We start from the raw sequence: 72,089 nt of genomic DNA on the forward strand, positions 1-72,089 counted from the left end.
CTTCTCTATCCGACTCTTTGGCTCTCCCTAAGACTCATACAGACAAGAAAGCCCAAAAGAACATCGCTACCACAAAGGTCGATGCCAAAACCACCATGAAAAGTGGCACGAAGGCCAAATCAAGTGATGGAGGTACCTTGGCGGGCCCTGTGACATGTAGCAAGTCCCATGTGATGGCTTCATCTAAACATCAGCAAGACTTGGTGAAAACCAATCCTGCAAAGCCAGAAAACGTGAAAACCCTACATGTTAAGAACCCTGACATTGTTCCAGAGGAGATTCCGCCACCAGCAGATTCACCTCATTCCATCCATGATGCTCGCTCTAGTATTGGTTCACCCCCAGAGTCACCACGTCAGACTTCGGAGTATTCAATCACTTCAAGAAACGTTGACTCTCAAGGCCTATCATACTCAGATGTGGTCGCTGCTATGATGACTGGAGCTGCCACAGTGGAGGAACAACTAGCAACTATGTCTCGTGCCATTGAGAACCTCACAAAGACTGTTGAAGAGAATGACTTACAAATCGCTACGCTAATGAACAAATAGGAAGTTCAGACCTTCGGTGAATCACCAGTACAATCTGGGCATCCTGCATCTTCCACACCACCGCCAACTGGGAATCGTGCAACTTTCACACCACCACCGTCTGGGAATCCTACATCTTCCACAGTAATACTGACGAAGAATCTTAATTCTACCTCGCAAGGTAGTGGCATGGAGGACCCCAAACAAACGCCGGTCATAGAACAGGTGGCTAATCAAAACCAAACGCCGGTCACAGAACAGGCAACTAGTCAAACGAATCATGCTTCTTCAGTCTCTTCATTATCTGTCGCACAATTGCAAGATATGATAACGAATACAATCCGAGCCCAATATGGAGGCGTCTCACAGAGTACTCTCATGCACTCAAAGCCCTATACAAGGAGAATCGACAGTATGAGGATGCATGTAGGATACCAACCTCCGAAGATTCAGCAATTTGACGGGAAAGGTAACCCCAAGCAACACATTGCCCATTTTGTCGAGACTTGTAACCATGCCGAAACAGAGGGGGACTTACTAGTTAAACAGTTTGTCCGCTCCCTAAAAGGAAACGTGTTCGAGTGGTACACCAACCTAAAGTCAGAATCAATTGATAGTTTGGACCAAATGGAACGATAATTCTTGAACAGGTTTTATAGCACTCGTCGTACTGTTAGTATGATAGAGTTAACTAACATGAAGCAATGGAAGGATGAGCCTGTAATCGACTACATTAATCGGTGGAGAGCACTCAGTCTTGACTGCAAGGACCGATTGTCAAAAATCTCTGCTGTGGAGATGTGTATGCAAGGAATGCATTGGGACCTTCTTTACATTCTGCAAGGTATAAAACCTCGCACATTTGAAGAATTGGCAACACGTGCCCATAACATGGAGATCAGTATGAAATCCCATGAAGGCAAAAGTCCCGTGGCCATAGAACCACGCAAGGATAAGAAAGACTGGAAGAAGGGCGATAAGTCGTCAAAGACCACTGCTAAAGATTCCATGGCTATCTCAACGACCCCAATTAACATATCTGTTAAAGATGATAAGAAGGATGATAAAAAGTCTCGCCAGTTTCAAGAGAGGGAAAGACAGCGTCCTACGCTAAAGGAGTTAGAGAAGAAGGAATACCCCTTCCCCGATTCCGATGTCCCTGGCATCTTGGAATGTTTACTCGAAAGTAAAGTTATAGAACTTTCTGAATGCAAATGCCCTCAAGAGATAGGACGTGTCAATGATCCAAAATAATGTAAATATCATTGTATTGTCAGTCATCCAATTGAGAACTGTTTTATCTTCAAGGAGGTGGTGATGAACCTAGCAAAATAAGGAAAAATCTTGTTGGACACGGACGAAGTTGTAACTTCAAATCATACTACTGCTACTGTGAAAACCGCTGTCGTGGGGAGAGCTTATTCTCAACTTTCAACTTCTGAGATGTATTGCACAACCATCCAGTTTGGCTCATTGGAACCAATCCCCATCTCTCTTGGCAAAGGGAATGCACTTGACGTTTCAACCTTTGGAAAGGTCTTTCCTCAGGATGATGAAGAAGGATGGACTTTGGTGACAAGAAAGAAACCACGGAAGCAACGAGCTGACATTTTTTAGACTAATTATTCTGACAGGGGGCAAAGGAAGAAGAAACTTCAATATCGCCATAAGCAATCTGGCCATAACAAAAAATGAGTCAAGAAGACACAGTCAACCAAACACGCCTCTATAAGCCAAATGATCCAGAAGCCTATTACTTTGTAAGAGTTCTTTCCAGAAGGATATCTAGATGACGAAGTTGTGACAGCTTACATGGCTTCAATTAAAACGGGCCCTGATGGTGAGAATAGCAAGGATCAAGATGAAGCCCAGATTGTGGAGAATCATGCAAAGGACGCTGCCATCATTGAAAAGTTCGATGATGATGAAGTAGTTTGAGGTATGCTGGATTCATGTTATACACCATTTATTTTCACTGACGAAGATCTTCAGTTGGGTTCAAAGCCGCACAATTGTCCTCTTTTCGTTTCCGGTTACATAAAGGAATAAAGAGTGACTCGAATTCTTGTTGATGGTGGATCAGCGGTGAATCTCATGCCAAAATTTACGATGAAAAATCTCGGCATCACAGTCGACGAGTTATCTCGTAGCCGTCTTATTATTCAAGGTTTTAACCAATGAGGACAGAGAGCTATTGGCATGATTCGGGCAAAACTAATTATTGGCGAGCTCCAAGCTGAAACCTTATTCCATGTTATTGATGCAAAGATGTCCTACAATTGTTGTTGGGAAGGCCTTGGATACATAGTAATGGTGTCATTGCATCGACTCTTCATCAGTGCTTCAAATTCTACAAGAATGGCATACAAACGGTTGTGGCGGACCATAAACCATTTACAGAAGCAGAATCTCATTTTGCCGATGCCAAGTTCTATATCGATCCTGATACACCTTCGGAAGTGCCCATCCCAAGCCATCCGTCTACACAAGAGATTCAATCTATAAAAACCAAAGAAGCGTTAAGTGATCCATTAGATGTTTCGGTGACAGACATTGTAAAGGTAGCTAAAACGCAAGGGGTCTCGATAAAAGCACATCGGACAAAGCCTATTTTAAAGTATGTTCTAAAATCTCAATGACAAGAAGGGCAGTCACCTGTCATCGAGATAATTGAAACCAAGGAATTTAAATTGAAGATGTCACAAACCAAGGAAAAAGAAGATATGCAAAAGCTGCAAGGAGAGTTAACTCTTCCTCTCACCAAGATTCAAAAGTCTTTGCCTTCCAAGTTTCCTTTAAAAGGGTTCGTGTGGCCTTCTCAATCTCTGGTCGATCATGGATCATTTCCAAAACAAAGGACTGATGAAGGATTCGATCCTAAAGCATACCAATTCATAGCTAAGTCGGGGTATGATTTTACAAATCCTGCAAACCTTGGAAACCTGAATTCTGAGGTCACCGATGAGAAAATGCATAGCCTCAATGAGACACAGAAGAAATTGAAAGAACAAGGGCATAAGATTATTCCACCTAAGTCCGGTCTCGGTTTCATAGCTTCTGAGTCACTTCGAATTCAAATCATAAAAAAGGATAAGAAGTCAAACACTTTATACATTGGGTTTAAAGAAGTTGACGATGAACAAAACCAACAGACTATGCATCAAAAATCAGTCTTCGATCGTATAGGAGCTCCATGTGATCGAATATCTGTATTCAACAGGTTGTCAAGCCAAAAGTCAAATGTTTCAAATTCTCATGTCAACAGTTTGCCTCGTACCTTTGTTTTTAACAGAATGAGCTTTCATAACCAAAGAAGAAAATCTTCACAACCTCAATCTAGAAAGATAGTATTTTCTCAGATTAGTACTATTAGAGATATACCGTTAAGAAGTAGCAATAGTGGAAAGTCAGGGGAAGTTAACATCGACGTGGTGAATAATAGTGAAGTTCAAAGCCTAGTACCTTTACGAATGAAACGTAAGATAGAGGTAGATGTCACCAATGATGTTACATTAAAAGCTCGAAGGCGAACCGTTGTATTCACTAATCAAGCAAAAGAAGTGGAAGACATTGACGAATCATCTTGTGTTACTTCATACCACATCACTATTGAAGAGGAACCTGAAGCTGAACAACCAGATGACATCGAGGAAGCTCTAGCAACACCAGAAGACATGGGGCAGGCTACCATTGATCAACTCAAAGAAATCAACTTAGGAACTGATGATCAACCCAGACCAGTTTTCATTAGTGCATTCCTAAGCCCCTCAGAAGAAAATGATTACTTTCAATTGTTGTCTAAGTATAAGGATGTCTTCGCTTAGACATACAAAGAGATGCCCGGTCTTAATCCTAAAATTGTAGTGCACAATCTTTCTGTCAAACATGAGACACGTCCGATTAAGCAGTCCCAACGTTTCTTCCGTCCAGAGCTAGTTCCGAGGATAAAGGAAGAACTTAACAAATTGATTGAAGTAGGGTTCATTCGTGAGGTCAAATATCCAACATGGATTTCGAGCATTGTTCCAGTGAAGAAGAAAAATGGATAGATTCGAATTTGTGTGGATTTTTGTGATTTAAATGAGGCATGCCCAAAAGATGATTTTCCTCTTCCTATCCCCGAACTCACTGTAGATGCAACCACAGGGCATGAAGCTCTCTCGTTCATGAATTATTACTCCGAGTATAATCAGATAAGAATGACTCCGAAAGATGAGGAACTAACTGCCTTTCGCACTCCTAAAGGCATATATTGCTACAAAGTTATGCTCTTCGGACTCAAAAATGCGGGAGCAACATACCAGCGCGCCATGCAAAGGATGTTTGACGACATACTCCACAAGATTGTTGAATGTTATGTTGATGACTTGGTGGTTAAGACGAAAGAACAAAGGAATCATTTACAGGATCTACGTACAGTTTTTAATCGCCTCCGAAAATTTCAACTCAAGATGAATCCTCTTAAATGTGCATTTGGTGTGACTTCAGGGACATTCCTAGGATACGTTGTACGTCATCGTGGTATTGAGATTGATCCTAATAAAGTGGAGGCCATTCAAAAGATGCCGCCACCAAAGAATTTACATGAGCTTCGAAGTTTACAAGGTCAACTTGCGTTCATTCGTAAGTTCATCTCAAATTTGGCTGGCCATTGTCAGCCTTTTAACCGACTCATGAAGAAAGACACCCCATTTATCTGGGACCAATCTTGCCAAAATGCTTTTGATAGCATCAAAAAGTACCTTCTCAATTCTCCGGTATTGGGAGCACCTCTACCTGAAAAGCCGCTCATACTTTACATTATTGCGCAAGAAAAATCATTAGGTGCCTTACTTGCTTAGAATAATACTGAACATAAAGAAAATGCATTGTATTACTTAAGTCGCAGACTCACCCCAACGGAGCGAAATTATCCTCTAATTAAAAAAACATGCCTCGCACTTGTCTTCGCCTCTAAGAAATTAGGGCATTATTTCTTGGCTTATACGATACATCTTGTTGCAAGGGCTGATCCTCTCAAATATGTCATGTCTAAACCGGTCCTTTCTGAACGCTTGGCGAGGTGGTCAATTTTGTTCAACGAATTTGAAATTGTTTATGTGCCACGAAAAGCAGTAAAAGGACAAGTCCTGGCAGATTTCTTGGCTAACCATCCTATTCTAGCCGATTGGGAAATTTTTGAAGATTTTCCTGATGAAGAAGTCTTCCTTATGGACATCCTCCCTCCATAGATGATGTTTTTCGATGGGGCAGCACGAGCAGACGGGGCTGGAGCAGGAGTAATGTTTGTCTCTCCAAAAAGACATGTTATTCCGTACTCTTTTGCACTCGCTGAAAACTGCTCAAATAATGTAGCTGAATATCAAGCCTTGATTATCGGCCTTCAAATGCCAAATGAGATGAAGATCATGGATCTCGAAATATATGGAGACTCTAAGTTGGTGATTAACGAACTTCTTCAAGAATATGAGGTTAAGAAAGATGATCTAGTGCCGTACCATCGTTATGCCTCTCATTTGTTGGAACGATTTGAAAGCGTCATGCTATAACACATTCCGAGGAAAGAAAATTGGATAGCTGATGCTTTGGCAAATTTAGCTACAACATTGGTGTTAACTGTTGAAGACTTGGTTGATGTTCCTATATATAAACGATGGGTCTTGCAACAAGTCTTGGAAGATAAATTTGAAGAAAGTAATTTGGTTTCTTGTTGGACACAAGAGGAAGAAGACTGGAGACTCCCTATCATTGATTATCTGGAACATGGAAAGTTTCCCGAAACGCCACAAGACTGAAATACGAAGACGAGCACCTCGATTCATCTATTACAATGATACGTTGTATAGGTGTTCATATGAGGGCCTTTTCCTTCACTGCCTCGCAAATGATGAAGCCACCCATGCAATGAAGGAAGCACATTCTGGGATTTATGGAGCCCATCAGTCTGGACCAAAACTTCACTTTCGTGTCAAAAGAATGGGTTATTATTAGCCCACCATGGTCAAGGACTGCATGGAGTATGCGAAAAGGTGTCAAGCCTGTCAATTCCATGCTAACTTCATACACCAACCACCGGAACCATTGCACCCTACTGTGACGTCATGGCCATTTGATGCATGGGGATTAGATGTAGTTGGTCCTCTAGACAAGTCTTCAAAGGGCCACTTATATATCTTGGCTGCCACTAATTATTTTTCTAAATGGGCGGAAGCTGCAACCTATAAACATGTGAAAAAGGAAACAGTGGTTGATTTCATCAAATCGAACATTATCTATCGATATGGTGTCCCTCGGTACATCATCATTGATAATGGGACAAATTTCAAAAACAGTTGGGTAACCGACCTTTGTGAGAAGTTTGGCTTTAAACAACGTAAATCCTCCATATACAATGCCCCTGCCAATGGTCTCGCGGAAGCATTCAATAAAACTCTTTATAAGTTATTGAAGAAAGTAGTCAACCAGACAAAGAGAGATTGGCATGAGCGAATGGAAGAAACATTGTGGGCATACCGCACTACGCATCGTACACCTACTCAAGCAACTCCGTATTCTCTTGTTTATCGCGTGGAAGCGGTTCTTCCATTGGAACAACAGATCCCTTCGTTAAGGATAGCCATACAAGAAAGTCTTACAAGTGAAGAAAATGCCATCTTACGTCTTCAAGAGCTGGAAGCGTTAGATGGAAAGAGATTAGAAGCTCAACAACAGCTAGAGTGTTATCAAGCTCGACTTTCTAAAGCATTCAATAAGAAAGTTCGACCTCGGTCATTTCAAGTTCGAGACTTAGTATTAGCTGTTCGTAGACCAATTGTCATGAATCGCAAGGGAAATAAATTTATATCCAAATGGGATGGACCATATGTTGTTCGTGAAGTTTATACTAATGGCGCATATCTCATTATTGATGAAGACGGAGTAAGAGTAGGGCCCATTAATGACAAGTTCCTAAAGCGCTACTACCCATGAAGGCAATGCTCCTGATCATATGAGCTTAAACTGCACTATGCTCCTGGCCCGAATGAGCTAAAACTGTGTACGGCCCAAAAAAAAAAAAAAAAAAAAAAAATTTTGCATACTCCTGGCCCGCAAGAGTATAAACTGTGAATGGCGAAACCAATAAACAATGACAATATCTTTGTTAAACAAATAGAAATAATAAATCAAGTTTTTTTATTGTTGAGATTCAAAGTTACAACTTTTGGGTATTTAAAAAAAAAAAAAAAAAAAAACTCCTCAAAGATGCAAAATGGCAAAGTCACTCATTATGCGATATCAAAAAATGCTCGTCGTACCTGTCAACTTGGCATGCCACCAAAGTATAGCTGCAAAGGAAAATTTGATCCATCGCCAAAGTGTAGCTGCAAATAATAATTTTGGTTCGTCGCTAGAATTGTAGCTACAAAGGAAATTTGATCCGTCGGCAAAGTGCAGTTTCAAAGAATAATTTCAAAGATTTTCGGTTCAACGTCAATGTGTCGCTATAAAAAATGACTTACCGCCAAGGTGTCGCCGAAGAATCCGGTTCGTCATCAAGGTGTCGCTGGAAGAAATAAATAAAATTGACTTTCTGCTAAGGCATTGCTGAAGAATCCGGTTCATCACCATGGTGTTGTTGCAACAAATTTTTGGCTCACCGTTGAGGTGTCATTGAAGGAAAAAAATAATAATTCTACTCGCCGCCGAGGTATTGCTAAAAGAGAAGTTTAGCTTTCCGCTGAGGTGTTGTTGAAGAAAAAAATTAAGCCCACCACCAAAGTGTAGCTGCAAACAATAAAACCATAAAGAATATTAGTGGTTGGGCACCAACATTCGAGGAATGCTTCATCTTCATAGGGATCATATGAAAATAGGAAGGCAAATAGATCACCATATAGCTGTTGTTTTGATAAAAAAAATTTCCTTGATAAGGGAGATCGCCTAGCATATATAAATATCGAAGAAAAATTTCGCTCACCGATAGAACCATGAAGAGTATTAGTGGTTGAGCCCCAACATTCAAGGAATGCTTCATCTTCATGGTGATCATATGAAAATAGGGAGGCGAATAGATCACCATATAGTTGTTGTTTTGATAGAAATTTTTCCTTGATAAGGAAGACCGCCTAGCATATATAAAGCTTGAAGGGAAATGGATAGCTCGCCAATAGAACAATGAATAGTATTAGTGGCTGGGCACCAACATTCAAGGAATGCTTTGAATACATCTCCATGACAATCATAGGAAAATAGAGAGGAGAATAGAGCACCATATAGTTGCTGTTTTGATAGAAAGTCATGGAAACGCGCCAAGATATCTTCTAACCACTCCCAATATAGTTCAGCGTATGGCAATTCAGCGGAAAGTTTATAGGGAATACTCCATGATATTTCCTTCGCCTGAACATTGAGACCCAAGAGTGAAAACTAGTTTTCCTCAACAACTCTCTCATAAAGTGAAGAATTTAGTATCAAGGCTTTAGAGACAATAGATTCTTCATTAATTTGATCAAGACCAACGTTGGTGAGTTCGCATGTGGCCATGCATGTCCAATGAGATGAACAAAGTTTATTGTCAGGATCAGGCACTTGAATAGCATTGCGACCAAAAAGTGAGTTATATACACTTAATATCGTTCCTTGGACTCGTTGGCTATTTTCGCTCTCTAAGATAGTCATCGTTTATTTTGCGAAACATTTGAACACCACTATGATGGAATAATAAAGCTCGATCGGTGTTGTCTAGAAGGAGGATTTCAAGTTCTGCTATGAATATAAAAAAAAAAATTTGTTTCTCCAGCGTAGGAGAGGAAAAAAAATATATATATATGTTTTCTCCAGCAAGCGTGAAAAAAAAAAAAAAAAAAAAAAAAAAAAAAAAAAAAGGTCATACCAATTATTTATTCGAACAGATGTCGCAATCCAACACAATCTTCAGAGGCTGCAATCTTACAAATCCTTCAGAGCTAATTGAAATTGATGTCAAACCCTATAACTTGGGTGGTATATATAGGCAAGGGATTTGTATAAATTGGAAAGTAAAATTCCAATCCAAAGTTGGATTGAAAAAAAAAAAAAAGGAGGAAAGTTGGATACTTCAAGTCCCACTTGAAAAAGGAGACAAGTCCTGTCAAGCTTGGGACTCGAAGTGGGGGCAATTTGTAGACACTAAAATTTTAGTGGACTTTGGTTTTGACAAATGGACCCATTAAATATGGGCCTAATGTTTAATTAAGTTATTTAATTGGCCCAAGTTTGGTCCACTTAAATTATTTAATTAAGCCCAGTCCAGATGGTTAAATAAAAGAATAATTATTCCTAATAAAATATATTTGGAATAATTATTTTTAAGGAGAATTATCAAAATATATCCAGCCTGGCCCAGTTATGATATTTTCCTTATCAAAGAGGACACGTGTCATCATCCTATGAATCCAAGAAGCCTATAAATAGAGGCCTGGAGGAAGGGAGAAAAGAGAAAATTCAGAATTCAGAAATCTAGAATTCCAGAGAGAAATACAGAAACTCTCATCTCCAACATCCAAACCCAAAAGCGAAGAACACAAAGCACATCAAATCGTGCCGTTCTTCATCAAATTCCACGGTGATCAACAACAAGCACAGCCAAAGATGTGCCGTTCTTTATCAAATTCCATGATAATTCAAGATCAAGCCTGTGTAGCCCTTGGATCCAACCAACTAACAGAAAAAGGAGATTTAATCAGAGGATCAATTCTTTCTTTTTGTAAAGAATATTATAGAGGATTGTACCTCAATTTCTCAAATTAATAAAATTATATTATTTGCTCCATATTTTGTTTCTATTATAGATTTACAAAATTTGTGTGTATAGATCTGCAAAAAATTCTTAGCGAAATTTGTTCCACCCTTAACCGCCTGTGTATAGATCCGCAAAAAGTTACATTCTACATAGTGGAAGAAACCACCCTTAACCGCCTGTGTGTTGGTCCTCTCAGAATTGTGCCACATGCTTGGGAGGTTACTCAGCACTCCCCCACTTCCCATGATGAGTGGGAAGTGCTAGTAACTTCCCCCAACCGACCGAGCCCACTTAGCCACCACCTCTTGTAACCGCAAGCCATGACTTTATGTGGTCCATGCTCTAGCCACATCTGAGTTAACCTTGTGAACCCAGCCCAAGCCAAGTCCACCAATCTGCACCCACATATATATGTCTCTGAGTGTACAGCGTGTCAAGCCATGCACGCCCGTGCGCACGCTCGGGTGCACGCCAAAGTGCACGTCGGCGCACACACGGGTGCCCTTCTACGCGCTTCATATTTAAACCCTCATGCGCCCGTGGCTGTACGCCCGCCTGGACGCCCACGCGCATGTCGAGCTAGATGCTCGCGCACACTAGGTTGGACACCTGCCCGCGCACCCACCTGCACGCCCGCACGCGCGCCGCTGCACACAAGCGCGCGTGTCGGTGCCCACTTGTTTGCCCTTCAATATCTTAGATGCTCCCCACTTGTGCAACCATCTTGGAGTGGTGCAACACGTGCCCATGCACGTTGGCTAAGCCCTCTAAGCAAGCCATGCCATAGCCCAACCGATGTGCTCAACAGACCCCTCCCAAGTATAGTCTTAAGGAAAATCAGCACTCTGACAGGAGTAAACATCACCCATGCTTGAGAGTCATAAAGGCCTTTCAGGCCCTTCCCGACATCCAAATCGAGTGCCGTCTGCGCCAACCAGCTTCTATGGACTCAAGGTACCTCCCATAAAGATCCCGAGTCAAAACTCCAAGTTTCACTTTTTGCCATATTTACGAAAATGCCACTGGGCAACCCCAGTGCACGCCGAGCATCCTTTTAAGCATCCTGTGTGTACGCTGAGCATCTTGTGCACGCTGAAAACCCACTAAGCATCCTCATGGCTGTCTAACTAAAGCCAAAGTATTCCCAAGACATGGCATGGCCTTGAAATGCCTATGTCTTCCCTTGGACAACCGTCAAGGGGCTAACAGTAAGGTAATAGATGTTTAGGTCTATTAGATCATCACTCTCTGCCTCATGTGTGTATGTATGTTTGTGTAAACCCAAAAAGTTATATTTCACAACCATATGCTCCCGATCCATGTATTTTCGATTCTAAAGCTGCTTCTAGAAAGGGTACAATGACCATCTTCTTCTTCTTTTTTTAATCTTCTATACTACGTACTGTTCATGTTAAAAGTGAAACCACAGGTGCATAACATGCATTGAAGAGTGCAACCCAAAGGCTTTCATGAAATATGGTATTAGTGTATCACTCTTCACTGTAACATGTTCGAGTTCTTGTGCTAGTTTTAGTGCAAAAAACTCCCTCGTTATATAAAGAATGTGCAAGAAACACTCCTATTAAAAATTAAGTGCATATAACTCCCTGTATCTCTTTGTGTACATGGTTTGGTGTTAACAATTCTCCACTTGTGTAACATCTCTACCATTCGTGGAGGTAGCCCTGATTGTGGGTAAACCACCTAAATATTGTGTTTTGGTATAGTGAATCTCTTCTCATATATGTATGTGACACTAATTTTGAGTGAACCATGTAAATATAAATTTTATGTTTTGTGTGTGGTTGTTTATTGTTTTCGTTGGATCCTAATGTTTGTTCAATCGTTGTTTCTATCTAATCATGATTAAATATATATATTATTGTGTTTGTGTTGTCTATAACTTTGGGTTTCACAAATTTAAATATGATTTTGAATTTTTGAATGAAAATACATCTATCAAGAGTTTTATATTTCACAAATATGAATATAATTTTTATTAATAAGTATAATTTTTATTTTTATTTATTTACTTTTAAAAAAAAAACTCCATATCATCCGCAAATGTATGCTCTCTGTAGCAGGAAAATCTTCCAAATGATTGAGTATACTGACTTTCCGTGGGATTTACCAGGGTCACTTTCGTTTAACATTCTTTATTCACCATTTTCTCCCCTTGAGACAATAAATTGTTCAACCACAAAATAGCACATAAATAATTTGTATAAATTGAGCACTTAATAATTTGTACAAATTGAGCACTTACATCCCACCCTTAAGCTTTACACTCACTTTTAAGACCTGTTGACCACGAATGAGACTCCTACCATTTTATATAGGCATCATTCTTTCAAATAAATGGTTATAATGTATTATCATTAATGGCTAAGATCTATTCTTTAAAACTTCCCATCTACAAACATTTACGGTTTCTGTAAAATTCTCTATAATTTTATAGTGTATTCTGTAATCTACAAGTTCTTACAAGCTCTCTAACGTTCTGAATCTCCCATCTCTATATAATGGCACTCTACAACTCTCAAAAACTCTAAAACCGAAGTATCTAATCATGCACACATCATATAGAGTACTCATCACACTCACATGTTGCCTTTGTGGCGCTACCTCTTGGCATATTGACAAACATTTTGCTCTAAACATATGTTGTAACATAAAAAATCAAATAAAGGGAACATGAAAAATCATCATCGTCATTATCTTTAATCTTTATCCCATATCAATGGGTTTGTCACATGAAATATGTCTCCATCCTTTTCTGTCACAGTCCCCTGTATTTATCTTTTTCAAATCATCCAAGTATACTCTGTTTAACTTTCTCACTAGCAAGTCATTCCTATTTTTTGTCTTATACTTTTATTAGTGACCTTGTCTCTTCTTGTCACTTAAATTAACCATCCACAATAGCATTCTCATTTCCACTGCATGAATGTGATTTTCTTGTTTCATTCTTAAAACCCAACACCTCGATCCATAGCATAGTTGGTCTAATTACAGTCCTATAGAATTTTTCTTTTACTCTATCTGTTATAATCCCTAGCTTGTATCCATAGCATAGTTGGTCTAATTACAGTCCTATAGAATTTTTCTTTTAATACATCTGTTATAATCCCTAGCTTGTATCCATTTTGTTCATGTTGACCGACATCTACAAGTTATATAACCATCTATCTCTCAATCCTTTTGTATTATCTATTCTAAATAGCAAAAGTGGTTATTTTGAATAATATTTTGATTTTGAGGTGTTATCATTATGTTATCAAGATCTTAGTCATTATTAAATTTTTACTAAATATATTCTGTTTTAATTCTACTAATTCTCAAATCTCTGGACTCTATAGCATGTATCCACATTTCTAATTCTATTACTAATTTTTCTTTAGATGTATCCAATAACACAATATTATCAACAAACGTTTGCACATGGGATATCATTTTACAATATCAATGGCCTTGTAGCTTAAAAGTATCCTCTTCTATCTCTCAAAGTAGATGAGTGAGGGTTAAGTCTCCAAAGAGGCAAATGAGTATGTAAATTTCTTGCCATGAACCACTCAATATATATATATATATATATATATATATATATAAAGAACTCAATAATTTCACCACCCATGGTACTAACTCTAATTTCACCAACACATGGTACTGTTGCTAACTCTAACCCACCAAATTATTATTATTATTATTATTTTTAATCTATGTATTCTTCAACTAATTTTCTAAGTATATAACACAATGATTCCATTTTTTTTTTTCTTTTTAGAATTTTAAGCAAATATTATAAGTAAAAGAAATGACAATGGGCTTCAGTTTGGGCTCAAGAGAATGGGGCTAATAGCCCATGAACATAATTACATCAAGCACGTGCAGGAGGCCCAAAACTATTACAGCAAACAGAGGACCAACTTGCAAAAAAATACTATATATTTTTTTTATTACTAGTATTAACTCAGCCAAAGAAAAAATTTCATTGGATCTTGATTACATCAAACACAATACGATGGTCAAGGCCAATGATTTTTAAACCCAAATGTTAGATTTTCAATTCCAATTCTAATATACTAATTATAACTAATAGAGCACAACTTAGATAAATATTTTATAATTTTTGAATTTAAATATTTATCTAGATTATATTATAAAACTTTTTAAAAAAAAAAAATTTATTTTATTAAATTTATGTTTAATATTAGCGTACCGCATTGACAATTCACGGATCCGCCGTCAGCTGCATCAATTTCCTCCAACACCAAGAAGAATTTTGAGGCATCTTGAGTTGCCAGATGCATCTGCTTTTAATGAGGTAACTATTACACCATTGCACCCAAAAAAAACCCAAATACTGTGTGAGTTTGGAAGGTGAAGGGACCAGAAATGGTACTGCGGCTTGTGTAGCTCCCTTATTAAATAGCTCAAGGTCAGGAACCCTAGACCACCATCTTGTTTGGGTTTACAAATAGCATCCCATGCAACTTTAGCACCACTTTTCTTCATGGAGAGTGGGAAATGGGTTAAGATTAAGAAGAACGGATGAGAGGTCTCTAATGAGAGAAGGTGTATTTTTTCTTTTTGTTCGGTTAAGTGTGAGTGAGAAAGAGAGATGACATCTTCCATTTTGTTGTGTAAGAGATATCCTCTAGTGTTACTCTTCCATCTTTTATTTTTTGTTTTTGTTCTTTTAATAAATAAATAAATGAGATGATCATTTCCTTCCCTTCAATTTATCAAATATTGGTGAGTTGTTCCATTGCTGGCCTCCGAACAAACACATCCTTAAGAAGAATAATTTTATGTGAAAATAGAAAACAGCTTAAAATTTTATTTAATTGAAGTTCTTTTATAAAAAGGCTTGAAATGAGAATAGGGGTGGGTGATACTTGCACCCTAAAAATATACTCTAGCGCTCCACTTTCATACTCACTATAAATAAAATGACAATAAAACCCCTAAATACACTACTTGCAAAAGACATGTAATTCAAAGTTTTATATGATATCTCCTATCTCCCGCAAAAGACTTACACCTGAAAAAGACTTATCGATCCCTACAATTTTGCCAGCCCTCTGAATGCTTCAAATTTGAAGGAGTATTCTTGAGCCTTTTGATTTCACCTTTTCGCTAAAAATATTTAGGTTTATTGAATTGGATTCAATTGTCATAAAAAAGTAAGATAGTTACTGAACATAGGATTAAAACTTCAGATCATTAGCTACACTTACAATTAATTCCATCCCCATGTTACTAAAAAGTCAATCACATCCAGTTTCAAATTATGATGGTTGTTGATGGTGATGGGTCACCATTTCGATTGAGTTGTAAGTGGCGGTGGAGGCCATGAGGGGAAGACATTTTAGGGTGTGTAAAGGAGGAGAGAAACGATGAGAGGAGAGAAGAAACAATGACGGAGGAGAGAGAGGGCTTTTTTGTCATTTTAATTTAATAAAAATATAAGTGGAGCAGCCCTATAGTATCTCTTTGGAGCACAAATATCCCGACCCATTAGAACATTGTCTTTAATAATTGAACCAAGCAGTAAGGTAAAATTGTGTCTTAAATTCTATTTTAGAGTGATTTTAGAAGGTAATTTTTTTGGTTGGTAAGTTTGGTCTCTATGTAAATTATAGGCCGGGTGCATTAAACCCTGATTTTAAAGGGTTGCAAAATACCCCTCCTTTTATTTGGAGCGACAAACACCCACAATTTAATAACTGTTGCAAATTACTTCCATTTGGCTCAACTAACGAGTGAGGAATTACCTCCATTTGGCTAACTTTGGAGTGAGGACTAACTAGTGTTAATGTATGACGTAAAATTAAACAAAAACTTATAAATAAGAAATTTAAAATAAATAAATAAATATTTGAAGCAACAAATGCTTCGTCCCTACAATTTATGGCCAAAAAGTAGTCACTCAGAATTCAATACACCATCACACCTATAACTCAATTTTCAATTACCAATTAACAGAGACACAAGACATATTGACGTGTGATTTTAGAGTGTATATATATATAAATTACCCAGAATTCTAGGCCGGTCGAATCTTTCTCAATCATTTTGAAACAAAGGACTAACAATGTACAATACTACTACTAATTACAGTTCAGAAAGAGTTTTTCACATCATTTGAGGTGGGATTTGGTGGGAAATGTTTAATTAGTTTATCAATCTTTTTTTTTTTTTTTTGGTATGATATCAATCCCAAATTTTTGGTTCATAGAGAAAGCCTTATATTATGCCATTTGCAGCACATTAATTATGATTTTCTTCTCACTCACCCACATTTCATGGGATTGTAGAATTAATTTAGATGATATTTCAGAGTTTGCATTGTATGAAATTAATACCTCGTGTTAAATGTCATCCGTGAAGAGGAAATGTTCTGCTCTTTGAAGTCGTCTACCGTGAACAAGGATTTAATTAAATCCTTGATTTTATTTATTTTATTTGTTGATGATGGATTTTGCGCAATTCGAATCTGATCTAACTTCCTGAACAAAGAGAAGAAAAAGTGATCCTACAGGCACCAGTGAGTTCGTGTGCGAAGTAATCTCTCTGGAGAAATCAAGAAATTGAGTTAGGTTATATCTCATACCTTAAAACGTGGATTAGCTCATTTCTATATAGGGCTTAGGTCAGAATGTAATGCCGAGTTATCGTCGTAACCTAGAATAGCTAGTTTTATCCTTATCGTAATCTGTAGAGCCTATCTCCTTATCGTAATCTGTATAGCCTATCTCAATCTTATGAGATAATGCGTTAATTTAACAGTCTTCCCCTATCCTCAGGTATTTAAATTATTCATCTATCAGTTGCCCCCGTTTCGGAGGATTGCTTATCAAACCACCGGAATGTTAATTCCCAAATATTACATAATAATAGATATTTAGAATTGTAGATCCGTTCACCTCGTATTTCTACAATAAGTTGGTTTTATTATTAGATAGTAAAGCCTTGTCCATTAGCTCGACTCATATTGCCACTTCGCGAACACCAGTCGGGGGTCGAGCTACTCAGTCAGCTCATGGGCAGCACCCCCGGGATTTTTTTTTTTTTTTTTTTTTTAAATTTTTCTTTTAGGACCTTAGACGTCTTCGAAATATTTGTCGTAGTACCACATTGGCAGCTCGTATATGTGGCAAGCTACCATATTAGAAGCCTACCTTTCGGCACATAGGCAACTCATGTGGGGCTGCCAGTGTGGTTGTCCTATTCTAGGATTGACTCCTAATCCTATTCTCTGACTGACATGTCATCTGCGATTCCACCTTGTAGAAGTAAATTCCTACACAAAATAACCCGCTGGGAGCTGATTGTCCCCCGTGAAACAAATTTCTATTAGAACTCCACCATAAATCTCTTCCTTATCTTTTTACATTCTTCTCCTATAAATCGAGATGGTTTGAGTAGAATTTATTCAAATTATTTCCATCTTCCAAAAAGCCAAGTAGTACCAGTCGTAGTGATGTGGTAAGTTCCATGTCTTGTTTTCTTCTTCCTTCTATTTAATTCATTGTTACTTCTTCCTCCGACTCAGTATATCAAGACCAAAGTTGGAAAATTTTATATGTTATCGTAAGGCTAGGCTCTTACATACAGCAGCGCGTGTTACTGCCAGCATGTTTCACCCAAAATCCAACACTATGTCAGACGAAGAACATCACCAGTCTGATTCATCTCCGTCAAAGACACATCCAGTACAGGATATAACAAGTTCCCTTACCCCACACGATCTGGATCAGATCCGGCGAACTTATTCAATTCCAGACAGTGTTGCTATCAGACTTCTTACATTTGATGATAGAGCGTTCTCTTTTTACCCAACTGAGATTTGTTTCTATGAGTCTGCTTTCATTGCCGGATTGTGTTTTCCAATCTCTCTTTTTATTAGGGAACTGCTTCACCACCTTAATCTTGCCCCGACTCAATTATCACCAAACGCCTGGAGAACAATGATAGGCTGCTTAGTTCTGTGGCAAGCTTGTTGTAATACCTCGCTAACTATCCAAGAATTTTTTCATTGCTACATTCCCAAAAGGGGTGACTAGTTGTACTTCTCCCCACGGGATAATATTCTTATCTCTGGAAATCCCCTTAAGCATAAACCATGGAAAGGCCGTTTCTTTTTCGTTTCTAGTAATGGCTTGGAGTTCTTTCCTGATGAGAGTGTTTTCCTTCGAATAGGGAATTCTATTCCTCGTGTGTGGTGTAGTCAGAATTCCACTGGTGAGTTGTCCATAATAATACCCTCATTTTTAAATAAAAAAAACTTTTGAGTTATTAACAGAGTTGTTGTCTTCTCAGGCTTTAAAGAGATTGCCATTTCATCTGATGATCTCCAGTGAATAAAGGAAGCCTTTAATCACTCAGTGAGGGAATGGTCTTCACTCATGACGCCTCAGACTTTGTTTACCCATGGTCTTAATCCTCAACCTGTTGGTAAGTCCCTGTAACTATACCTCGAAAACTTAATAAGAGGCTTCTAGCTCAGTTCAAAGAAGGCTTAATTGACCTCCCACCAACTTCCCCCGCCAAGAGGAAAAAAGAGAAGCCCACTATTACAGCACAAGGATTCTTACATATTCCAGTTGTTTTTCCACATGTATCAGACTCACAACTCCCCCATGAGCTTGTGGATGAGACTAGGCCACTTTTTACTGAAGCAGGGGTACTCCCCTTAGACCCATACTCTTCAGCAGCATCGGTTCTAGGCAATGCTCAACTTGCATTTAAGAAGATAAGTGAGTCTTTGTCGAAGGAGGATATGATGTATCTGAACTCTTGCCTTCCAACTGAGATTGTAGACCGGCTCATGCATGATCTCGCACAGGTTAAATCTCTCACCATCCTCTATTTTTTATTTACCTTTTTTTTTCCTCTTCATTTTAACTTCTTGTTCCCATGTGCGTACAGGTTAATACACACGCTTATTACTTATTGTGTCTAGCTGCGAAATGAGGGGAGCATTACACCAATATCTTAGCTTCTATTCGCTCCCAACACCAAGCCGATTTACGGGTGAAGTGTGATAAACATGAGGCCGCTTTACAAGCAGAGCATGTTAAGTTAGAGGCAGAGCGAGCCTGTCATGCATCCTATGTGCAAGAGCTCAACAAAGAGATGTCCTAGAAATTGATGGTGGAGAGATCTAATACAGTTGATGAGTTTAAAGCCTCACCAATCTTCAAGGAGATTATGTCGAAGGCCTACTTTGATGGCTTTGAAGATTTTCGGTAATGGTGCTGCTTCTGAATTTTCAGACCAAGACTTCTCTATCATTCAACTGGATGAAGCGAGTGACTCCGAGTAGGATAAATGTGTATCTATTCATTTATTTACTCCCATTTTTCTGTTTGTGGTTGAGACTTCTCTTTCTTTGCAATTAATTTCCAGGGTTGACGAGTAGGATGGACTGTTATGTTTTGCCATTACGATTGTTGCATTATGTTATTTTATACTTGATTTTATTAACAACTTTAGTCGGCTCGTCCCTTTAATAAGGGAAGTAGATTAATACGAGTTTCACTCAGCTCACCCTCTAATAAGGGAGGTAGATTACTACGAGTTTCACTCAGCTCACCCTTTAATAAGGGAAGTAGATTACTACGAGTTTCACTCAGCTCACCCTTTAATAAGGGAAGTAGATTACTACGAGCTTAACTCAGTTCACCTTTTAATAAGGGAAGTAGATTAGTATGGGCTTTACTCAGCTCACCCTTTAATAAAGGAAGTAGATTACTATGAGCTTCACTCAGCTCACCCTTTAATAAGGGAAGTAGATTACTACGAACTTCACACAGCTCATTTATTTAACATGAATATCTTAACATATCAAAATGGTAATAAATTATTTGAAACAACTGATCCAAGTAAGGAATATTTTATTAAAAGTAAAGTTGATAACAGGGCTATTGAAGACACTCATTTGTAGAGAATGAGACAATTATTGAAACTAGAAGCATTAGCAAAAACAAATAATAAATTGAGATTCAATTGAAATTGTTTACTGATAATATTTCTTCAGATGCTCAACATTCCACGGGTGAGGCAGTGGCTTTCCCTCTAAGTTTTCCAACCAGTATGTTCCTGGTCTCTGACATAGCGTAACTTTGTAAGGCCCTTCCCATTTGGAACCCAGTTTCCCTGTGGTTGAATCCTTGGTTACTTAAGTAACTTTGCGGACTACTAAATCTCCTACTGAGAACCTCCTAGGCTTAACTCGAGCATTGTGATACTTGGAGACCATCTGTTGATAGGCAGCCTGTGATACCCCTCGAATCCGAGACACGGGTTGATCAGGCCCAGGCCCAAACCCGAGGGAATATCAAACAATTAAAGTATTTTAAAACGAACACAGATAACAAAACGAACAATAAAGATAGATTAAAACTGAAAGAAACATTAATTATAAACTCCTCCATGTATAACTGAAAATTGAAACTCCAATCCTCCACTTCAAAGTTACAACTTGGGAATCCACTGATGGACCCCTAGCTAAAAGTTCAACTGAGAATGAAACTGAAAATAGATAATACTAGAAACATCGAGAGAAGTCCTACGTAATCAGATGAAAGTGAGACTGTCCTCGACAAGCACGATCAAGCTCTAAGGCTGGAACCGTCCTGTACCTGAAAAGAATAATAAAGAAGTGGGTCAGACCCACGAGCAAGTTCTAATCTAACTGCAATCCATACAGTGACCCGATACGCAGATACACCGTAGACACCTCACAATATTTATCTAGTCCATACGTATAAATATATCCACACTAAGGGACATTCACTAGTCTATAATAGGGGTCTCAACCTGAATAGAAGGCAACATGCGAATACGCACCCAAAGGTGGGCATGAGTACCTAGACCTAACAGGGTACACCTCAACCTATTATAACCAGCTACGCATCCACTGCATATACGCACCCTAACCAACGAGTCTGAGACTCAAGCTCAACTCGTGGTACCATAAACACATATATAAAGTCCGTCCAAATCCAGGGTATGCAGTTCAACTATTTATTAAACTGTCATACAATAAACCAACTAGTTAGTCACTCAACTTATTCAGTTGATATGGCTTAACTACCATCCGTTAATCCAGAAAGTCATCCAACTTGGTTACAGCTGATCTGACTTAGTCACAATTAGGATTCGATATCTTACAATCCATTCCATTAATCCATTAGGTTAGGTCTTAGCGTTTTGAAGCTAAACCATCCCTAGTATGCCACCGTCCCATACCGGTGCATATAATCCTCCATATCAATGCCAATTATAATATAGAAATCATAATTTAGTAAATTACATTCCAAAACATTATCCAAATAATTGCAGGAAGATATTTGATGTTCTAGCAATTAAAAATCCAAACGATAATCCATATCATTGCAGAAAGTATTTACTATTTCAACAATTAGCCTCCCAAGCCTGCATAGGTCAACTTCAATACATCAATGACCCTATAATGTATTTAGAACAATTTATAAACATATTAGATCCCACTGGAATGCTCAAAAACAAGCTTGAGCAATTAAGTCTTCTTCCATCCCTTAATCGTGTACAACGTGCATAAATTTTATACAGTTTGTTCCATTAATTTAGAGGTAAACTTTAATCAATTAAAAGACCTCTTAATACCCAAAGTTAACTTCTTAATCACTATGGCAAGTCCCAATATTTTTTTTTAAACAGTTCCCACACACAACAGTTTCAAACAGTGCATTAAACACCTTCTGGAAGCAAACTGAGCGAGAACAGGTTATGAACAAAAGGGGAGCCGGCTCCAATTTTTATTGGAGCCTGCTCTACTTGGGTAGAGCCGGCTCTACACCTCCTAGAGCCGGCTCTACACTAGGAGGGGAGCCGGCTCCCTCCTCCATGGAGCCGGCTCTCTCCCTCTCTGAGAGCCGTCTGTCCGTCTGTGACTTCTGCGACCTTCTTCTTCAACGCCGGCCGCTTCCCATCCGTTTTATTTAGTTTTAGACTGTTCCCAAGGGTCCTAACTATGTCCAATATAATCCCCATGGAGTGTTTACAACAGTTGAAATCAAAAACAAAAACTACAAGTTCCACAGACAAATCACGCTTAGGGAAACAACTACTGTAATGAACGTTAAAGAACCATCACCGAATTTATTCATGGCAAAGATAAGGTTAAATTGACATATAAAAACATGCTTAATTCAATTATTGATCCATTAGAACCCTAGAGTATATCTAGGTGCACAGAACACAGGCCAACGGGAAGGAGGAAGAAAAGAACTTGCCTGAAGTTTTGGACTCAAAACTTGTCGTCGTCTTCCCAACGTCCGGTAACCACTGCAACACTGTCTAGCCTCCTAATACCTCCTTGGTCCTCTCTGTACACTTCCTCTTAAGCCTCACTCTGTTTTCCCCGCAACTGCTCTCTGTTTCCCTCTCTGTATCTTTGGTACGTGAATAGGGTTTTTTTTCCAACCCTTGATACAGAGTAACCATATATATATAGGCGTAAAAACATAAACCCTAATCCGTGTTTAATCAGAGACAGAGCCCTAATTCTAAACCTAGTCGGCCCATGAAACTACCTTTGTTACGGCTTACCTAAATTTGAAATTTCCAACCCCAAAGTTAACTGTAACTTAACACAGCATTAAATAAAAAAACAATTAAAACTTAACACAGCATTAAATAAAAAACAATTAAATAATTAAATCCGCTTAACTAATTAATTCCAATTAAAAACCCAATTAAATAATTAAAAACACTTAATTAAATTTAAAACACATGACACATAGGTAAACAACAATTAAACCAAATAAGCACATAAAACAATTTAATTCAAATTTCAAATAACCAATTAAATAAAAATGCGATAAAGATAATAAAATAAATTAAAAGGCAATACAATAAATATGTTGAAAATGCCGAGACTATCCTTTTTAAAATTAGGGGTATTACACAGCCAACCTAATCTGGGCTTGGTCTCTCCATTCTTCGATCAGGTCCAAGCTTACTTCCAAATCCATTTCGTTCTGCTTGGGCTCGTAGTGCTCTGTCTTAAAACTTGTTAGGCCAATCTCTACAAGGACTACTGCCTCACTTCCAAACGCTAAAAGAAAAGGGGTTTCCACTGTAGGAGTCCTTACAGTAGTATAGTAAGCCCATAATACACACGATACCTGCTCAGGCCACAGTCCCTTTAAAGCTTCGAGTCGAGTCTTGTTCATCTGAAGGATTGTTCTGTTAGTGACTTCGGCTTGTCCATTCGTCTAGGGATGTCCTGGAGATGATAAATGAATTTGAATCCCGAGCTTGGAACAAAAAATTTTGAAGTGAGAGTTGTCGAACTGTTTTGCATTGTCTGTGACAATCACTCTAGGATTCCCAAATTTGCAAACTATTAACTTCCACATGAAGTTCCTTATATTGTTCTCTGTGATCTTGGCCAGAGGCTCAGCTTCTACCCATTTAATGAAGTAATCAACCATAACAATGGCATACTTAGTCTGCCCTTTGCCCTTGGGGAGAGGGCCTATCAAGTCTATTCCCCATTGAGCAAATGGCCATGGGCCTGACATGGGAGTCATCTCCTCTAACGGTCGTTTCAGGATGTTGGCAAATCGTTCACACTTGTCGCACTTTTTAACGAAGTCAAGTTCATCTTTCTACATGGTGGGCCAATAGTATCCTTATCGGATAGCCTTGTTGGCAAGTGACCTACCCCCAGCATGGTTTTTACAAACTCCTAGGTGGATCTCCCTCAAGATGTAGTCAGCTTCCTCACTAGAAACGCATCGTAAATACGACAGGGAGAAGTTTCTCTTGTAGAGCACCCCTTTGATAAGCGTATGCCTAGCTGCTCGCATCTTAACCTTTCGAGCTTCTGCTCAGTTTGTTGGTAGCACCCCATCCTTGATATATCTGATGATAGGATCTACCTATTCCACACTCAATACTTCTTGTTGCACTTCAATTTGTCTTTCCAGAGATATAGATGGTTCATCCAAATATTCCAGTGGTATAGTTTTATTGATCTCAGGTTCTAATGCAGTAGCTAGCTGGGCTAAGGCGTCTGCATTCCCATTCTCTTCTCGTGGTATTTGATGAATTGAGAATCTCTGGAAGTGATTCTTTAATTCCTCCACCTTCTGTAGGTAACTCTTCATCTTCTCGTTTTTTGCCTCATATTTCGCTCGAACCTGTCCAACGACCAACTAAAAGTCAGTGTACACCATTAATTGCTCAACCCCTAGGGCATTTGCCATATTTAATCATGTTATCAAGGCTTCGTACTCTATCTCGTTGTTAGTTGCTTTGAAACCAAACCGAACTTTCTCTCTCTGGGGAGACAAGAACAAGCCCAACTCCGCTAGCCTGAGCATTAGATGACCTATCCACGAACAAATTTCAGACTACTTCCAGGCCAATCTGCTCATTTGAACCTGGTTCTGTCGGTAATTAGGGTTGTTTCTCCTCTACTTGAGGGGTAAACTCAGCTAAGAAATCAGCCAACACCTGGGCCTTTATTGTTGTTCTTGGCTTATACTGAATGTCGAACTCTCCTAACTCTACTGAACACTTCATCAGTCGACTAGAGCTTTCTGGCTTATGTACGACCTGTCGAAAGGGTTGATCTGTTAGCACCACAATCGTATGCGCTTGGAAGTATGGTCTCAGTTTCCTGGCGGACACAATTAAAGCAAAGGCCAACTGTTCCATCCTTGGATATCTTTCCTCCGTACCCCTGAATGCTCTGCTCATGAAGTACACTGGCCTTTAGACCCCTTCTTTTTCTCGTATCAGAGCTGAACTGACATCTGTCGTGGAGACCGCAAGGTATATGTATAGTTTTTCTCCCGATATGGTTCGAGACAGTAATAGGGGAGAACTAAGGTATTGTTTTAGTTCTTTGAACGCCTGCTCACACTTTGGGGTCCATTCAAAAGCCTTCCTTAGCACACGAAAGAAAGGTAGGCATCTGTCAGTTGACAGTGAGATTAGCCTACTCAAGGCAGCAATCTTCCCTGTTAGTCGTTGTAGATCCTTGGTTCATCTTGGCGATCTCATGTCAATGATTGCTCCGATCTTATCTGGATTGGCCTCAATACCTTTTCTGTTTACCATATATCCTAAGAACTTTCCTGAGGAAACCCCAAAGGCACACTTGCTGGGGTTGAGTTTCATCTTATGCCTCCTAAGCACCTCGAAGGCCTCTTGTAGGTCAGTCAAGTGGTCTTTGGCTTTTAAGCTTTTCACCAACATGTCATCAACATATATCTCCATGTTTCTACCAATTTGATGCTTAAGCATTGCCTTTACCAGCCTCTGGTATGTTACACCAGCGTTCTTGAGCCCAAAAGGCATTACTTTGTAACAGTTAAACCTCTATCAGTGATGAAGACCGTTTTTTCTCTATCTGAGGTGTACATAGATATCTGGTTATATCCAGAATATGCATCCATGAAACTTAGTAGTTCGTGTCAACCATTCTCTCAATGAGCATATCGATTCTTGGGAGAGGAAAGATATCCTTCGGCCAAGCTTTATTAAGGTCGGTGAAATCCACACATAGCCTCCACTTTCCATTTGCCTTCTTCACTAGGACCACGTTTGCCAGCCAGTCGGGGTAGTACACCTCTTGAATAAAATTGGCTTTTAAGAGCTTTTCCATCTCTTCTGATATAGCCTGATTCCTCTCTAGAGTGAAAGTCCTCCTCTTTTGTCTGACAGGTTTGAAGTTAGAATTTACATTGTAGGCGGTGCTCTATGATAGTTGGGTCTATATCCGGCATGTCTTCATGCGCCCATGCAAATATGTCTCGATTCTTCTTGAGAAATTGAGTAAGTTCATTTTTGATACCTAGGGGGAGTAAAGACCCTATACTTACTTTCTTCTCGAGCTCACCATCACCAAGGCTAACCTCTTCTAGCTCCCCTGTAGATTCTGCTCAATGAAAGTCTTGCCTATCTCTCCCTTCCAGCCCTTCAATCATAAGTGCCTCTTGCGATTTTATTTTTCTGAGAGAGGCAACGTAACATTCTCGAGCCATTGTTTGGTCCCCTCTTAGCTCTCCCACACCATATTCAGTTGGGAAACGCATCAGGAGATGGTAAGTGGAAGTGATTGCTTTCATGGCATTCAGGGTTGTCCTCCCCAAGATAATATTGTATGATGACGGGTAGTCCACCACTAGAACGTCTACCATCACAGTGACCTACTTTGGATTGGCTCTTGCAGTGACTGGAAGGGTAACTGCCCCCATTGGATATACTTTGTCGCTTGAAAATCCCACCAGTGGTGACTTCATAGGTTGGAGCTTCTCTCGGCCGATTTTCAATTTGTCGAACACCCCAAGAAATAGTATGTCAGTCGAGCTGCCATTGTCAATCAGTATTCGTCGAACAGTAAAATTAGCGACAACCATAGAAACTACTAGAGGGTCATCATGGGGCTGGTGAATTCCCTTGTCATCTTCTTCAGAAAAGGTTATGATCAGTTTCTCAACTCGCGGTAATTTTATTGGAGGATTGTCACTCCAACTTCATTCATCTCTGAAAAATTCTGAATTCTCCTAGCATGAGCCCTCCAAGCCGAACTCATCTCGCCACCACCAGTGAAGCCACCCGATATAACTCTAATCTCACCTATTGGTTGGTGTTGAGGAGGGCGATCATCTTGGCCCTCTCGGGCTGGATTGGAGCCTCCTCTTCCATCCCCAATCGTGAATCTGCGTAAATAACCTTTTACAAACAAGGTTCTCGATCTGGTTTTTGAAGTCCAAACAATCTTCTGTATTATATCCATGGTCCCGATGGAACCTATAGTATTTATTTCGAGACCTCTTTGTTAGATCAGCTTTTAACTTTGGTGGCCATTTCAATGATGCGTCATCTTGAATCTGCAGAAAGACCTGCTCTACAGATGTGTTTAGGGGGGTGTAGTTATTATACCTGCCTGGGCTTAATGGACGGTGAGACGATCTGTCAGCCTGGCTGCTTGAGAATTTCTTGTACTTCGATTCCTTTTCCTCCTTAGTGCTAGGTGCTGAGCTCTTTTTATCCGACCTTTTATCTTCACCATCTTTATTTTTTCGTGCATTCATAGCATCCTCAGCATTCATGTGCTTCCGCGCTCTAACCATCAACTATGTCATGCTCGTAGGGGCTTCCTTTAACAAGAAGAACAGGAACTTAAAGGTCTGTAGTCCTCCCATAAAGGTTGTGAGGGCAACCTTGTCGTTCACCTCTTCTACCTGCAGCATTTCAGTGTTAAAATAACTTATGTAATCACGAAAAGGCTCTCCCTTCTGCTGTTTCACATTCAATAAATGCGTTGCTAGTCTCCTATGCCTCTGCCCAGTGACAAAGTGTCCTATGAATTGTTTGCTCAACTCTTCAAAGTTTTCAATGGAGCCTGGCTTTAATTTATTGAACCAGAGACGAGCCCAACCCTTTAGTGTGGTAGGGAAAGCCCTACACATAATCTAGTCCGGTACGGCTTGCAAATATATAAGAGCTTTGTAGGTCTCCAAATGGTCGAGAGGGTCCTGTGTCGCATCGAAGCTCTCAAGAATTAGCATCTTGAATTTGCTAGGTAGAGGACAACTCATAACAGCTGGGCTAAAAGCTAGGTTGGCCTTCTGTACCAGATCGTTCACTACGGCCTGGCCCTTCCCTTTCATTACTTGCATGACGTCTTCAACCCTAGCTCTCAGATCCTGCATCTCTAGATCGAAATGAGTGACGTCCTCAGTCTTGTCGCCAACATAACCATAGGTATCCCTACAGAGCCTGGTGGTATTCCGTTCAGGAGACCGATGGTGATGGCTCCTCTGTTGACCCCCTATTTGACTAAGCTCAGCGTCGTTGTTAACCCTATGTGAGTCGTTTTTGGGTACTTTACTGTTTCCCTCCTCATTGGGGGTGGTTAAGCGTTGCAGAATCATAGCATTTTCCTGGACTAATTGGTTCATTCCCTCATTTAAGGTTTGAGCATGTTGTTCTAACGCTGCGACGCGTTCCTGATCGTTTGAGACGACGGGCGGTTGCCTAGTCAAGTCCCCTTCATCAGAAGCCTGCAACGCTTCATCCTCGCCAGCAGCCAGACCAAATCACAATCGAACCATGCTTGTTTAAAGAACTAAATTTTTCCCACTGACGGCGCCAAATGTTGATGATGGATTCTGCACAACCCAGATCTGATCTAACTTCCTGAACAAAGAGAAGAAAAAGTGATCCTACAGGCACTAGTGTGTTACCGATGGAGTAGGCTCCGACGAATAAATTAGTGTGCGAAGTAATCTCTCTAGAGAAATCAAGAAATTGAAACGTCGATTAGCCCCTTTCTTTATAGGGCTTCGGTCATAATGTAACGTTGAGTTACCGTCGTAATCTATGAGAGTAGTTAGTCTTATCCTTATCGTACTCTATAGAGCCTATCTCCTTATCGTAATCTATAGAGCTTATCTCAATCTTATGAGGTAATGCGTTAATTTAACAGCCTTCCCCTATCCTCGGGTATTTAAATTATTCATCTGTCATTATTAAATCTTTATTTTTGTGTTATTTTACATCATATGTTAACTCCAATTTGTCCTCAGTTTAGCCAAATGAGGATAATTTGCTACAGTTGTCAAATTATGGATGTTTGTTGCTCCAAATAAAATGAGAGGGGACTCATTTTGCAACTTTTTGAAACTAAAGGGGGGGTTGGTTGGTCTAGTGTACTAAGGCTTAAATTTTATTTTAGAATGTACTTTAATAGGTAATTTTTTTATTGGTAAGTATGAGTAATTGTTATCTTTATCTTTTGTATCATATGATTCTTATTCAACATGGAATTGAATTTTGTACCTATTATTGCATACCCATGTTATTATCGAGTGTTATAAGATATAGATAAGAATTTGATATAGTTTTTTTTTTTTTTGATAGAGTGAATACAAATGGCGAGAGGAAGATTATTGGTAAATCACATAAATATTTTATTTTGGTATTATTATAGTGCATCACTTTTTATCTATGTATGTAATACTGATTTTGAGTGAACAATGTAAATATAAATTTTATGTTTTGTTTGTGATTTTTATTGTTTTCGTTGGATCTTAATTTTGGATTTTAATGTTTCTTTGATCGTTGTTTCTATCAAATCGAATCAAAGATTAAATCAATTTTATAGTGCGTGTTCAAATAATTGCAGGTGTATATATATATATATATATTTATTTATTTATGTTGTCTACAACTTTGTCCTTTGAAAGTGATAATAATAAAACAGATTTTATAAATTTAAATATGATAGAGTTTTCTATTTCACATATTTAAATATAACTTTTATTAATAAGTAAGAATTTTTATTTTTATTTAATTTTGAGAAAAGCATTATAACAGACTCCCTTATGACATTTCAAAGAAATAATCAGCAGCGACATTAACTTTGACTATAGTTTCTTGGGTTAATTCCACCTACACCCCTTGAACTTTGTCAATATTCCACACACACCCCCTCTACGTTTCATAATGCCACCTACACCCCCTGTCAGTAACAGACGTTTAGTTTACTAACGGAAATGTGTGATTTTACTGTTTTACCCTTGAATTATATATTAAAATTTATAACTTAAAAGGAAAAGACTCTAATACCCTCTATGACTCTCTCTACTCACAGACGCATATATACACACACTATATATATCTTCTTTTTCTTTTTCTTTTTTCTTTATTAATGCCGGCGACGAAGAAACTATGCCACCGATAACAACCACAGAAAAAGATGGCTCTTATCACAGCCGAGCCGTTCTCCTTACTGCCCGCCGTTCAATTACAAGGACAGTCGCCGTTCAATTGCAAGGACACATCGTCGTTCAAGCTTCAGTCCTTACTGCCCGCTGTTCAATTGCAAGAATAGTTCACTGGTTTTTATCACAGCCTCCGTTGCGAGCTTCGCCGGATTGAACTGAACTTCACCGGAGTAGGGATCGCCAGACTGAACTGGGTGAAGCGATCTCCGGCGAGTTACAAAACCTATCTCGTCGTTTCTTCACCTCAACCCACCACGACGACGACTGACCACCCACCACGTACATGTAGTGAACAAACCACGAAGCTTCGCCGGACTGAGCTTTATCGGACTTGGGATCACCGGACTGAACTGGGTCGAGGTAGCTGTGAACTTCGCCGTCGTCGTTTTTGATCCGTCTTACCTCGTTCTTATCCAGCTTTACGAAGGTAGTTTTGATGGCGACTACACAGCCGTAGATTTGACGGCGTTGAACTCCGGCGTTTGGACTGAACTAAGGTTCCTCCTTTTTCAAAACGGCTAACAGCGATTCAGTCATACCAAACCCAGTTCTGCGATTCAATCAAGCTCAAAGCTAGAGCGTACTAAGTTCGACCAAACCCAGTTCAGTCCGGCGAGCAGCCATTCCTCAACCCACCTCGGTGAAACCCAATTCAAAACGGCCATAGACATGCCAAAGGTCTGTAGAAGAATCCGGCCTAGCTCTGTAAGTTCGTCACCATTGTTAAAACCGCAAGCTTTACCATTCTTGTCACAACCCGCTTCATGCCGGTAATTTCATTCCACCAAACAGTCTCATCAGCGTCCTTCATTGAAGCATGTCTGCCGTCCTCTTCACCGCCATTTAATCACTTCATCGCCTGTCAGTTCAGTCTCGCCGTTTCTGGCCAATAAAAACAGCTTCGTCGTCGGTCCTTGTTGGTAAATTCTGTAGCTGCAATTCCCGTTTTGCATCGCCTAGTCCCCTTTGCACATCGTTCAGACTTATTTGGTCACCATCTGTTGGTGCATGGATTAATACTATGGGCTCAATTCCGGCGACTTACAAAGTTGAAACGATCCGTGAATGGGAGTGTTCTGGGTTTATAAGTTGAGGGTAATTTTGTAAATTTGCATTAGCCAATGAGGTTAAAAATGTCATTTCAAGTATTGGAAGGGCAAAATTGACCTTATACCAATTTGTTCATGCTGACACCATCAATTGCCTAACCGTAGGGGGTAATTTGCTATATAAATCAAAACCTCAAGGGAGATAGGTGGAATTATGAAACGAAGAGGGGGTGTGTGTGGAATATTGGCAAACGTCAGGGGGTGTAGGTGAAATTATCCCTAGTTTCTTTTATCATTAGTCCTCCTATTGCTTTCGTACATTTTTATCTTCTGTTTCTTTTATCATTTATCCTCCTATTGCTTTCGTCTAACCTTCTTTATCTACCTTTTTGTCTCTTCGAAACAATAGCTTGCTCATATAGGAAAGAACACATAAACAATTTGTACAAATTTAGCACTTACAACCGCACCGTTAAGCTTTACACTCACTTTTAGGACTTGTTGTCCACAACCATTATATATATATAGGCATCAATTCTCCCTGATAAATAATTATAATACATTACAAACAATGGCTATGATCTATTCTTTAAAACTTTCCATCTACCTAATATTTACAATCTCTCTGTAAAATTCTCTATTTTTATAGAGTATTCTATAATCTACAAATTCTTATAAGCTCTCAAATGTTTTAAATCTCCCATCTCTCTATTACACTCTTAAAAACTCTAAAACCTAACTATCCACATATGTCGTGCAAACATCATATAGAGTATTCATCAACACTCACATGTCGCCTGTATGATGCTACCTCTTGATATATTGGCAAACATTTTGCTGTAAACATATGTTGTAACATTAGAATCACATAAAGAGAACATGTAAAATCATCATTGTCATCGTCTTTATCCCATATCAATGGGTCCGTCACATGAAATATGCATCCATCCTTTTATGTCACACGCTATTTCGCTCATTGTGTTTATCTTTTTTCAAACCATCCAAGTTTACTCTCTTTAATTTTCTCATTAATAAGTCATTCCTAATTTTTGTCTTTAATTGAGGTAATTTCATTTAAAGAGTCAATCTTTACTCATTAAAACACTCTTCGTGACGTCAAAGGGAACTCGAATAAGTTTAACTCAAAACTCTCATTTTCTTTCAAAGATTTAATCTTTATACATTAAAATGGTCTTGTGACATAATAGGTACCTTGATTGAGATATTTTCATTCAAAGATTCAATCTTTACTCATTAAAACTACTTTTATTAGTGTTCACTACATGAATGTGATTTTTTTGTTTCTTTTTAAAACCCTACACTTCAATTCATATAACATAGTTGGTTTAATGACAGTTCCATAAAAATTTTCTTTTAATATGTGTTATAATCTTATTCATAAAAAATGCCACTAACTTGTCTCTATTTTGTTCATGCTGGCCCACATCTACAAGTTATGTCACTATCTATCTCTCAATCCTCTTGTATTATCAATCCTAAATAGCAAAAGTGGTTATTTTGAATAATAGTTTTTATTTTGAGGTGTTATCATTATATGATCGAGATCTTAGTCATTATTAATTTTTCACTAAATATATTCTGTTTTAGTTCTAATAATTCTCAAATCTTTTGACTCTAAAGCATTTATACACATTTCTACTTTTATTACTAATTTTTCTTTAAATGTATCTAATAACACAATATTATCAGTAAACACATGCACATCAGATATCATTTTGAAACTCCAAGGGCCTAATGGATGGCGAGTGTGAAGTACCAAAGGGACAAATTTCTTACCAAGGACCGGAAAAAAATATTTAAAAATAAATATAAATAATTGAAATTCTTGATTCAATCCTACCTTTATAAAGAACCCAATAATTTCAGCACCCATGGTACTAACTCTAATTTCAGCACCCATGGTACTAACCAAATTATTTATTTATTTATTATTTTTTAATCTATGTATTCTTCAACTAAGTATATAACAATGATTCCATTACATCAAGCAGGCCCAGAGGCTAAAAACTATTTAGTCTAGGGCTGGGCCAAGGGCCTATGTCTTATTTGGGCTTGTGAGCCTTGTTTCCATTAGCATGTATTTCTTTTTTCGGCCTCTGGCTTCATATTTATAAATTTGCTTAACCTTCCACAAAAAAAAAAAAATTAAAATAAAATAAAATAAAAACTTGCCCTAGTGGGTTTGCTGTACCAGTGTACCACAAATGAAGATGAGCTATGGAAGAGATCAATCCGTCGGGTCGACGTAGCTCAGAAGCCACTTCCTCCCATTCCATAACCTAATGTGAAATAGGTTTTGAAAATTGGCAGGCACTTAAAGTCTTGATGGGAATAGTTTGGAAGGTGTAAGGACCAGAAATGCCTTAAGATAGCTGTCGTATTAAATAGCTCCAGGTCAGGGAGTCCTAGACCACCATCTTGTTTGGGTCTGCAAAAGGCATCCCATACAACTTTAGCGCCAGTTTTCTTCATGTCTGTACCAGACAACAGGAAAGAACTTAAAACTGTATTGAGCTCTACAATAACTGCCTTTGGAAAAATAGAGAGACATGCTGGAATGGCAAATGGGCGGATTAGGTCGGGTTTGGGTTGGGTTAAAAATGGGTGGATTAACATAAGGTCAAGGCTCATATTCAATCCATTCAAAACGAGTTTAAAATGGGTGGATTGAAAGTGGGCAGGATCATCCCATTATGACCCACAGATCCATTAATTATTATTTTTTTATTATTTTTTAATTTTTTAATTTTTTAACTTTTTAAAAAATTTTAAATTATTTTGTTCCAAAGTTTTTATTTTTAAAAAAAAAATTTATTTAAATTATTTTTTAATTTTTAAAAAATTTAAATTATTTTTTAATTATTTATTTTTTTAGAAGAAATTTCTAGAGAGGGAAATTTAGAAAGAGATGATTGTAGGTGAGAAATTTAGGAAGAGGAATGAGTCGAGTGTTGCGTGTTTATTATGTGATAGGTGAAATATAGGTTGAATATGTCTTGACTTTTAAATTAAATGGTTAAAAATTATTTAACCCATCTTGACCCTCAAATTAATATAATTTACCCATAATTATTAAAAAAGCTGGTTTTGATTTCTAACCACTTTGCCACCCCTCAAGTTATGCTAGGTTGTGTTCGGTCCTATGCTAGGTCCTTATGTTGTACTCTGCTCATTTATAAGTAAATTATTTAGGCAAGGTTGCGAAGTTGCTTTACGTTTTCATAAATTATAAACCTTTTTTTTTTTTTTTTTGGTCATTCAGAGGCACAAAGGCCCTTAAAATCGTTGTCCTAATACAAATATGAAATTCCTTATTTTTTTAACAAGCCTAGATAATCATATTAAAGTAAAAATGTATTCTCCCCATATGCATATAAAAAGCTTATAAGAGACGGATCATAAAAGTAACGACGACATGTTACAAACATCTTTGAAGGATGAAACCACAAGCAAAAATTCACCATCACAAGAATAAAAAGGCCAAATAAGGGATCACACACCACTAATGTCGATAACAAAATTACTGCCGTTAAACGGCTAAGACGCCTAAATTAATTCCAACATGTCAAATTAATTTCAACATGATGTAGCTCAGATTTTGTTGAAGGCAACAATGTCACAGCTCTGAATAAATTCATTGGCAGGCTCAACAGTGAGACGTTCCTCAATTAGAGTATCCACCGACACAAGGTCATCCACTATTGTCATCATGATCTGCAATTTCTTTATCCCATAACCAACAGCAACCAGTTTAGCTGCACAAGTCCAATGCAAAGTATGAGAACCAGAATTTCATTCAACAAGTCATAAAAATAAATTTGCATGTGTCCACATTAAAATCGTACACGCTCCCCAGAAAAGACCAGGCATCTCGATGCTGCGAACAGTCTCTTCCAGCTTCTTCATGTCAGTTTCATCATCCCAAGGTTTCACATCCAAAAGAACAGATGATTTTCCACCTATAACATGATTGAATGTCAGAAAATATTACAAAATATAACTTTTTTCCGCCAGACAAACACCATTGCTAGGCAAAATAAGAAAAACAAATAATACTTGAAGATTCCATGCACAATGAAACAAAACCTTAAGTTAAAAAATTAAGGTTTTTCATCATCTCGCCATGTAGAAATTCCAATAATCTTTAATGCCAGTTATGAAAGTGAATTTATATTATTAGTAAATGAACAATAGATCATGCAAAAAACATCTGGAGGAAACTCACTCTCTTTCTTCTTGGCAGATTTTTTAGCTACTGCCTCCCTATCTTCCGCAGCCTTCTTTTCCTCCTCCGTCTCGTCACCAAAGAGATCCAGGTCATCATCATCATCATCACCAGCAGCTTCCTATAAATTCAAAGGGATGGTATCCTTTTTTGAGTAAAATAAACAGTTCCAAGGAAAATTTTGCAAATGCAAAGTATATAATACAATAAGAATGTACATTAATCTTTCACAAGGCCAAAACCAGTTCCCTCAAATGTTTAGAGAGACAATAAAAACAAAACTAAAACGCATTCTCGAGAGAGAACACAAAGAATGGTGCTTCATTTTTGGATTCACTCTTGCTTTTAGACTCATGTTGATCTCAGCATCCAAACCTACAACTTCTTAAATTATTCTTGACATCCAATACTTTCTTTGACGTGTGAAGAAAAGTACTGTATTGCATATTAGAGTAAATACACTTTTTATAACTTTTTGATTAAGTTAGACTTACACAGCAACTTAATCTACAACTCGCAGCTAATCCCAGGTCTACATGCCCAGGTCGTACCACACAAAAGGCTTGTGCCTATCAAAACAAGTCTCTGGGGAACATGAATCCAACAATCCTCAATCATCCCTTAATTTGTTTCTGTCCAGCATCATATGTAGCTTTCCTCGGACAAGGTATGAGAGCCTATATGATATTCTCTCATTTTATCCAAAGCTACTATCGTAAAATACCATAGAAAGAAAAAATATATATATTCAGAAGTTTATAAAAATGATGTTCAAAAAACCTGTCAAGGCAACTAAATAAACATAATCACCAATTATCCAGAGCAAAGAACAAACCTACATAGGTCGGAGTGGGGAGGCCGCCCCCAACTAACTTTTTTTCATTTCTAATATATACCAATAATTTTGCTCAAACTTAGCTTTCTGTTATTTTAGTTCTGCAAGTCTATCTTTTAATAATTGTACAAATACCCCTACGAAATAATAAAAATGCCCTTGATCTTAAAACCCAACACAAAGATGGAGAGAGAGAGAGAGAGAGAGAGAGAAGTGAGGAAGAAGCATGTTTACGCAACTTGTGTTTTCAAAAGGTGAAAACTGATTGAATACAATTATAAATGCATTGAAAGGATATATCACACAACTTGTGTCCTGGAGATATAAATCCTATTGATCCTAACAAGGGAAAGGAATAGGTTTATAGTAGCATCAAGCCAAAACCCTATCTAAAGTATTCGTAAGGTAAGACATCTATGTTCAGTAAAATAATTAGAAGGTGCATGTATGAACTTATTTCCACAACACTGAAAACATTGAATCATGCAGATAATATGTAGCAGGGATAGTGATACAAACCTTCGGGGCTTCTTTGGGAGCAGCAGCATCCAATGGAGCTGCTTGGCAGGCGATTCTCACCCCAACAGCTTTGCCAGGGAAGCTGCCAAAATGATTGAAGAATACATGGTATCAAAAATAAATAATTTGAAGTCATTGTAAAAAATAAAAAATAATAAAAAAATATTCCAATTTCCAAAACAAAGAAAATTTTGACATTGCAAATAAATGAGGCAAATTTGATACAGTTTTATAAAACAGTCAACCTAAAGGGGAAAAGATCTTTAAAAAATTTAACTAAAAAACAATATACACCTCCTAAAAGTTGATGTTAAAAATCATGATTATAATTATACATCTAGTAGCTACTACAAGAGAATGATTTGGTTTCACCTCTACAACATATGCTTCTACAAATAATAATAGCTTCTAACATTGTGATTTTAGTGTGCAGGAACTGTGAAATACCAGCATTCATAGGTTCATGTGATTTCCATATAACATCTGGGAAAGAGTCGGCTTATCATGTTAACAACCATAGATAGAGCTCTATCCAAATGCGAAATGAAATATCAGATAGAGACAAAAGGTGAATGGAATAAAAGGTACCAAGTGAGATCAAAATTGGTTGACTAGAGTTTCTTTTCTCAAAAGCACAAAACAACCAAGAAAAAAATGCTTCATATATGTGTAATAAATCAGGAAAGTATTTTTTTTATAAGTAAAACCAGGAAACTATTCACAGAAATCAAATGCTTCTTTATGTTAAATCACATCATGTAACCAAATAATAGCACCCTAACATATATGAGCTTGTGACCTTGTCATTTCCAACGGCTCATGCACTAACATACCTTTTGATCTTTCATTTCACAATGTCACGGCAATTAAGGTTTTTTTTCTTTTTCTTTTACCAGACTCAATTTTCCTCTCAAATGGTGCATCAATCTAGTTGCCAGAATATTGACAGACTTCTACAGCACTCTATGTCCGGAGGCAGTATTACCACCATTTTCTCTAATTCTGTGTTTAGTTTCCCTTATTATCACCTCTTATTATCATATCCGAACCCTAAAGCTCCATCGGTAAGGTATATCAGCCTACATTTAATCCATATGGTAACCGGAAATAAAAATCTATTCTTTTATGCTCAATGATACCTTGTGAACTCCCATCATATATTTGTTGGTTGCCAAAACAACTTAAAAAAAAAAAAAAAAAAAAAAAAAAAAAAAAAAAAAAAAAAAAAAAAAAACAGACAATCCTTATTTCCCTACCAAGGATAATTATTTTTATATTTTTTATTTCTGTTCAGAGAGAATAAAGGAATTGGGATGGGGTAGGAAACATAAATGGTAAAGTGTGTAGCAAAAATTCGAATATTGAAATTGATGTGTAATAATACAATAAAGGGTAAAATTAGAAATGCACACATATGTAATATGATTGAAGTAGCTATCACTTGGATAAAATGAGAAAATCAATTAAAATGGTTTTGCCAAATTCAGCTACAACCAATAATTGCTTTGCCAAGGAAAAGTGACACGATCCTTATCGGGGCCAATACTAAGGGAAGGGAATGATCAAAGTTAACGTGAATTAAAATTGTTACAAAAGATATGGTAGCATGTAGTTTAACTAAGAGTGCATATGTCCTAAATTATGTTACAAATATATACTAGACTAGGAGAAGGGAAAGACCAACATTAACACATTGATGGGGAGAATAAAGAAAAATAATTCTCATCGATAATTGTGCCAAAGGATGAACTTTAAAATTAATCCATCCACAACATTCTTATTCTTCATATGACAGTGTACTTTAACCAAAATTAATACTAATAATAAATGATCATAGAACAGAAAGACAAAACAGAATTCATGTAACCCATCTCAAATAGTTGGGATAATACTTTGTTGAGTTGCATAACTATATAAGACTACAATCTTCACCCACGGTAATAAATGAACTACAGCTATCCAAATCTGCATAAGCAAATACAAAACCTAACTTTCAAAGCCATTCACTACAATACCAACCATAATTAAAACCATATCAAAATACAACTACATCCACACATACACATACAAGTATACAAGCATATATATACATGTGTGTAATTACACAAAGAACGTAACAACTAGTGATGATAAAATCAGATTGATAGACAGACCTTGCGGCGAGCTTGGAAGACACACATTCGTACCACTTGCTGGCGTTGGGGAACAGATCTTCACAGGGCTTCTCCGAAACAGCTGCATACACCTTTACATCATCCTTTGTAAATTCATCCCTGTAAATTGTAATCGATACCCAACAGACGAATCAGCATACCCACATATATATAATTATAATACACACACATAAACATACAGATATATATTTATATGTGTGTGTGAGAGAGACTTGAATTGTGAAAGAATGATGATGATGATGATAGTACTGACCCAGAAATATAGGTTTTTCCAGAGAGGAATTCGTCGAGGGCTTTAACTCCAGACTCAGTGTGCAGATCGGAGAAGGTCACAGCCATTATTGATGATGAAATCAAAGATATGGAATGGTACGACACAGAGACGGGGACGATCTGGAGAGAGAAAAAACCTTCACCACGAAAAAGAGGGCTACTTCAGTGCACAAGAGGAACTATTTATACAGAGGGTCGTCTTAGAAACCCTAAGAGGTATATTCCTTTCTTCTTTTTCTTTTTTATTTATTTATTGTGTAATGTGTACACTGTACTCCCCCCTAAGTGTGCGTGTGCGTGTGTGTGTGTGTTTTTTTTATTTTTTTTATTTTTTTTATTCTTTCTTTCTTTTTCCTTTTTTGCCAACAAATTCTTTCTTTGATTTTACAAAATCGATTGTTTTCATGCAATATGCAATTTGGTGAGATATTTAAAAATATTTCATAAAATACTCAAATTTTAATTTTATCTAAATAGCTTTTGAATTTATAAATATAGAAATTCCCCAACCTTTAGAAGAGGTGGGAAAATCATCATTAAACTACACAGCCCTTAATTATCCCACAATTAAAAATTAAATATATTATGACAACATTTAAATATTTGCGTTAATTTAACACTCAACCTTTCATGCAAATTTATAAAAATTAAAAGGTCCTAATAATTTGATCATATCACCTATCATATATATATTAATTTTTTTATGTTGTGAATTTTGCGTTATTGATGGTTTTGCCATAATTAATATAATCATTTTCTTGGTTTATATAATATTTACCTTTTATTATAATTATTAGCAACAATAAATTAATGAAAAGTTAAAAGCCCTGTTAGTTTTTAGTTTGACCCTTAAGTCTTGTTTTCTATTAATTCTTTTTATGATAAGAATTTCGAGAATGTGAGATGAGAGTCTTATCATTAGATTATTTGTTGAAGGTTTTTAAAATTTTCAATTTCATCCTTTATAATTTTTAATTTATTTAATATTACCGTCAACTTTAATTTCCATTAAAAGTTTTATTTTATTCTCTAGCAATGTGATTTTTTTATGAAATACATTTGAATAAATTATTATATTTGTAACAAATAGACTAACCATTTAACACTTAAAATTTATAGGCTAATACATAATTCTAATTGCTAAGAAACTATTAAACATGTTAAACTGAAAACATTACTTTTAATAACAAATCAATAATTGGACAAAGATGTAGTTGCGAAATTTTAGGTCTACTTTAAGAAGGGGTAAAAATATAAAAATAAAAAGTTCAAAGCTTATGCCAAAAACTATAATTTATTGGTCTTATTAATTAAAACTTTATAAGTTTATAACTTTATATAGGTCATTGGTCTTGATTTTTTCTTTTTCTTTTTCTTTTTCTTTTTCTTTTTTATATATTTAAATAACGTAAAATATGAATTATTCTCTTCATGGCGCCATCTGTCTGAAAAAAAGATCTTGGATCGGAGAAGATAGATCTCTCTCTCTCTCTCTCTCTCTATATATATATATATATATATAATCTAATTATAATTATAATATACTATTAAAAGTGTGAGAAAAATCTATCATTTATATACATCTTTTTACTTTTTTTAATTCAAAATATGGAATTTGACGAGGTGACACACCAACATTTCTTATACTTATTGCTTGTGTAATCCAATTAATTAACAATTAATTAGATTATGTTTATATGAAGTATAACCAGAAACATAAATAATGGGGCAATGTACAGTAAACCCCCCTCGATTATGGATCTTTTTCAGTAAATCCCATTGTTTAATTTTTTATCAAAGAATCCACGTAAAAGAGTAGATGTTCGGACCAAAATGCCATTATTGCTATTTTATTTAAATCCTAATTCATCCGAGCTTCAAAAATTCATATCTCACAAACCGTACTTCCAAAAATTACAAATAATATATGCAAAGAAAACTTATGAAACAAGGATTCCATAAATATATGATTTGTGTAATAAGCCCCCATAACCGGAGAGAAATAGGTAATCTAAAAATCTGTTTCAGCAATTTGTTTTATTTTTAATAAATATAATACTCAGGATATTTGCATGAAAATTTTTAGACTTACTCATTTGCATATAAAGTATAACATATAAAAACTTTAGCCACAATAGAGACTGATTTCATTGTGCATCAAGGTATTTTTATTTTCTTATAGACGCGCCATTTTAAAAAATATATATCAAAATAAATAATCAGTCCTTGTTGGGGCTAAATTTTTTATATGTTATACTCTATACGTAAATGAATAATTCTAAAAAAAATCTTGTAAATATCCCAGATATTTTATTTTCTAAAAATAAAATAAGATTATTGGAGGAGGTTTTTAGATTGCCTATTTTTATCTGTTTATGGTGGCATGTGTAACGACCCGAACCTGTTGGTCCAAACCGTTAACTGGGTCATTGCCCTGACCCGAAGTCAACTAGGTCATACCATCCATTTCCTGTGTCCATAACCGTCCTAATGGTCAATCCGAGGTCCAAAATACTTCAAGATGCAACTTTGTAGAAAGGGTCAAATGATACAGGTAAAAAGGGAGGGATCAGCCTGCTGATGGCCCTTGACCGGCCGGCTGACAAGACTGGTTCGGTCAGCGGACCAATAGGGTTGGCTGGCTGAAACGATTGCACAAAATGCATGCTCTCGGGACTTTCCAAAATGGCCTGTCGGTCGGTTGATGGAGGGGGTTCGGTCGGCTGATGGTAAGGGTCAGCCAGTCGAAACAAGCTTCTTGGGACTCAAGTCACTGGAAATGCATTCTGGCTGTGCTTTATACATACTCAACTTATACCGAACCTGTTATGGAATAAAGTTCCGAATTCACGGCAACAAGAATAACATTATACAATTGGATGGCATCAATAATAGATCAGATTATAATTTCCTTTCAATTACCATCAAGTGTTCTATTTACAATACATGGCCATGGTTTTTCAATTGATTACATCATTCCAAAGTTTGAGACTTTACAAAAGAATAGGTCCCAACACACAAAAGTGGCAAAAAATGAATTTCTAGTCCTCCTCACGCTTGTGAAGGGTCAGCGTCCACTACTTCCTTTTCCCAGCCCTGAAAAATGTTAAATGTAATGGAGTGAGCAAATTGCTCAGTATGCGGTGCCTAAGACACCCTTCTTGTAGCCCCGTGAATCCAAATAATGAATAAAAATAGAGGTTAGGGGTCACGCAATGCCGGTAAAGAACAATATAAATTCCAATTTTAAAATAAACAATGCCATGCCATGATATGCGATGCCATGTATGTCGCTCCCCATTTTCGAAATCTAAATCCATCACTTTTCAAACTGTTAACATAACCCGTCTGTTGGTGACTCCGCAGCGACACGAGAAAATGATTGGCTACTGTCCTTGACCCTTGGTACCCCCACGGCGTCATTTGGGGCCCAGATAGCTCTACCACACTCGGGTGTTTCCCCTAGTTCTCTCTAGGTTACATTAACACACCAGCCCTTTGGTGACTCCTCGGCGACTGGCTTTTTATCAAAACCTTTTAAATCAAATGTCTTCCCAAAAATTCCTTTTTTTCTTTATTTTAAATCATTTCCCTTCATTCATACCCAATGATATGCATGTGTATCTCATACCTTCAATGCTATGCCAATAAGGGATTTTCATACAACACAATTAAGCATGTTTTATAAGAAATTCTAGGAAAATCACACAAACTTTCATACATCATTTCCAGCAAGTTAACAACACAATAGGTATAGAAAATCAACACTTAAGCATGCTTTCATACAAATCAACTTGTACATATAATCATGAACTTTGTACGCCATAATTAAATCATTTCAGGGGAAATTAATACCAATTAAACATGTTAGCAACTATTAACAGGAAATTGACTCACAAAAGTACAAGAAAATATGAATTAGAGACCCCTACCTTAAATTAAGCAAAAAGCCCCAAATTTATGCCCTAGAACACGAAATTCCTTAAAGTGCTCCAAACAAGAATTTGCTCTGATCAAATCGTAGAGCTCGCCGTAATCTTCAATTTGCCACAAACGGCTCCCAAAAATACCAAAGATTGAGATAGAGATCAAGGTTTAAAGCCTTGAAGTAAAAATAAAAAGAAAAATAAAGTTTGAGAGGAAGAGAGAGAAACCAGTGGGAGAAGAAGAGAAATGGAGACCAAAAATGTGGTCTCATGACCACTTAAAGTGGTAGTGGGCCCCACCTTAAAAATAATTTATTTTCCCTTTAATTTTATTTTCTTTTTTACATCACACACGTATATATTTCTACATATTTAATTCACAATCATTTAAAACTATTTATGTAAAATAGATTCGATGCAAATAGACCCAATCAAAATCCCCGTATGCAACAATTCCGGTAACGGGTCCCACAAGGGACCGTCCGGCCCGAAAGACAGAAAAATGTGAGGATGACAAACCTTGCATTTCAAAGAATCCTGAACTCAATGAAATGCCCCAACCATCACTCGGACACAACCAGTACATTCCACAGTGTCTGGTGAGCAAAACGGTAAAAGACGAAAATGCCCTTGCAACGACAAAAAATTCAGAAAAATAAAAAATGGCAAAAAACGGAAACATCACAATCTTCCCAACTTAAAAGGATTTCGTCCCCGAAATCAAGCCATACCTGGGGACGAAAATAACACTGGATACTTGGAGCGAACCTCTTGTTCGAGCTCCCAAGTAGCCTCCTCAACCCCGTGGTGCCTCCAAAGAACCTTCTCTAGTGATATCGTCTTATCCCTTAACACCTTATGCCGTGTGTCAAGGATCTGAACTGGTCCCTCTTCATAGGAGACATCCTCATCAATGTCGACATCAACCCAATCCAAAACATGAAATGGATCTGGTTTATACTTCCGTAACATCAACACATGAAAAACATTATGAACTCTGTCTATCTACGGTGGCAAAGCAAGTCTGTAGGCAACCTCTCTTACGCGGTCCAAAATCTCAAACGGTCCAATGAATCGTGGCGATAACTTGCCACTTTTTCCGAACCTCATCAACCTCTTCTGTAGAGAAACCCGTAAAAAAATATGGTCTCCCACCTCAAAAGATAGTGGTCGTCTCCACCTATCCGCATAGCTCTTCTGTCTACTCTGAGCTGTGAGTAACCTCTTTCTGATCAACTTAATCTTCTCGGTAGTCTTGAGTACTATGTCGGGTCCTAAGGCGGCTGTCTCACCTACCTCAGTCTAATAAACAAGATACCTACAAGGTCTGCCGTACAACGCCTTAAATGGAGCCATCTCAATGCCCGCCTGATAACTGTTGTTGTAAGCAAACTCAATAAGTGATAGATGATCTTCCCAACTACCACCCAAGTCAAGCACACATACCGAAGCATATCCTCCAAAATCTGGATGGTACGCTCTGACTGGCCGTCGGTTTGTGGATGGAATGTCGTACTAAGGTGCAAAGCTGAGCCAAACGTTGCTTGAAGTCCTTCCCAAAACTTCGAAGTGAACTTGGCATCCCTATCTGAAACAATGGTTATTGGAATTCCATGCAACCTTACAATATCTTTCACATATAGCACACCAAGTGCCTCTGTATCATCTGTTGCCTTAATAGGCAAGAAGTGAGCCGTCTTGGTCAGTTTATCAATGATGACCCATACGGCTTCATTGCCCCTTTGGGACTTAGGAAGACCTGTCACAAAATCTGATGAGCGCTGCATTTAAACCCCTTAAGCTTAGGTATTCTAGAACCTTTATCTATCTTATTTTTCCGTCTTAGACTAATTTTATTTATTGCCCTTTTCAGGTGCTTATCCAAAAATAAGCTAATTCAACCAAATAAGAGCATTAAAGAAGTTAACTCAAGCTGGATGGAAGAAAGGAGCAAAGTGGAAGCAAAATGAAGCAAAGTGTGGAAATCAGCAAGTTCGATTGATCTCAACATTCTTTCGATCGATTAGAGCAACATCAATCTGGACACTTTAAGATGGATCCAAGCTTTTGTCCTTATCCAAAAGATTCCACCATGTTCGATCGATCCAACCATTCTTCGATCGATCGAAAATATTCGATCATATCCACACCTACCACCCAACCTACCACTTTTGTCTCTTTCCCAAAATATCTCAAAGATTTGTCTTTATTCAAAAAGGTGCCGCCAAGGATGATCGATCTCTGCAGCATTCGATGGATCTCACCTAAGTTCGATCGATCTCACCACAGTTCGATCAATTGATCCTCCTCAAGTCCGAAAAAAAATAAGTTCCAGCCCATTAAAAGTTGTCTATGAAGCAATCATTAGAGGAGCCCTTGTGCACGAGTCCAAACTATTGGGTGTGATACTTGAGCTACCTATATAAATATTTGAGCTACTTTTTACACATATACAAAGAGATATACTTAGAAACATTCTTAGAGAGGAAAAAAAGAGAGGAGGAGAGGCTAGAGATACAGTCTTAGGAGTTCTTCCATTCTTCTATGGTTTCATCAAGAAGGAGGTCATTCTTACCATGGAGATAGCCCTTGAGGGTTGGATAGCTACTTCAATGAGTGGCTAAACATCTTCGTGGGGCTAGAGTTAGCCCTAAACATGCCTTATAGAATCTAATGCTTTGTATTTTGATGGGATTTGTGTTGTAATCTTGTTTTGACACTTATTTTATATATAAATTTTGTTTATTCAATGATTTGTGTGATTCAATACTTCCAATTGATCATTTCATTCTATCCATATGTCTATGTATGTTAGAATAGATGTTCATGTGTTTATCTCTAGTTTTTGTGTTATTAATGCATGTCTGTATGTGTTGATGCTACGGATCTAGAGATTGTCAAGGTATAGTGCTTAATAGAATACTATTGTGGTTTATTTGATGGTTCATACTCATGTCTTGATGGATTGTGCCTCTCCCTTAGTTTATTTAGTTTAATTTTCATACCCTTAGCTTAGTTGTAATATAGTTGCCTTAGTTGTTAGATGGGAGGACAATCCATGCTTGTTGTTTGATGTTCCATGCATATAAATGCAAGTAGTATTATTCTCTAACCATGTGTTGTGGTTGGATTGTGAGCTTAAAGGAATGATTAATGGCTTAGTTTGATGTATTGTGCTATTTACTAGGTTACTTAGACAATATATGCTTAATTGATCATCCATGCTTGTTAAAACAATCAATCACACACTCTCAAATTGCAACACATGTTTCCCCTCATTAATTATACATTAAATGTCTAGAATAATGATGTTTAGTGGTGACCTCTAGACCCTAAGACCTCACTCTCTTGTTTTCTCTAAATTTCATTTAAATTGCTTATTTTACATTAAACTTGTTTAGTTTAAGTTGTAGTCTAATCAGCCAAACAATCCACTTTTGATCACTCAACCTACTAACCTATATATTGTTTCCATTACTAATGCACCCACAATCCTTTGGGACGATCCCTACTCACCCTAGCTATATTTTTAGTTAGAGGTAGTAGTGGCATTTATAAATTTAAAACTTGGCCACACTATTTTGCACAAATTTGGTTGTACACCGATGACGCGCACCAAGTTTTTGGCGCCGTTGCCAGGGATTGAATTGGCAACACCGTGTTTTGAAAATAATTAGGAATTAGTACTCTTTTGATCGTGTTTTTTCTTTACTTTATTTTTAGTTATTTATTATGTTTGTTCTTATTTGGCTAGGTGAATAGAGTAAAGGAGAATTAAAAGCAAGGAAGCCAAGTGAAACTAAGCAAAAGCAAAAGAGGCTAAAACCTAAAAAATTTCAAAGCATAGCAAGACTTGAAAATTGAAATGAATTAAAGTTACTTAAGGACCCTTTGTGAGACCTTTCTAACTCAATCTCTAGTTAAATCGTCGGCCCATGTGGTGGCAAGTTTTTCAATTCTTAAATAAATCGTGAGCCTGCGTGGAGGCAATTTACTTTTCTTTGCATCTTGTTCAAGCATGGGAGTATGGGATCAATGTATGTGGAGAATGTTTGTTGATTGATTTGTTGTGGGGGCGAAGTGATTGTTATTTGCTTGTTATTTCTTTAGCTAGTATATGTATGGTCATAGGTCATTAAATCCTACTCTTGTCCCTCCTAATTTGCATCTTGGATCGGTTGTTCGTAATCATAGGAGAAGAGATAGTTCTCATCACTCCATTTCACCAATGGAGGAACTAAATGACGACTATGTGAAGGAACTTGGTCACATAGACCAACAAGCCATCCTCCACCTTAATGTGCATCATGAAAACATTCAAGTACCGTTGGGCATGCCTAGATCATTCATTCACCCACAACAACAAGGCCAAGTTCCATTGGGAATGCCTCGGCCAATTTTTGCTCCACAAACTCCCATGGTTCAAGCTAATCAAGGTGTTCGTTTAGCACCACCAATTGTGAATCCTCCAATTGCTTTAAGAGACCATTATATGCCTAATGAATATAATGCACCTACTTACATTCAATTGCCCCCATTTAGAGCACATCACTATGAGATTAAACCACAAACCATTCAAATGCTTCCCAATTATCATAGACTTCCAAGTAAAGAACCTTATAAGCATTTGAATGAGTTTCTTAAAGTGTGTTCCACCGTAAAATACACGGACATGCCAGAAGAAGTTTTAAGACTTACACTTTTTCCTTTCACCCTTAAAGACAAGGCAAAATATTGGTTCAACAATCTTAGGCCTTTTTCGATAACTTCTTGGGCAGAAATGCAATAAGAGTTCTTGAAGAAGTACTATCCGATTTCTAAAACTAATGCTATAAGGACTTCTATTCGTAAATTTTTTCAAGGAGATGGGGAAATGTTTCATGAGGCATGGGAAAGGTTTAATGATTTGCTTAGGAAATGCCCATATTATGACATACCTAAGTGGTAACTAGTTCAATATTTCTTTAAAAGTTTGCCGGATAGTCACAAGGGTATGGTTGATGCATCTATGGGTGGGTCTTACCTTGATAAGCATGAGAATGATTTGTGGCAATTGTATGAAAGTATGAGTGAAAATTTAATGCATAGATCCTTATCTTCTAAAAATAGTAGAAACTTGGGTAAAAGGAAGAATGTCGGCTTATATCAAGTTGACAATTCTAATGATATCGTCACCGAGATGAAATCCTCATCTCAAATATTTGATCAATTCTTGATCAACCAAACTTCGGCGAATCAAGTATCTTCCTCCCCTAATCATGTTCATCATCGTGCATCTAATGAATCTTGCATGAATTTGTTCAAGTGTTTTACATTCTACTTCCAATTGTCCCCATGAACATGTGCCAAGTGAAAACCATGAGCAAGTCAATGCTACATTTTTCAACCAAGGGAATAATCCCTATGGCACTCATTACAATTCAAGTTAGAGAAACATCTAAACTTCTCTTGGAAAAGCTAAGGGGAAGGCCCAAACCCTCCCCAAGGTGGTTTTTAAAACAAGTATGTTCCACCTCCAATGCAAAGCCAAGGTTCCCAAGGTTTTAAATCTTCTTTTCAATCATCACATGGAAATCAATTCTCTAATTCTCATTTCCCTAACCATAATTATATTCTAGGAGCCCCGCTTTTGAGGAGAAAGTGTTGACCGCTCTAGGAACTCTAGAGGCGAACACTCAATTGCTTCATTCCCATTCTCAATCCATTGTTAAGCTAGAAACCCAAGTCAGGCAAATAGTTAGTACCTTAAATGCTAGAGAGAAAGGGAAGATGTCGTTGAATGCACCACCAAAGCAACAATGTGTTGCGGAGACTCATTCCTCATCGGAAGGTCACACAATCGAACATGTCAATGCGGTGACAACCTTGAGAAGTGGGAGAATTGTGGACAACCAAGTGAGTAACCGGTGCAACCAAAAGTTGACACCCGTCTCGTTTCACATCCTATTCCTCCTTCATTGCATGTGCATGACCCCTTTGTTGAAAAAGTAATGGAAAATGACTTGAACAAGGTTTTGAAAGATGATTTGAAAAATTCTTGTGACAGTTTGAAAAATTCTTGTGTTGAAGATTCTTCAAAGAAAAATTTTGAAAAAGATTTTGAGCCTAAAGCTCCATTTCCGGATGCCTTGAAAGGGTCTATTTCTATTGAAAAACAAAAGACCAAAACCAATAAAATCATTGAAATGTTTAGGCAAGTAAAGATTAATCTTTCACTTTTAGATGCAATCAAACAAATTCCGGTTTATGCCAAATTTTTGAAAGATCTTTGCACCCAAAAGAGGAAAAACAAAAGTCAAGCACCAAGGAAAATGGTATTGACCGAGCAAGTAAGCTCCATTTTATAACACAACACTATCCCAAAATTTAAAGATCCCGGTTCACCTACTACCTCTTGCATAATCGGTGACTATGTCATTAATCGGGCTCTTCTAGACTCAGGAGCAAGTGTTAACCTTCTTCCATATTCAGTATATGTCAAATTGGACTTAGGAGACTTGAAACCGACGTCGGTAGTTTTGCAACTTGCCGACCGATCCATCAAAAAGCCCTAGGGTATTATAGAGGATGTTTTGATTAAGATTGATAAGTTCTTCTTCCCCGTTGATTTCGTTGTCATAGACACGAAACCAGTTCCGAACCCTAATAGCTAAATTCCCGTTATCCTTGGCCTTCCTTTCTTGGCAACCGCAAACACCAACATAAATTGTAGGACGGGGATAATGACAATCTTATTTGGGCATATGAAAGTGAAGTTGAACATTTTTAACCCAACCCCGAATTCCATAGACAAGTTTGAAGAAGTATGTGTTGTTGAAAAATGCATTGACAATGAATGTGATAAAGTTGAGTCCTTGCTTGGAAGTGGAATTTCCAAAAGTCTATCTTCAAACTTGAATTCAAAGAAAATTGTTTCAAAACCTTGTGTTGAAAGGGCATAGAAGCCCAAGAATTGCCTTGATGAAAGACCATCAATTCCTTTTGATCCAAATCCAACAAGTTCCTTAAAGAACTATTTGTTGGATGGGGTTCAAAGTGTTTTTCACCCCTCCAAGGAGGGGATGCATAACAAGATATTTGATCCGGGCTAAAAGAGCCCAACGTCTTGTTAGAAACGTTAAAGACTAGCAATGTTTCGTAAAGTTTACAACCCTATTCCTTCCCCATTTTTATTTTATCTTTCGTTTCTTGCGATGTCTAGATATATTCTGGGTTCATACACATTGTTGGAGATTTTGGTTAAAAATACCGGCACTTTCAGTTCTGAAATAGGCATTTTGTGTTTGTTCAATCAATCTCAAAAGACCACCGCTGCAACCCACCTTCCCAACCTCCGGCGAAGCCTCCGGCGAGTTTCCCGAGCTTCAAAATCTCATCTCCACCTCTCGATCTCATCTTAAATCCTTCAAATCCACTTCTCTCATTCGGCTTGGTGAGTTCAAGTTCTATTTTTGATTTCGAGCTTCAACCTTGTGTTTTTCGTGCTTTCCATGAATAAATCTAAGTTTCCTTGATGATTTCTTACTATTTTATTTTTTATTTTGAGCATATGTATATATATGTGTATATATATTTTTGCATATTTTTATTTTGATTCGATTTTGGGGGTCACGTGCCAAGATAAGTGACCATTCTAGTGTTGTTGAGGTGTAGGGGGTCCCACAATCTTGCTTGGGTACCCCCCGTGTCATCCACGTCACAGATCTGTGACTTTTCGAATTTCTCACAACAATTCGATCGATCGAAGATTTCTTAGATCGATCAGCGAAAGATCGATCGAACTTAGTCCTGATCGATCTGAGAGATATCAATCTCATATTATCCTGATCGATCGAACTTCATAGATTTGCATATATGCATTTCATACATCATTCATAGTGTTCATGTTAGTTACTTAATGCCCAATGCCTGTGTTTTCCACATTGGATGCATTCCACACTGACACCATTGAGCATGTTTCACTTAGTCACTGTTTACTTGGCTGCATGATCACTTACGTAGATTCATGATTATTACTCTGAGTTGTCTATCGTATTTGACATACATGTTTCTATATATGTGCTTCAAATCTTTGTTATCTGTTGCTGACTTTGCAAGTGTTTTTTTTATTTTGCAGGCCATGGCACGGGTTAAGACAGTTGCTCGTCGACAGTATGAGCGCAGAGTCAGACCATGTATAGAGGACTAGGCAGGACCTTCACATGCTCAGAATCCAGTTTTAGATCCAACTCTAGAGCAGGTTGATCAGGCTGAGCAACCTGAATAGTTTGAGGGGTATCCTGAGCCAGCTCCAGCTCAGTCCTCATCAGCTGATTATAGACTACAGTCTTCAGCTGCTGCATCTTCATCCCAATCAGATGAGGCTGAGCATGTACCTTCTCCTTCACCACCACCGGCACAGCATGGCCAGGTCCGAGATAGACCACTCCCGAGATACTCATGCCTTTAAGTGGCACACGAGTCGGTGTTTGACATTACTTTCTTCTCCCGGTTAGTCTTGACTTGGGTAGCTTTTGACGACATCGAGTAGTGCGGTATTTCAGCCATTTTGGCGCCAGTTACTTATCCTGTCTTCCCGCGGCTAATTCGAATGTTCTTCTAGAACCTCCAGCCGGCCTTAGGTAATCTATCGGAGATGCAGACCACCATCGATGGCTACCCCATCCAGATCACAGTTGACACATTAGCCAGATCTTCTCGGTGCCCTCATGTCTGCCCTCATGACCTACATTATCCTATCTTGAGGAGCCCGTCTGACGCAAATATGGCCGTTGCACTGACTGGCCACTATGCAGCTGGCGAGACATTCGCCACACAAACTTATTTGCCTAATAATCTTTGGTTCTACAATTCGGTCTTGTACCGAAACGTATTTATGGCGGGCCATAAGATCCAGAGGCGTTCAGACTTCTTAGCTGCTTTATACGCATTCTATACAGGCCATTGGGTATCTATTCCGGCACTCTACTGGAGTGTCATGATGAAACTCTATACAGACTACATCAGCAAGGTGAAGCCCAAACGGGCTAAGTACCTTCCATTCGTTCATCTTATTAGTCAGATCCTGCAGGACCAGCACTTCCCTTTCTATCCACAAGAGCATTGCAGCTTTCTCAAAAAGGACTGGAACAAGAGCTACAATGCTCTTATCAGGAGCCTAGAGCAGGATACTGTTTTAGCAGCTGAGGAGGCGGAGCTTACAGAGATGGAGGCGGCAGCAGCAGCAGTGCTAGTAGAGCATGATTGAACAGACCCACCGGCGGCTACGGACATGCATATGGATATTGATCTAGAGCAAGAGCTAGCACAAGAGTCACCACATCACTCTGAGGCAGGGTCGCCATTACATGTCCCGGAACCTAGTCAGGATGATCATCATTCTCCTGACCCAGTCATACCTGACATTCCAGTTCTGACACCCGGCCTAGGAGAGCGTATACAGACCTTGGAGGACGCTGTTATCTCCCTTCGATCCGATGTAGCCTCCCTCAGTACTGATATGGCATCTTTCCGCTCAGATATTATGGCTGCGCTGCGATATTTGTGACCTCCTCTGCCTGATCTCTTTATCTCTTTACTCTCATCATTTTTATATATCTGTGATATTTGACTGTTTTATTTATACAGTTATGATATTTTTGCGGCCAGTCTGTTAGCCCAGACACTGTGATGTACATTATTTTTCTTTCTCTACATGTTATCTTTTGGATGTCATATCTTTATATTGATATATCTGTCTGTGATTGACTTCATTTATCAGGTGCATCCCAATGACTTTAGTGAGAAAGAGTGCTGCCCAAAATTTTTTCAGGACCACCCTTATTCCTCTCTCCTTAGTTAATTTATTATCCCATTTACACTTGCATGTCCACTGTGCACTATTAATATCCCTTTTGTTATCTAATGAGTTTTATCTAAGTGTCATCTTTTCAGGATCACAGTTAATCTCGAGTTTGGGGGGGGGGGGGGGGGGGGTTATACCACCCACTTTGGATACTTGTGTCCCGACCATTCTTTGCCATAGTTGCACTGGTATACTCTTTCTTTTGCTCTCTTTGTACATTGAGGACATTGTGCCATTCGAGTTTGGGGATAATGGTGTTAATTGCAGTGTTTGCTTTCAATTCAAAATTTTAAGGATGACTTGAGTATTTGAGGGATTTTCTATGATTAGTGTATAACTAGCTATGATTTTGATCTTTTGAGTACTATATTGCTTAGAATTTAAAATTTGCTTGACTTAAGAGTCCAATACTCCTTGTATGCCTTGTGGATGCCATTTAGGAGTAAATTTTTCAAAAGATTGATGTCTTGCTTGCACTTGTGGTCCACATCATCCTAATTTTGTGATTGCTTTGAGATTCACTCTAGGATTCTACACTAGCACAGGCGTACACTAGCATTCATTTGTTGGGTATATGCTTTGTTGATTATTGAATTGGTTATATCCCAATTAGACTAGTAGTGCATTGAAAGCTTTCATTTTGATAAAAGTGGATAAAAAACCTTTTTCATTGAGTAGTCGAGATTCTAGCCTCATCAAGCATTGAATTTCTCGCGTCGAAAGGTGGAGGGCCTAAACTCTAAGTTAATAATTGAATTAAAAAAAAAAAAAAAAAAGTTTCAAAAGCAACAAAAAAGTGAGGACTTCTCCCAAAAGGTGAGAAGTGGGAAATGATTAGATGGACGTTGTTTTGATTTATAGCCTAGTTGATTTGACCTTGTAAGTCCTTAGGGGTGTTTGAACACCTAGTGCCCTGAAGCCGTCCGGTTTGGGAGTCATTGACCTAACGCTCGACCTCATGGATCGCTAAAAAGCTTAATAGATCAACACATTACACTATGCTTCCATCTTTGATCCTTAGGATTAGAATATATATATATATATATATATATATATATATATATATATATATCGAGTGAAAATAAGCATACCTAGAATAATAAAGCTTTAATAAAAGGTCCACTCTTTGTCTTGATGATCGGTACTAGATTTGTGTGCTAGTTTGAGGGTAAGGATGTAATCATTTCTTTAGTTGGCTAAGATAGCAACATACTTGATGCTGGTCCACTCAAAAAGGATTCTAGAGTTGTTTTAATTTGCATGATCATTTTCTTGATATGTGGACGACCATACTTGCTTGCTTGATGTTGAGATTTTGGGAGATTGCTTGGAAATGGTTGAAAATTTGCATACCTGAGGTAATTTTCTCCCAATGCTTGTTTGCAAAATTGGTGCCTCATTTATGAGAATGAGTTTCAAGTTTATGGGTATCATTTCTAGAAACCCACACGAGACTTCACTCGTCTACTAGGGGTAACCTAGGGGTTCAAAAGGCTTGTTGCATGCGCTAAATGCAATCGTGTTCCATACGAAAGTGGCGTTATCCATTTATTACTTTCTAGATTCATAGTTATATAGTTGTTCATTTTGATGAGTGTGATACCCCCGGATTTCCGGATGCGGGTCGGCCAGGCCAAGGCCTGATTATCCAATGATATCAAACCAATTAGCAATAAATGAACACAGAATATAATTAAGAAAACAGGAATAAATAAATCGCTGAAAAGAAACTAGAATGATAATCCAAATATTAAAACCTCAGAATAAAATTTTATAAATAAAGAAATATTCTGATACATACAACTCTCCATTTCTAATACAACTCGGGAATCCATCTGGTGAACCCCTAATAAACTCCAACACTGAATTCAATAACTGAAGAACTCCAATGTTAAATCCCAAAGAAACTCCTACGTCGTCGGAAGAATGAGAAGCCGTCTTTGCTCAGCACGAACAAGCTCTAAGACCTGGAACCGTCCGTTACCTAAAAAATAAGAGTGGGTCAAGCCTACAAACAAGTTCTATCTTAACTACAATCCAAGCAGAAACCCAATACGCAGATACATCCTAAATGTCTCAACCATATCTATATAGTCCATAATAGATAAATATATATCCACACTACAGGACTCTCACTAGACTATGCTGAGGGTCTCAACCTGAATAGAAGGCAACATGCAAAGTGCACCTGAGTGGGCATGACTACCTAAGCCTAACAGGGTATACCTCAACTAACATAGCTAGCTACGCATCCTACTGCATATACGCTCCCTAACCGTCGTCTATGAGACTCAAGCTCAGATCGCGGTACCATAATTTATATATATAAATTTCCATCCAAACCAATGTAGTGACTGTTTGTTGCCATGACATGACATAAACTTAGGATTTAAAAGTTTTAATTAAATCCCTATCCTTCCAATTAACAGAAAATATAAACCATCCAATATGTCGTTCAACTGTTTTAGTTGACAAGACACGAAACCATGTAGGATTTAACTGTTGTAGTTAATCCATTCCGTATGTATGATTGGGTTGGAATTAGCGTTTTGATCTAATCCGTCCCTCCGTATGTCACAGTCCCATACCGGTACATACCATGCATATGATCCGTAAATGATGCAACATTTTAAGCAGTACATCAAATAAATCCACATAATCCATATAGTTGATAAATACAGAATTTAAACAATTCTTCAACTAAACACCCAGAATCCATCCATGTACTTAACGAGACAAAGTTTAATGTTTCATCAAGTTAAAATCCAGAAACCATCCCTGTCATTAATACTTTAGTTCATCTAACTTAAAGTTCAATCAACCCCTATTACAGTCCAGCAGATAACAATCTTAACAATAGTAAAGTGTCAATTTACACATCTGAGACAAGATAAAATATAACTCAGAAAATCCACAGCTCTAATCCATAGTTGTTAAAACAGACAGAACAGTTTAACAACTGAAATAACAACCCCTATTTAATTAATGAAACTAAATTTACTAGTTCCTTAATTAAGATCCAACCTATGCACGGATAAGGTCTAATCGAAACATGACCCTATTATACATCTAAAAATAGATTTTATAACCATCCTAAATCCCATTAAATTGCTAAAATTTAGTTAAGCAATTAATCTGACTTTCATCCGTTAACAGTATAGAAAATTTATCAATTTAATACTGTTCATCCCACTGACTCAGAGGCCAACCATGATTAATCTAAGATCTTAATAACACCCAAAATAAACCCTTTAAACCCTCTGTGAAGTCCCAAAATTTTCAAAACAGTTCAAACCTCGCACAATTCAAAACAGTGCGTCAAAAACAACATCAGGAAGAAGTTTTGAGGTAGAGCCTGCTCCAAAACTTTGGGAGCAGGCTCCAATCAGCCTGGAGCCGGCTCCAATACCCCTGGAGCCGCTCTAATAGAGTGGGAGCCAGCTCTTTGCTTCCCAGAGCCAGCTCTCCCTCTCCGAGAGCCTTCTCCGTCCATTTTTTTTGCTCTGTTGCTCCGTCTCGACTATCAACTTCGTCTCCGGCCATCCCAACCTTCGGTTCATCTTTAATACTGAGTTTAAGAATCCTATTTACACCCAATATCATCCCCATGACTTGTTCACAACAGTTTAAATCAATTACAGTGGTTAAAATTGTTACCGATTTAACATGCTTTTAACGCAGACTAGAACACAGAGATACAAGAACTATAATAGAACAATTCCATGCGTTCAGATATCTGATTTAACATATAACAAATATGTAAAATTTAATTAATAATCAAATTAAAACCCTGGAGACAGTCAAAGGATGCACAGAACACAGGCAACGGGAGATAGAAATGAAAGAACTTGCCCTTATAGTTTTGGATTCAAAACTCTGTTGCCGTCCTTCTAAGTTTTTCCGGCAATCCAATTCACTATTCAATCTCCTATTGCTCCATCTTCCTCTCTCCTACATCCGTCCTTCAAGCCACGGCCAAACCATCACCAAAGTTGCTCTGTTTGTTTCTCACAACCTCTCTCCGTTCCTCTCTGTTTTCTCTCAATAACTCTGAACATAAATAGGGTCTGTATTTACTAAAACCCTAAGGTGACATACTGCTCAATATATATATATATATATATATATATATAGACTTAATTAAAACCCAATTCCCTGTAGGATTAAAAAACAAAGCCCTAATTTAAATCATAGTCGACCCATTAACAAAGCCTATGTTTAAAATCTATGTCGGCTACACTTAGGTGACGTCCAAAAACTCACTTAACTTAATTACAATAGTTTAAACCCAATAATGAAATTAACGCAACCAATTCCAATAATTACCAATAAGTCCACTCAGACAAATAATAATATAATTAACGTAAATAATTCAAATAATTACAAATAGGTCCAATTATTTAAGTAATAAAATAAAAAATTCAATTAATTTAAATATCACAATTAACAATTAAACTAATCACAATTAACAATCAAATCAAACAGAAATACAACAATTCAACACATACACAAATAGGGACAAAATTAATTAAGTAAATAGACACAAAATCAATTAAAAATGCACAAAAATAAACTTTAAATTCCAATTTTATCCTTTTGCAAAATAGGGGTATTACATTCTTCCCCCCTAACAAAAGAAATTCCGTCCTCGGAATTCATGAAACTCTGAATTATCTATGTTTAAATTCATTTCCATCCCATTGTGGACGTTGCCGCTATGCAGGAGCGCCACTGAATTCTAAATCCTCCAAGGAAACTTATGAGTTCCATATCAAGGAAACATAAAAGTTATGTAACACATAAATTGTATTGAGCAACTTCCTATCCTTACCCAAATTGTTTAAACAGGATACAGATCCACATTCCTCCAAGTTCCATAGCATAAATGTGTAAAACTTCTATGCATCGAATCCTAACGTTTTAAACACATAAATCGATAGGCGACCGCCTAAATGGAAAATAACCTCTATGAAAGTCAATTTAAGATAGAAAATCTGACCTGCCTCAAAATGCACCTTGCTTCCTAGACAGAGAACATCCAAGCCACTGTTTCCGCCAAACCACACACTATCCATTACAAAAGAGAGTATTTCTCCCCAATGTATCCTTTAAGGAACTTCTGTCAGCCCCTTAAGCTCTAGGTGCTTAAAGTAATACCTCCATGAAGATCAACCCCAATAGGTGCAGTTGACTTCCTTATTGTCCATGATAACAACACGTGTCATTATTATACAGTTGAAACTTCAACAGCGATCTCAACATCGAATCGAAAGATATGAAGATCCAGCCGGTTGTTGAGAGCGTCCACTTCCAGATTCCCTTCCACCAGACAGAACTTAATGCAAAGTGTGAATCACCACGTTGATGCATCTTAGTCGTCTTGTAATCCCTTCTATCCATACGCACTTATGTCTCCAACCAGTGCAACGTAAACCAGAATTTAGCTGATTTAATAAAGAAACCAACCAACATCCCAACCAAATCCTGACCCTTTGTAAAAGTTAGCAACCCCTCATCCAAATTCGTGAACAGGTTCTATCATTTCCTCCTGAACATACAAATTGTCTACAAGGATCTAGGAATCTCGAATGGTCCATCTCGATCATATTAGAAATGGTGTCCAAATCACCACGTCCTGCTGCTTACCGATCCTCCAAACAACTGCTTCATACCATGAAGCACTTTGTTTTGAACCGGGATGAATAAATGACTAAGAGATGTGAATCTCAGTCCTTATATCCTCCTTCCCGTTGATGAAAGTACCAACTGGTCTGGTACCACCAGCTGTCATTAAAACTAACCCTGCAACTGTATCTATGCATCACCAGTTAGTGATAACCTTACCGATAATAAAATCAATCGGTAATTCAATTCATTAAAAGTCAACTTACTATGACTTTCGCACACACCCCGTGCACCGCTTCCTTATACAGGTGTTCGGTCTCACCTTCCTGTCCTTGACACTCCCTACTTCTTTATTATAGATAAGTGTCAAGTTAACTCCTTGTCTCGCCTCAAAGGAATATGGAACTTCTCCCATCCTCCGTAGAGTCATCAGTGTCGTAGTAACAGCTATTTGTTGCGAGTTACGACTCTAAAAAAAAATTTCCACATTTTATACAGTGTAGAAACTCTCCTCCAAATGACACCCTCGTAAAAAAAATGTCTCGATCACGAATAGACTGTTAAAGCTTTCATCAGTCCACTATCCTCCCTCGGCGTCATTCTAATAAGTACCTACCAACACAAAATCCTTCATCCGAACCATAATGGCATTACAGTGATCTTTACCTACCACATCCTCAGGAATCCCCAAAGCATTAACAATCACCATTATTATAGCGTTGTAAAAAAAAATCCCCACCTAGCATATAGCATATCAAACTAATCATTTTAGATTATTTGACTCGTGTTGATAGTTTAACTATCCCATCCCAAGTAGCATACCATATCGATGCATATCCAGGTCCAATAGATTGGCTAGGAGTTTGTATTTCTACCCAATCCTATGACCACATGTTCACAAATCCTAGCGCACATAGCGTTATTACCCATGTCATCATAATAATAGTTGGTCGATCACATACTTGTGTCCCCAACCAATCCATACTCCCAATCCGAACTAATTAACAAAAATGAAACACGTAATAACAAAACCGAAACACATAACAATCAAAGATGAAACACGTAAATACACACAATACACAAAACAACCAAAATATAATTCTACTTAAGATATCCTCCATTCCAGAGAAGAAAACCTCCTTTGAACTCAAATTCACAAAAGTTCATTCCATAATTTCGTTGGTAGTTGTCCAACCTTGAAACCTATCCGCTAAACATAACTTAATTGCACAATCATTTGCCTAAGCAAATATCCAAAGGCTTAACCCTCATCCTCCTTATACGCAGAATGCAAACCGTCTATCTTGGCTTTACAAAGCAACTTAGAACGTCACAACCTAATCCCCATATGCTCTGGAATGTGATATAAAATCACGTCTTCGTTCTAATAAGAACTCCATCAATTCCGACCCTCCAGAAGAGTACTTCTCAAATAACTCCCGGAGAAACGATACGAAACTTTAACTATATATAGATTGGTTCACCCCAACCCTATTAATATCATTCACTATATTACTAGTGAATGAGAACACACTCGTGCAATCCTTTATCCTCAAACTTCAATATTCTTTTTCTTAGATACGCCGAAATCTCCTTCATTAGGATCCTCTTCAGACTCCTACTCTTCGTTTGTCTCCTTTTTGAAAACAACTGAAGTTGTGTTGGCCCTGATATGCAGTGACCTAACACCTACACCTTACTCCTTCACTGGCTTATACTTTCTAAGTAGTGCCAACTTCGGAACTAAACCATCAATCCCCAAGTTCTATTTCTGGCAAAGAACTCGACAACATACTCCTTTACTCTGTTAGGTCTATATTGCTTTCGTCATGGACCCCATCCTCCTCCTAGTGTCAACCATTCCATAACTATGGAATAGAACTGACATTAGCTCCACCTAACGAACCTTAAAGAGAGTACAACAAATCCTAACATAGATCTAAGTTTTTAAGAGACGCAACACGGAAGTCTTATAACGAAAACACTCCTAAGGAAACTAGAACCTAGAGTGCTTTGATACCAACTGTGATACCCCCGGATTTCCGGATGCGGGTTGGCCAGGCCCATGCCCGATTACCCGAGGATATCAAACCAATTAGTAATAAATGAACACAGAATACAATTAAAAAAACTGAAATAAATAAATTGCTGAAAAGAAACTAGAATGATAATCCTAATATTAAAACCTCAGAATAAAATTTTATAAATAAAGAAATATTTTGATACATCCAACTCTCCATTTCTAATACAACTCGAGAATCTATCTGGTGAACCCCTAATAAACTCCAACACTGAATTCAACAACTGAACAACTCCAATGCTAAATCCCGAAAAAACTCCTATGTTGTCGGAAGAATGAGAAGCCGTCTCTACACAGCACGAACAAGCTCTAAAACCTGGAACTGTCCGTTACCTATAAAATAAGAGTGGCTTAGGCCCACGAACAAGTTTTATCCTAACTACAATCCAAACAAAGATCCGATACACAGATACATCCTAAATGTCTCAACCATATCTATATAGTCCGCAATAGATAAATATATATCCGCACTACAGGACTCTCACTAGACTATGCTGAGGGTCTCAACCTGAATAAAAGGCAACATGCAAAACGCACCTGAGTGGGCATGACTACCTAAGCCTAACAGGGTATACCTCAACCAACATAGCTAGCTAAGCATCCTACTGCATATACGCTCCCTAACCGTCGTCTATGAGACTCAAGCTCAGATCGCGATACCATAATTTATATATATAAATTCCCATCCAAACCAATGTAGTACCGCTCAACTGTTTGTTGCCATGACATGACATAAAATTAGGATTTAAATGTTTTAATTAAATCCCTATCCTTCCTATTAACAGAAAATATAAACCATCCAATATGTCTTTCAACTGTTTTAGTTGACAGGACATGAAACCATGTAGGATTTAACTGTTGTAGTTAATCCATTCCGTATGTATGATTGGGTTGGAATTAGCGTTTTGATCTAATCCGTCCCTCCGTATGTCACCGTCCCATACCGGTACATACCATGCATATGATCCATAAATGATGCAACATTTTAAGCAGTACATCAAATAAATCCACATAATCCATATAGTTGATAAATACAGAATTTAAACAATTCTTCAACTAAACACCCAGAATCCATCCATGTACTTAACGAGATAAAGTTTAATGTTTCATCAAGTTAAAATCCAGAAACCATCCCTGTCATTGATACTTTAGTTCATCTAACTTAAAGTCCAATCAACCCTTATTACAGTCTAGAAGATAACAATCTCAACAATATTAAAGTGTCAATTTACACATCTGAGACAAGATAAAATATAACTCAGAAAATCCACAACTCTAATCCAAAGTTGTTAAAACATACAAAACAGTTTAACAACTGAAATAACAACCCCATTTAATTAATGAAACTGAATTTAATAGTTCCTTAATTAAGATCCAACCTATTCACAGATAAGGTCTAATCGATACATGACCCTATTACACATCTAAAAATAGATTTTATAACCATCCTAAATCCCATTAAATTGCTAAAATTTAGTTAAACAATTAATCCGTCTTTCATCCGTTAACAGTATAGAAAGATTATCAATTTAATACTGTTCATCCCACTGACTCAGAGGCCAACCATGATTAATCTAAGATCCTAATAACACCCAAAATAAACCCTTTAATCCCTCTGCGAAGTCCCAAAATTTTTAGAACAGTTTAAACCTCGCACAATTCAAAAAAGTGCATCAAAAACAACATCAGGAAGAAATTTTGAGGTAGAGCCTGCTGCAAAACTTTGGGAGCAGTCACCAATCAGCCTGGAACCGGCTCTAATAGAGTGGGAGTAGGCTCTTTGCTTCCCAGAGCCAGCTCTCCCTCTCCGAGAGCCTTCTCCATCCATTTTTTTTACTCTGTTGCTCCGTCTCGACTATCAGCTTCGTCTCCGGCCATCCCAACCATCGGTTCATCTTTAATACTGAGTTTAAGAGTCCAATTTACACCCAATATCATCCCCATGACTTGTTCACAACAGTTTAAATCAATTACAGTGGTTAAAAAAATTACCGATTTAACATGTTTTTAACGAAGACTAGAACACAGATATACAAGAACTATAACAGAACAATTCCATGCATAAAGATATCTGATTTAACATATAACAAGCATGTAAACTTTAATTAATGATCAATTAAAACCCTAGAGACAGTCTAAGGATGCACAAAACACAGGCAACAGGAGAGAGAAAGGAAAGAAATTGCCTTTATAGTTTTGGATTCAAAACTCTGTTGCTGTCCTTCTAAGTTTTTCCGGCGATCCAATTGACTGTTCAATCACCTATTGCTCCATCTTCCCCTCTCCTACGTCCGTCTTTCAAGCCACGGCCAAACCCTCACCAAAGTTGCTCTATTTGTTTCTCACAACCTCTCTCCGTTCCTCTCTGTTTTCTCTCAATAACTCTGAACGTAAATAGGGTCCGTATTTGCTAAAACCCTAAGGTGACATACAGCTCTATATATATATAGACTTAATTAGAACCCTATTCCCTGTAAGATTAAAAACAGAGCCCTAATCTAAATCCTAGTCGGCCCATTAACAAAGCCTACGTTTAAAATCTATGTCGGCTACACTTAGGTGACGTCTAAAAACTCACTTAACTTAATTACAATAGTTTAAACCCAATAATGAAATTAACGCAACCAATTCCAATAATTACCAATAAGTCCACTCAGACAAATAATAATATAATTAACGCAAATAATTCAAATAATTACAAATAGGTCCAATTATTCAAGTAATAAAATAAAAAATTCAATTAATTTAAATATCACAATTAACAATTAAACCAATCACAATTAACAATCAAATCAAATAGAAATACAATAATTCAACACATACACAAATAGTCACAAAATTAATTAAGCAAATAGACACAAAATCAATTAAAAATGCACAAAAATAAACTTTAAATTCCAATTTTATCCTTTTGCAAAATAGGGGTATTACATTCTTCCCCCCTAACAAAAGAAATTCCGTCCTCGGAATTCATGAAACTCTGAATTATCAATGTTTAAATTCATTTCCATCCCATTGTGGACGTTGCCGCTGTGCAGGAGCGCCACTGAATTCCAAATCCTCCAAGGAAACTAATGAGTTCTATATCAAGGAAACATAAAAGTTATGCAACACGTAAATTGTATTGAGCAACTTCCTATCCTTACCCAAATTGTTTAAACAGGGTACAGATCCACATTCTTCCAAGTTCCATTAGCATAAATGTGTAAAACTTTTATTAATCGCATCCTAACGTTTTAAACACACAAATCAATAGGCGACCGCCTAAACGGAAAATAACCTCTATGAAAGTCAATTTAAGACAGCAAATCTGACCTGCCTCAAAACGCACCTTGCTTCCTAGACAGAGAACATCCAAGCCACTGTTTCCGCCAAACCACACACTATCCATTACAAAAGAGAGTATTTCTCCCCGATGTATCCTTTAAGGAACCTCTGTCAGCCCCTTAAGCTCTAGGTGCTTAAAGTAATACCTCCATGAAGATCAACCCCAATAGGTGCAGTTGACTTCCTTATTATCCATGATAACAGCCCGTGTCATTATTATACAATTGAAACTTCAACTGCGATCTCAACATCGAATCGAAAGATATGAAGATCCAACCGGTTGTTGAGAGCGTCCACTTCCCGATTCCCTTCCACCAGACAGAACTTAATGCAAAGTGTGAATCACCACGTTGATGCATCTTAGTCATCTTGTAATCTCCTCTATCTATATGCACTGATGTCCCACCAGCGCAACATAAACCAGAATTTAACGGATTTAATAAAGAAACCAGCCAACATCCCAACCAAATCCTGACCCTTTGTAAAAGTTAGCAACCCCTCATCCAAATCCGTGAACAGGTTCTATCATTTCCTCCTGAACATACAAATTGTCTACAAGGATCTAGGAATCTCGAATGGTCCATCTCGATCATATTAGAAATGGTGTCCAAATCACCACGTCCCGCTGCTTGCCGATCCTCCAAACAACTGCTTCTTGCCATGAAGCACTTTGTTTTGAACAGGGATGAATAAAAGACTAAGAGATGTGAATCTCAGTCCTTATATCCTTCTTCCCGTTAATGAAAGTACCAACTGGTTTGGTACCACCAGCTGTCATTAAAACTAACCTTGCAACTGTATCTACGCATCACCAGTTAGTGATAACCTTACCGATAATAAAATCAACCAGTAATTCCATTCATCGAAAGTCAACTTGCTATGACTTTCGCACACACCCCGTGCACCGCTTCCTTATACAGGTGTTCGGTCTCACCTTCCTGTCCTTAACACTCCCTACTTCTTTATTATAGGTAAGTGTCAAGTTAACTCATTGTCTCGCCTCAAAGGAATATGGAACTTCTCCCATCCTCCATAGAGTCATCAGTGTCGTAGTAACAGCGATTTGTTGCGACTTACGACTCTAAAAAAAAAAATTCACATTTTATACAGTTTAAAAACTCTCCTCCAAATGACACCCTCGTAAAAAAAATGTCTGGATCACGAATAGACTGATAAAGTTTTCATCAGTCCACTATCCTCCCTCGGCGTCATTCTAATAAGTACCTACCAGCATGAAATCCTTCATCCGAACCATAATGGCATTACAGTGATCTTTACCTACCACATCCTAAGGAATTCCCAAAGCATTAACAATCACCAATATTATAGAGTTGTAAAAAAAAATCCCTACCTAGCATATAGCATATCAAACTAATCATTTTAGATTATTTGACTCGTGTTGATAGTTTAACTATCCCATCCCAAGTAGCATACCATATCGATGCATATCCAGGTCCAATAGATTGGCTAGGAGTTTGTATTTCCACCCAATCCTATGACCACATGTTCACAAATCCTAGCGCACATAGCGTTATTACCCATGTCATCATAATAATAGTTGGTCGATCACATACTTGTGTCCCCAACCAATCCATACTCCCAATCCGGACTAATTAACAAAAATGAAACACGTAATAACAAAACCGAAACACATAACAATCAAAGATGAAACACGTAAATACACACAATACACAAAACAACCAAAATATAATTCTACTTAAGACATCCTCCATTCCAGAGAAGAAAACCACCTTTGAACACAAATTCACAAAAGTTCATTCCATAGTTTCGTTGGTAGTTGCCCAACCTTGAAACCTATCCGCTAAACATAGCTTAATTGCACAATCATTTGCCTAAGCAAATATCCAAAGGCTTAACCCTCATCCTCCTTACACGCGGAATGTAAACCATCTATCTTGGCTTTACAAAGCAACCTAGAACGTCACAACATAATCCCCATATGCTCCAGAATGTGATATAAAATCATGTCTTCGTTCTAATAAGAACTCCATCAATTCCGACCCTCCAGAAGAGTACTTCTCAAATAACTCCCGGAGAAACGATACGAAACTTTAACTATATGTAGACTGGTTCACCCCAACCCTATTAATATCATTCACTATACTACAGGTTAATGAGAACACACTCGTGTGATCCTTCATCCTCAAACTTCAATATCCTTTTTCTTGGATACGCCGAAATCTCTTCCCTTAGGATCCTCTTCAGACTCCTACTCTTCGCTTGTCTCCTTTTTTAGAACAACTAAAGTTGTGTTGGCCTCGATATGCGGTGACCTAACGCCTACACCTTACTCCTTCCTTGGCAAATCCTTTCTAAGTAGTGCCAACTCCGGAACTAAACCTTCAATCCCCAAGTTCTATTTCTGGCAAAGAACTCGACAACATACTCCTTTACTCTGTTAGGTCCATATTGCTTTCGTCATGGACCCCATCCTCCTCCTAGTGTCAACCATTCCATAACATTGGAATATAATTGACATCAGCTCCTCCTAACGAACCATAAAGAGAGTACAACGAATCCTAACATGGATCTAAGTTTTTAAGAGACGCAACGTGAAAGTCTTATAACGAAAACACTCCTAAGGACACTAAAACCTGGAGTGCTCTGATACCAACTGTGATATCCCCGGATTTCCGGATGCGGGTTGGCCAGGCCCATACCCGATTACCTGAGGATATCAAACCAATTAGTAAAAAACGAACACATAATACAATTAAGAAAACAGGAATAAATAAATTGTTGAAAAGAAACTATAATGATAATCCAAATATTAAATCCTTAGAATAAAATTTTATAAATAAAGAAATATTCTGATACATCCAACTTTCCATTTCTAATACAACTAGGGAATTCATCTGGTGAACCCCAAATAAACTCCAACACTAAATTCAACAACTGAAGAACTCCAATGCTAAATCCTGAAGAAACTCATACGTCGTCGGAAGAATGAGAAGCCGTCTCTGCTCAGCACGAACAAGCTCTAAGACCTGGAACCGTCCGTTACCTAAAAAATAAGAGTAGGTCAGGCCCACGAACAAGTTCTATCCTAACTACAATCCAAACAGAGACCCGATACACAGATACATCCTAGATGTCTCAACCATATCTATATAGTCCGTAATAGATAAATATATATCCACATTACAGGACCCTCACTAGACTATGCTGAGGGTCTCAACCTGAATAAAAGACAACATGCAAAACGCACCTAAGTGGGCATGACTACCTAAGCCTAATAGGGTATACCTCAATCAAAGTAGCTAGCTACGCATCCTACTGCATATACGCTCCCTAACCGTCGTCTATGAGACTCAAGCTCAGATCGTGGTACCATAATTTATATATATAAATTCCCATCCAAACCAATGTAGTGCCGCTCAACTGTTTGTTACCATGACATGACATAAAATTAGGATTTAAATGTTTTAATTAAATCCCTATCCTTCCTATTAACAGAAAATATAAACCATCCAATATGTCATTCAACTGTTTTAGTTGACAGGACATGAAACTATGTAGGATTTAACTTTGTTGTTAATCCATTCCATATGTATAATTGGGTTGGAATTAGCATTTTGATCTAATCCGTCCCTCCGTATGTCACCGTCCCATACCGATACATACCATGCATATAATTCGTAAATGATGCAACATTTTAAGCAGTACATCAAATAAATCCACATAATCCATATAGTTGATAAGTACAAAATTTAAATAATTTGTCAACTAAACACCCAAAATCCATCCATGTAATTAACGAGACAAAGTTTAATATTTCATCAAGTTAAAATCCAGAAACCATCCCTGTCATTGATACTTTAGTTCATCTAACTTAAAGTTCAATCAACCCCTATTATAGTCCAGCAGATAACAATCTCAACAATAGTAAAGTGTCAATTTACACATCTGAGACAAGATAAAATATAACTCAGAAAATCCACAGCTCTAATCTATAGTTGTTAAAACAGACAGAACAGTTTAGTAACTGAAATAACAACCCCCATTTAATTAATGAAACTGAATTTATTAGTTCCCTAATTAAGATCCAACCTATGCACAGATAAGGTCTAATCGATACATGACCCTATTATACATCTAAAAATAGATTTTATAACCATCCTAAAACCCATTAAATTGCTAAAATTTAGTTAAGCAATTAATCCGTCTTTCATCCGTTAACAGTATAGAAAGTTTATCAATTTAATATTGTTCATCCCACTGACTCAGAGGCCAACCATGATTAATATAAGATCTTAATAACACCCAAAATAAACCCTTTAATCCCTCTGTGAAGTCCCAAAATTTTCAGAACAGTTCAAACCTCGCACAATTCAAAACAGTGCGTCAAAAACAACATCAGGAAGAAGTTTTGAGGTAGGGCCTGCTCCAAAAATTTGGGAGCTGGCTCCAATCAGCCTGGAGCCGGCTCCAATACCCTTGGAGCCGGCTCTAATAGAGTGGGAGCTGGCTCTTTGCTTCCCAGAGCCGGCTCTCCCTCTCCGAGAGCCTTCTCCGTCCATTTTTTTTGCTCTGTTGCTCCGTCTCGACTATCAGCTTCGTCTCCGGCCATCCCAACCTTCGGTTCATCTTTAATACTGAGTTTAAGAGTCCTATTTACACCCAATATCATCTCCATGACTTGTTTACAACAGTTTAAATCAATTACAGTGGTTAAAATCGTTACCGATTTAACATGCTTTTAACGCAGACTAGAACACAGAGATACAATAACTATAACAGAACAATTCCATGCATACAGAAATCTGATTTAACATATAACAAGCATGTAAACTTTTATTAATGATCAATTAAAACCTTAGAAACAGTCTAAGGATGCACAGAACACAGGCAACGGGAAAGAGAAAAGAAAGAACTTACCTTTATAGTTTTAGATTCAAAACTCTGTTGCAGTCCTTCTAAGTTTTTCCGACGATCCAATTCACTGTTCAATCTCCTATTGCTCCATCTTCCCCTCTCCTATGTCCGTCCTTCAATCCACGGCCAAACCCTCACCAAAGTTGCTCTATTTGTTTCTCACAACCTCTCTCCGTTCCTCTCTGTTTTCTCTCAATAACTCTGAATGTAAATATGGTCCGTATTTGCTAAAACCCTAAGGTGACATACTGCTCTATATATATATAGACTTAATTTAAACCATATTCCCTGTAAGATTAAAAACAGAGCCCCAATCTAAATCCTAGTCGGCCCATTAACAAAGCCTACATTTAAAATCTATGTCGGCTACACTTAGGAGACGTCTAAAAACTCACTTAACTTAATTACAATAGTTTAAACCCAATAATGAAATTAACGCAACCAATTCCAATAATTACCAATAAGTCCACTCAGACAAATAATAATATAATTAACACAAATAATTCAAATAATTACAAATAGGTCCAATTATTCAAGTAATAAAATAAAAAATTCAATTAATTTAAATATCACAATTAACAATTAAACTATTCACAATTAACAATCAAATCAAATAGAAATACAACAATTCAACACATACACAAATAGGCACAAAATTAATTAAGCAAATAGACACAAAATCAATTAAAAATGCACAAAAATAAACTTTAAATTCTAATTTTATCCTTTTGGAAAATAGGGGTATTACAATGAGCGCTGAAAAGTGCACATTTAAACCCTTTAAGCTTAGGTATTCTTGGACCTTTATCTATCTTATTTTCCCGCTTTAGATTGATTTTGTATTATTTCCATTTTCAGATACTTATCTCCAAAATAAGCTAACTCAACTAAATAAGGGCACAATTGAAGCAATCTTGAGATGAATCAAAGAAAATAGCAAAGTAGAGCAAAAGGAAGCAAAGGGTGGAATTTCAGCAACTTCGCTCGATTTCAAGAAAAGTTCGATCGATCCAACTTTCATCGATCGCAGCACTTCAAGATGGATCTGAGCTATGTTTGTCCCTATTCAAAGATCTCAAAGTTCAATCGATCCAACTTGATTCTCTGATCGATCAAACTTTCTTGTTCTTATACCCATGCTAGATATTATCCTGCTGTACCACCCTACCAACCACTTTTATCCTCTTCCCAAAAATATCTTATCTCAGATTTGTTTTTATCCAAAAAGGCGCCGCCATAGAGGATCGATCCAGCTTCAATTCGATAGATCTCAGCCATGTTCGATCGATCTCACCACAAGTTCGATCGATCGAACTTCCCAAATCTCGAGAAAATCCAAATTCCAGCTCATTAAAAGTTATCTCATATCCAATCATTGGAAGAATATTGGTGTACCAGCCCAGCTCATTTGGGGTGATATTTGACCTACCTATATAAAGAATATGAGCCACTTTTTGAAGAGAGACTAGAGACTTTTGATATACTTGAGAGGCACAATTTTTATATCTTAGTGAAGAAGAAAAGAAAGGAGGAGGCTAGAGACACAAGCTTAGAGTTCTTCCATCAACCAAGAAGAGGAGCAGTCTCTACCATGGAGTTAGCCCTTGAGGGTTGGAGGACACCATCCATGAGTGGTTAGACATCCTCTTGCGGCTAGAGTTAGCCCTAAGCATGCTCTCTACATCTTGATTTATGTATTTTTAAGGGGATTTGTATTGTGATATATGTTTTGACACTTTTATATATATAGATCTTGTTTATTCAATGATTTATATGGTTTAATGCTTGCAATTGATCATTTCATTCTATCCATATGTCTATGTATGCTAGAATAGATATTCATGTGTTTGTCTCTATTTCTGGTGTTATTGATGCATGTTTATGTGTGTTAATGCTATAGATTTAGAGATTGTCAAGACATAGTGTTTAATGGAATGTTCTTGTGGTTTATTTGATGGTTCATACTCATTTCTTGATGGATTGTACCTCTCCCTTAGTTTAATTAGTTTAATTTCATCTCATTAGCTTAATTGTAGTGTAGTTGTAGTTTAGATGTTAAATGGGAGGACAATCCATGCTTGTTGTTTGATGTTCCATACTTATGAAAGCAAGTAACACATATTTCTAACCTTGTGATGTGTTTGGATTGTGAGCTTAAAGAAAGGATTAATGGCTTAATTTGATATGTTGTGTCATCCCCCATGTTGCTTAGACAATATATACTTAATTTGTCATCCATGATTGTTGAAACAACCACACACACATACTCTGTTGCAATACATGTTTTCCCTCTTATTAATCATTTATTAAGGGTATAGAAAAGTTATGCTTAGTGGTGATCTCTAAACCCCAAGATTTCTCTCTTATTTTCTCTCATTTACATTTAATTGCCTACTTTAGTTTAAATTGCATCTTAGTATAATTCAACCACCAACCAATCTTTTGATCACTTGACCTACTAACCCTAATCTTGATTTCTCAACTTAGTGCGACCCACCAATCCCTTGGGACGATCCCTACTTGCCCTAGCTATATTTTTAGTGAAAGGTAGTAGTGACAATTTCTAAATGTAAAACTTGGCCACATTCATCATAGCTCTACACCACTTTCTTTTAGTGCGCAAATTTTGGGTCAGTGTGCGACAGCCACCACATTTCATTCCTTTACTTCATAGTTCATTGCTAGGAACTAGCAATATTTAAGTTTGAGAGTGTGATGAGCGCTGAAAAGTGCGCATTTAAACCCCTTAAGCTTAGGTATTCTAGGACCTTTATTTATCTAATTTTCCCATCTTAGACTAATTTCATATTATTGCCCTTTTCAGGTGTTTATCCCAAAAATAAGCTAATTCAGCCAAATAAGAGCATTAAAGAAGCTAACTCAAGCTAGATGGAAGAAAGGAGCAAAGTAAAAGCAAAATGAAGCAAAGTGTGGAAATCAGCAAGTTCGATTGATCTCAACATTCCTTTGATCGATTAGAGCAACATGGATACTTTAAGATGGATCCAAGCTTTTGTCTTTATCCAAAAGATTCCACCATGTTTGATCGATCCAACCATTCTTCGATCGATCGAAAATATTCGATCTTATCTACACCTACCACCCCACCTACCACTTTTGTCTCTTTCCTAAAATATCTCAGTGATTTGTCTTTATTCAAAAAGGCGCCGCCAAGGATGATCAATCTCTACAGTATTCGATGGATC

General features: G+C 37.5%; 1 protein-coding gene across 1 annotated transcript; it reads right to left on the reverse strand.

Moving 5' to 3' along the window:
- Positions 1-34,500: 34,500 nt before the first annotated feature.
- LOC132311562 (elongation factor 1-beta 2) lies at positions 34,501-39,357 on the reverse strand. The gene is made up of 6 exons (XM_059809517.1): positions 39,166-39,357; positions 38,892-39,011; positions 36,739-36,820; positions 35,385-35,505; positions 35,005-35,118; positions 34,501-34,914 (listed from the first exon to the last, which is right to left on the reverse strand). The coding sequence occupies exons 1-6, from the start codon at positions 39,249-39,251 to the stop codon at positions 34,751-34,753; spliced, it is 687 nt and encodes a 228-aa protein (XP_059665500.1). The 5' UTR covers positions 39,252-39,357; the 3' UTR covers positions 34,501-34,750.
- Between the last annotated feature and the right edge of the window lie 32,732 nt (positions 39,358-72,089).

The sequence above is a fragment of the Cornus florida genome, unplaced genomic scaffold (assembly GCF_030987335.1).
Source record: "Cornus florida cultivar Cherokee Brave unplaced genomic scaffold, ASM3098733v1 CherokeeBrave_3.0.0_Hap2_Chr06, whole genome shotgun sequence".
In the NCBI taxonomy this organism is placed as follows: Eukaryota; Viridiplantae; Streptophyta; class Magnoliopsida; order Cornales; family Cornaceae; genus Cornus; species Cornus florida.

Excerpts from the sequence above, each read along its gene's own strand:
- LOC132311562 (XM_059809517.1), bottom strand. The coding sequence starts at position 39,251 with ATGGCTGTGACCTTCTCCGATCTGCACACTGAGTCTGGAGTTAAAGCC. Across the intron at positions 36,821-38,891 it reads TCTTCCAAGCTCGCCGCAAG|CTTCCCTGGCAAAGCTGTTG; the intron begins GTCTGTCTATCA and ends TCATTTTGGCAG. Across the intron at positions 34,915-35,004 it reads TGGTCTTTTCTGGGGAGCGT|CTAAACTGGTTGCTGTTGGT; the intron begins GTACGATTTTAA and ends GGACTTGTGCAG.